The sequence below is a fragment of the Harpia harpyja genome, chromosome 8 (assembly GCF_026419915.1).
Source record: "Harpia harpyja isolate bHarHar1 chromosome 8, bHarHar1 primary haplotype, whole genome shotgun sequence".
Classification (NCBI taxonomy): Eukaryota; Metazoa; Chordata; class Aves; order Accipitriformes; family Accipitridae; genus Harpia; species Harpia harpyja.
The window spans coordinates 12,882,188-12,944,413 of NC_068947.1; the positions used below are offsets into that span (position 1 = coordinate 12,882,188).

At 42.0% G+C, this 62,226-nt stretch overlaps 2 protein-coding genes across 5 annotated transcripts; one reads left to right on the forward strand and one right to left on the reverse strand.

Moving 5' to 3' along the window:
• The first annotated feature begins 14,889 nt into the window (after nucleotides 1-14,889).
• Nucleotides 14,890-36,083, forward strand: TMPRSS2 (transmembrane serine protease 2). Its single transcript, XM_052794966.1, has 15 exons — nucleotides 14,890-14,994; nucleotides 21,132-21,289; nucleotides 22,507-22,577; nucleotides 23,469-23,664; nucleotides 23,976-24,059; nucleotides 25,409-25,528; nucleotides 26,888-27,017; nucleotides 28,108-28,218; nucleotides 29,069-29,112; nucleotides 29,832-30,006; nucleotides 31,670-31,845; nucleotides 32,851-32,946; nucleotides 33,813-33,955; nucleotides 34,514-34,666; nucleotides 34,855-36,083. The coding sequence occupies exons 3-15, from the start codon at nucleotides 22,563-22,565 to the stop codon at nucleotides 34,864-34,866; spliced, it is 1,455 nt and encodes a 484-aa protein (XP_052650926.1). The 5' UTR covers nucleotides 14,890-14,994; nucleotides 21,132-21,289; nucleotides 22,507-22,562; the 3' UTR covers nucleotides 34,867-36,083.
• Nucleotides 36,084-37,658: 1,575 nt separating this feature from the next.
• LOC128145058 (interferon-induced GTP-binding protein Mx-like) lies at nucleotides 37,659-59,575 on the reverse strand. Of its 4 annotated transcripts, none has more exons than XM_052794655.1 (15): nucleotides 59,166-59,575; nucleotides 58,418-58,946; nucleotides 55,111-55,436; nucleotides 53,381-53,576; nucleotides 52,317-52,454; nucleotides 50,886-51,040; nucleotides 49,099-49,237; nucleotides 48,397-48,595; nucleotides 47,556-47,634; nucleotides 46,426-46,548; nucleotides 45,492-45,633; nucleotides 43,481-43,639; nucleotides 42,494-42,570; nucleotides 40,813-41,055; nucleotides 37,659-38,116 (listed from the first exon to the last, which is right to left on the reverse strand). In XM_052794655.1, exons 3-15 carry the CDS (start codon nucleotides 55,378-55,380, stop codon nucleotides 37,883-37,885), a joined length of 2,154 nt encoding a protein of 717 aa, XP_052650615.1. In that variant the 5' UTR covers nucleotides 55,381-55,436; nucleotides 58,418-58,946; nucleotides 59,166-59,575; the 3' UTR covers nucleotides 37,659-37,882. The 4 variants fall into 4 exon arrangements, with proteins under 4 accessions (XP_052650615.1, XP_052650614.1, XP_052650616.1 ...); XM_052794654.1 differs by having other exon boundaries at nucleotides 58,418-58,500; nucleotides 58,798-59,575; XM_052794656.1 differs by having other exon boundaries at nucleotides 53,381-53,573; nucleotides 58,418-59,575.
• Between the last annotated feature and the right edge of the window lie 2,651 nt (nucleotides 59,576-62,226).

A 62,226-nucleotide genomic window follows, 5' to 3' on the forward strand; every position in this document is an offset into this window, starting at 1 on the left:
AAAAGAGAACAGCCAACAATGTGGTCTGGTCCTCCGCCATGGGCTTCCACAGGAAAGCCTAGGCATACCTTCTGTAAATTCAGTTAGGAATAAGCGAACACTACTTACAGTGCAGTATAGTTTAGAGATAAATATTTATGCATGTAGTATTTCAACTTGAATAACAGAGGCAGTCGGTGGTGGGGCTTGAACAGGATTTGGTCTACTGTGGTGTGTGAAATGCTCTATTAGATCTGAGTTCTTCTAGTTCCTCCTAAGGGATGCATGACAGTAAAAAACCCAAAGAACAAAAATGTGCGCAGGCACCAGTGGTACATGTTGTCCTAGCATCTCACAACACAGAGAAAAGTGTCTGAGGAAAACCTATACAAGTGTGTCCTGCAACCTTGACTTATGTTTAGCAGAATAGGTAAGACATGCATTAGTTTCTGAAGCACAAAAGAGCATGTGCTAGCTTTAGACTCACTAACCCACATGAAAAAAAAACAGAAAAAATCTATTGTGTGACACAAAATAGCTTGCTTTCTGTCTGTTTCCCACACAGCTTTACTGAAACAAATCTTTCAAGTCATCTTGTGGCAGACTGTTTTATGCAATACCCCATTAAATGTTTGTCAGATGAGGGTTGTTTCTACATCCCTTTTTTTCTGAAGTCAGTGCACTCCTAGCGTGAAAAGCCTGTTCCAGCTGTCTGCCCCTCTGAGGCTGATAGAGCCAGGCTGCCTCCCCAAGAGGGTATCTGTCCATCAGTCAGTCTCTGGAGAATGTGGAAGATTTTTTGTAGTGAACTTTCTATCTTCCATCTCTCAAACCATCCCGCAGGAGCCCTATTCCCTAATTTCACCCTTGTATGTTGCTTTCAGTTCAGATGGTCTGGGACAAAGCCAAACAGAAGATGCATTTGATACAGGCAGTATCACAGAGTCAGCAGGGCTCTTCCCTGAAAAAGGTTTCTTTTTATTCAGCAGTCCAGGACAAAGTCAGTCCCTTGAGCAGGTCCTAATGGAGCAGTTCGAAGAGACTGCAGGAAAAGATGAACAGCCTCCAAGCTCTGAAATGCAGGGGTCTGCTCTAATCCTGCTCAGACCCCTTCTTATTGAATGCTGCTGCTGCTCTGCTGCAGGGTGGAATGTGGGGCAGTGGGTTGCCAGTGTTTGTCAGAGGTGCAAACAGCCTACCACTAGCTGAGATTTGAGCCAGGTCTTGAGGGACCTTTCCCTGCTCAGGTCAGCAACAGCAGAGTTACTTCTTTAGAAAGGATAGTAGCATTCAGGTGTGTCTTCTCAATCTAGTCATGACACCTTTAGATACAGCTGTGTGTGTTTAAAGATCTGTGTATAGGTCTGACTTCCATGCAATTCGTTGATATATTCAGCCCTCATTATGGATGCGAGGTCTGTTTTGGATAGTATTCTCCACCCACCTCCTGAGAGAGTAACAGATTCCCCATTCCAAAGCACTAATTTTGCTCCATGTCAGGATTATTCTTTACTGGACAGGCACAGATTTTTTCCTTCAAGATCCTGAAAGCCTTATTTTTTTGTAGTGAGCCTTCCTTCATGAAGTCTGTCACTGCAGCCATGGAAGGCAGCACAACATGAGATGGACCATCTGTAAATGCCCATGGGGAAAAAGAGGAACTCAGCTGCCTCTTTATCCTGAGGAACTGGGCTTTGAAACAAGACAACTGCTTTGACAAACACCAGGTTGCACTTGACAGTTCCCTTGAGGAGAGCTTGGACATTGGCTGGTAGTGCACTTGAGCAGGCTGAAGTCCTTGTTTTGCAGTAAATGCAGAGCAATCATCAGGAGCTACAGGTAGGACTCATAGTGCCATAGGTGACCACATTGCTTAAGTAAGTGGAAGAATACTACGAACAAGGTGTCGGGATGAGACTTAAGTTTGGACCTCTACACACCAAATAGCACCTGTGAGGAGAAGAATTTCAGATCTCTTCATTAAGACAGGGATTATAACATACCTGACCTTTCCCAGGCATTTCAGTAACTTCTTAAGACATGCCTGGGTAAAGGTCAAACTGGCACATGATATTGACATTCCTAAAGGAGAAGCAAGTCCAAGGATGAATGGGGATACGAGCTCCACACTTGTCCTCAGGCTGAACATAGCTCTTCATTTCTGGAAATACTTCTCAAAAAGCCTCAGGGACTTTCCAGTCTACATCTCATCCTAGCTCAGAGGTTTTCTGGGTGCACTAATGAAAGCATTGGCAAACGTTTCACACAAGTACAGTGAGTGGTCTGTCTGCACCAGGAAGGAGAACCACCTCCTTCTTGATTTGGCATGGATTTGTAATCTTGGATAGCTGGTCCATTTTGTTTTTCCAGGCAAGGTTTCAGTAGATCATATAAGATATTTGGCAGGGTTCTTTTATGCTCACTTATGAGCTGACATAAGCCAGCATGGACCACGCGAGGTGAGGGAGAGTAGGGGAAAGCTCTTGATTTCAGGCTTAAAGTCTAGCTGACTCTAAGCTCTCCCATAACACTTCCATTGGCTAAACTAGGCTTTTTACAGACGTGCCCTGCCTACCCACCGGCCTTTGAACCTAAGACAGGACATATCTGAATATGTTTTGGTGTGTTAAAAAGAAACCTCTATTATAGGTCTATTTTTCTTATGGACAAACATTCCTAGGACAGAGCAGGGGGAAATCCAATCGAAGCCTGTGACATTTCCTAGGACGATTAGCAGCAGTTAGTACCATTGCTATACATCGTGACCCTCTAACTTATTTCAGCATATATTTTATAGTTCAGTCAAAACACCCTACTGATCCAGAACTTGTGGGCAGTAGCCAGTCACCCTGGGTGGCTCATTCAGCAGGCTTTTTTGAATTTTATGCAAAAGCCAGAAGGGAAAATCAAGTTTCTGATTCATAACCCCACTAGACAATAGCCTCAACAGAAGGTAATTTGCAACTGCTCTGCTCCTGAGGGACAGAAATAATGGCCTGAGAACAGTATGTGCTGTGAGGACCATAGTCTTGTGCATAACCAAAGGCATATCTCAAGCACTCACTGGAACAGTGTTCCTTCCAGTTACTTCAGTGGATACCCAAATTAATGAGATAGTTCCTGCCTTGGGCAGTCTGGAGAGAGGAACCTAAAAAACCTTCAGTGTTCTTGTGGACACTTGACCAGAAAGAAAAAAAGAGAGAGAACGTAAAAAGCATCTGAGAGAAAGCAAGGTGCCTCAACTTTCTTTTTTGGCCCTACAGACTAGTGACTTGTAGAGCACAGCCATGAAAGCTCTTTCACCCTATGTAACCAGATTGATGTGAAGCTGGCCGAGATGCTTGTTCTTTGTGCATCACAGCAACCTTTTTCTGAAAGTCCCACCCAAGAGATTACCTTCTTGCAGGTTTTAAACCAATCTGTGGCCAAGCACGTGTCTACAGCTCCTGCTATTAAGGAAGACTCAATACTTCAGGCACCTCTAAAAGAGGTGCAGTTTTTCTCTTCAGTCTTCTCTTTTTATGCTCGCTTTCCTTTTATTCAGGTGATGGGAGAGCAATTGGGACATCTCTCAGTTTCAAGAGCACTCTGAAAAAGATGCCAGGGTTATGGGTGTTACCCCATAGCAGGGGCGACAGGCTACCTGCCTTTCACTTTGTGGTTTTAGCTTTAGGTATATAGCTATGAGCACAACAAGATCTACAAAAATGGACACCCAGTTTCAGGGGTGTTTCACAGGACTGCTCACCTTCTGCACTGGGACGCTGGGTGCCCCACGGGACAGCAGGATATGAAAATTTCCTAGCTGAAAACAGAGAACTGTTGCTCCTGGGAGGGAGAGACTGTTTTGGGGGTATAGACCTGACCTTTGCAGAGCTTTGCAAGGTTGCTTTCCTTTCTGAATTACCAAATCTTTGTGGATCACTGTGTGCTTGTGTACCACATCTGAAAGCAAGAGACACTACGCTATTAATAAGTACTTTCACCGTTAACCTAGCCCTGTTGAAAATATTTTGATAAAGAAATTAAAATCCAATTATATATAAGAGTTTGGTTTGATTAAGAAGTAGAAAATTGTGAAGCATAATGTATAGCAGTGTTAAGTTTGAAATGTAGTCATAGAAACTTTAGGAACTGTGTTATGTGTGACCATAGGAACCTTAGTATTGTTAAGTTTGAAATAAGCAAACCATAGAAACCTCACCAGGAAGTTACTGGTCTTTCTATGTTTTGTTTCAAAAACTAAGGAAACCGTCATGGACACCAGTTTGCTGCTTGGAAACCCCCTTACCCTTCCCATCTCGATTTGAGTATCGAGGATTCCAATCAGTAGAGTTAAGTGAAATTGACCAATGATTGTTTTAACATAAGAATATTAATAAGGTGGTATGATTAAAAGACCAATCATTGAAAAGGAATTAACATTTTGTTTGGAAATCTAGTGAATATGTATAACAGGTGTGTATTTAACTGTATTGTTAGACAAGACAGGTGCACACGATAGGTGGAGCAATCCCCCGTGTGCCCAGCGCTGCAATAAAGGAGTGCCTGCTTCTTAACTTCTCATTGCTGTTAAGGAGTTTTATTCCGGATTTCGGCAACAGCCCTATTTTAGCTTATGCTACATTTCATAAAAGCGTGGTCCATATGGGCCCTACTCTGCCCCACGAGGCGCAGACTAAGCTTTCCATCCGCAGCCTGCTGGGTATCGTTCACATCTTCCACTTACTTACCTCTGGACAACCTACACCTGGGCTTATAAGGATAGCCTGCTTCTGCAGATGGACAGATACAAAATCCTAACTTATTGGGCTTGCACCACAAGTTCTTCCTGGCTGTAAAGGCTGATTTTTGTGTTTATGTCCTCCAGGCACTTGGCAGAACCCCTCCTTCACAAGACAAGCAGGCTAACCTCAGCCAACTGAAATAATTTTTGCTTGCCTACTTTATTCCTCCAGATGGGAGCATCTGAAGAAGCTGTTAAAAGGTTATTGCTGGTCCACCCGGGAGCCCTTTGAGGATGATGGTGAAGTGCCTCCATGCAGAAACACTGGCACCAGGCTTCCTTGTTCACATGCAAATGTGTGAAATCTCACCACAGTCAAAGCTTGCTGTTCTTGCCCCATTCCAGGCCTGACAGATAGCCTGGGTGTCCTATCTAGGTAACAGTCTAGGCAAAGAGCTCTATTGCCCATGAGACTATTAGGACAGGATTGTCCGTCTCTCATGGGACAGGAGATGTGTCTTTATACTGTTTCCTGCTCTCACTGTTTTTTTGTAGCCTTTGTAGCCCCATCAAGTAGTGCTACAATTTTTGGATTAGTGCAGAAGGGTTGGGTTGCATTCAAAATACACAGGATCAAGCTATTTTGGGTGCACAGGATGCAGGAGACCCTGTGGCCTCCTTGAAGTGTTTTTATAAGTGACTAACTCTGAATGGTTGAAGGTCAATCAGTTTGTGCTGAATGAAATGACTAATGGGCATCTGGGCTAATTTGTCACCTTTAGCATACCTAAGACAAAAATTCCAAGTGTCTTGCTGAAGTATGGGCACTCTCCTGAATTGCTAGCTCCATACCTGCCCTTCTGGGGCATGTAATGGGCTGCTAAAGGTCTGGCTATTTTGTGGATTCTTTGCCTTAAGGACATCTAACAGTTCCCAACACCTACAGGGTAAGTTCCTCTCTGAGTGTCAACTCTAATCTCTGCAAGGATACCAGGAAAATCATATTTGCTGGGTGGAATCCCACAGTTCTTGTTTTAAGTGCAGCCCAATATTAAAAGATTGTGTATTAACTAGGCTTTTCTGACAAATCTGACTGGTATCAAGACACACGAACAAGAGCAGAATAGCTTTATAAGAATATTATTTTGTATTTATAAGCCATAGCAAAAATATATTAAAACCCACTATATGTTATCTAGCCCACCCAAGTGTTGCCAACATCTATAACATGCACTGTGGTGAGGCGTCCACCTTGGCTGTTCCTGCTGGTCTTTGAGAGGTTATGGGGCTATCCAACCCACCACCCTTTGAATTCATTTCCAAGGTCTGAACCTTCATGTGTTTACCAGTTGACCCTCACAGCTTCTGCGCTGGCACTCTCTTGATAAGCCAGTCTCCTGGGGAACAAGCCTGGAGAGCTCAGGAAGCAGCAGGACACAAAAGCACTAAGCTCTTGCATCACTTCTGAAGAACTCTCTCACTCCTGAGCAGCAATCTGAAGTTATAAATCTCTTTCTCCAGCTTCAGCAGAGACAGTTTAAGAAGAGGTTAACTCCTTGTTTTCATACAATAGGCACCTTGCAGCATTTGGCTGTGTTCAAAGGTGTGAAAATCCTCTTTATCGGGCTGGAGTAGTTCAGTAGAACTAAGTTCACTGGAAACAGGGCAGAGGATAGTTTTGTCTTGAAGATGCAACAACAGAAGGAGAGAAAATAAAACAAGGTAGTGTTTTCATTTATTGTATAGTTAATATTAACAGTTGCAACATGTACATAGACACAAGTAGAAATTAAACAAAAACAGACCCATTAATAAAGGGGCAAAATAAATGAAAATGACAAAAAAATTATCATTAGATATTTACAATGTGCCTCCCACAAAATCTGAATAACGGAGGATGGTCTTGAAGTAGGCTTTAAAAAATAAAACATGGAAATGGAAATAACTCCCCCAAAACAATTACAACCCAGTTGGTTCAGATACTTGTTACCTATGGGATTAGGTAGCAACTTAACAGCAAAAAAAGTGGCAATATTAATCCAGTCCAGATACAGGAGCATCTTGTCTCACAGACAATCTTTTTGCTCCTCAAGGAAATGTTCTTGCAATATTCCATGAGTTCCTGGGTACTGCAGTACCTATATCTCTGCATGGACAGCTATGCAGTCAATAGCAACACAAACTTTATGAAGGCTGGAGCAATACATGAACGCTGTTAGAGAGGCGATGCTTTGCATACAGTAGGACTAATTGAACAGAATCATGGCAAAAGTGGAATCCGCATACAAATATAGAAAGGTGGAAAAAAATTACTTGAACAATAGAAAAGATTGGAAGGAAGGGAAATTTAGTCTAGCATAACAGGTACATAAGCAAAATGGTAGAAAAAAGTCTGGCAACATGGAAGACCGTCCCAGACAGGAATTTTTTCATGGGAAATGGACGGAGTAACCTAATTTTTCATGCCTTTTTCCTCCATAACTTCTCTGTGGTTAATAAGAATATGCAGTCTGAAATCTTGTTTAGTAAAACTACATAACGAGTTACTATAAAGCAAAACAACTGCTTACTTTTATAATTTTCCATACAAAAATGTTACGGGAAAATATGGATTGGTGGGAAGCAACTAAACTTTCAGATAGCTATAGCTGCATGCAAGCAACTCCAAAGCAACCTGAATTTTGATTACTAAATTGTTGTAAAGATACTTACTTAACACTTAAAGAAAAAAGCAGGGCAGGAAAGTTAGATTTCCAAGTACCTCAAATATTTACCAGTTCCTGCAGCTTGTGTAGCTTTCCAAAATAATATGGTCTACCCACTGTGATTTTTTTATATGTTATTATTTTAGTTCTAGCATTCATGTGTCTCTGATGATGAGAAAAGTGGACCCCCCCCCCCGCCAGGTACAGACACAATATGTTAATAAAATTAACTATTAGTTGATCTACTTCTGTTACCTGACTTCCATCTATGCTATCTATTCTGGTTTTTTTTCTTCAAAACCTGTGCAGGCAGACAGCAAGATAATCAGTATTCTGCAAAGAAAGTCTGTAAGTCCCACTTGGCCAACTAGTAATAGTGGTACAGTGTTAAGATCTAAAGCATAGGCTTTGTCAGCTTCGGATATTTATGGAAATACTCACTTCCCAAGGCCATTTTCTACAGTGTACATGCAATATTGTCTAAGTGTTTTTCTTTGTGCCTATACTTTGAACAGTTTTAAGCAAAACAGCAGTGAAGATGCCAGCCCTAACTGGTATTTGTTTTATGAGGACTGTTGCTGTTGTTACCACAGAAGTATTTAGGAAAAGAGGTCCCTCACTAGCAGAAACTTGTATTAGCCAGCTTGTACTCCTTTCTCAGGACGGGTTCAAATTACCTGCTGAAAATTACTCACCGGGTGGTTGTACAGGAGTTTGATGGCCTATGTCCAATCAATCCCAGAGAAAACAAATACTTCCAGCTAGCTTTTTTTAGCTTATTATGAAGCTTCGACATGTTTCAATGTAGTTGGGATTTGATCCCAAAGGAGTTATAGAACTAGTAAGAAAAAGTTTGGTAAACAGTTAAACTAGCATAGGAATTTCCTCTTCAAAAATTTACTTGCTTAATGCCGAAGTGTTGGCAATTAAGTAAAGGTATAATTAAAGCATGAATTTTTCACCTCTTAGAGGAAAATAGTAATGGCACAGTTCTCATTATTCACCAAAAAGGATCTGTTTTCTCGTGTGACCTTCTCTAAAGATAAGTGGTATTTTGGCTTTGTTTTGTTTGTGCCCTCAAACACAAGACTTGTTTGCATAGACAGCAGGCAAGCAAACACAGTTCTTTCTCAAGGAATTAATGTAGCCACTAAACCAGAATAAACCAAAGAAGAGAGTCAGACCTAAATTAAGAACGATGAAGTAAGACAAAGAAATGTAGACATATTTTAGGCATTAACAAGGAAAATATATCAAGCAGTAAGAGTGCCGAGTGGGTGATGTTCTATTACAGGTTAATAGTTTTTGTATTGACATGGAATAGTGGTAACTGTGACTCAGAAATTACTTCAGAAACTACCATTTTTTCTCCACTCCAAAATATATCCATATCGCAAACACAGCTTCACTGAGCCACTTCAGTTTAAAAAAAAAAAAAAAGTCAATAACTGAACATATCAGAGTCAAACTGTAAAATCTTGCTTTACTCACAGCCATAAAGTTATCCTGTGAAAAGTTATGGACAACACACCCAGCTGCTTCCATGGAAAGCACAGCTTCCTGAACGTCAAGGAACAGCAAAAGTCCCCTCATTAGGATTATAACAGAAACTGAAGTCTTGCACTTGCATATGCAAACAGCACTTTCTTGTACTTGCAATTAAATGTATTTTTTCCTGAGTTAATTGCTGGCTTGCTGAAGAATATAAACAGGTGAAACTGAACTGCATTTTCACTTGCTTATAACATGCCTGATCCAGTGACCTGGATCAGTATTTTGTTTGTGACCAATCAGTGATTTACAGTTTTCTAACTTCATCTGTGCAGTTTATCATGGAATTAAAACAATGTCTAATTGTTGATAAAAATCAAGTACTTATACCTGATGCAGGAACAGGCCATAAAAGCTTGCCTAGCTGCAGGTAAATATAAAGAGGACACTTTATTGTTACCCTTTTATAACAGGTTAATCAACAAGTCTCCAAGAACTTTTACAAATATTTGGTTAAATGTGAAAATAGCTATACTCCTCCTGATAATGCATACCATTAATTCCCTTTTACAGAGCAAGAAATGGATGCAGATGGAAACAAGTTCACCAAAGTTATACAGCAAATCTGGAGCTGAACTAGGATTGAAAGTGAAAAAAACCCTAACTCTATTATTCAGACAAACAAAAGGCAATTCTTTTCGGATATGATTTAGTTTTATCTCTGGTTATCTCATGCAGGTATTCAGAAAATTCAGCTGTTCAAAAGGTCTTGTTCCTTTTTTTTTTTTACTTCCGTAGCTTAGAACTATTACCAAAGAAATGAAAATCAGTGGTCTTCCTGGATCTATAAAAAAAAAGTTATTTGTTAATATAAGATGTCTTGTGCAACATTCAACATTTTAAAAACAAATTGTAGTTAAATGATCAGTTAAGAAGATCTGGCTCCACTAAATCAATGTTAATTTTGTCCAAGATTACATTTGGATCCAAAACATCACTTTTGGTTTCTAATTGGAAAAAACAAAAATCTTAATTTAAGATTTATTGTGCTTTGTTTCTTTTTATTTTCCCAATCAGTATTTTTCTGTATGCATCAGCAAAACTAAATGTATTTGATTCTAATCTCTATCAAAACACAGTTCTGTCACTAAGTGTTTAAAGCCAATTGCATAAGAATTGAGTAATATTCCTTTTGAAAATTCATATTAAATAAAATATTTTAAAATGTAAGTCAAAATGTGTTTGTGTGATTTCTTTTTATAAGAACAGTGAGATCAGTCTGCATCGAAACCCATATTCACTGATGCACTGTGGTTGCTTCAGGCCTGTTTGCTGGCACAAGAGTAACTATAAACCTGGTTTAACTGGCTGAGTAGTTTGGATTTATGGCTGCTTTGTGTTAGAAGTGCAAGACAAAGCTAACAACCAGATCAGTGAAAAAAAAAGTCCTGAATATCAGGGACTTCGTACAATATCATACAAAATCATACAATAAATTAAAATTGTCATTCAATTTCTGTGCCACAAGAGTAGCGTTATTTTAATGTGAATAGCAGGCCAAATTTGTAGGTCAAATTCTATTACGATGTAGGAAAATGCAGCTGTATTTACATGGTGCACCCAGAAAAATCCAACAAAGAGTGGTATTTGAATTTTTATTCTCTCTTGTTTTACAATAACAGACAAGAAACCCACTGAAACAACATGCACCTAAAGGAAAGTTAGGGTCACTTATTATTCCTGACAGTTTCTTCCCTCTGGGAGAGACCAAAGAATTTCATAACTCTGAGACTGTCTTTGTCTCTATAGTAGAAAGCTAAACTGGGAGGAAAAAGAAGAGACCCAAGAAGAGGTGGGACAATTTTCTGTTTTTTTCACCTGTGCAGGGCTTGAAACTCCTAAAAAAGTTTCTGAAAGGCTGGGAAAGAAGTGAGAAAGTTTACAGGGACACACCTTTCTAATCTGCAGGCACATGAGACCCTCTCCTAGTTCCCAGATAACAGGGTAATTGGTTTAAGGAGTTGTGTTTTTTCAGCATATTTAGTTAATACCCTAACAAAGGACTACCTCCTGTTTCACAGGCATTCAACAGTTAGAAAAAGAGATGATTTTTGAAAATACCCACCCATTTTTTTTGATTTTCAACTATACCTGCAGCAGGTATAAATTTATGTGTGTTTATTCTTGGTAATACCAGCAGATGCAAATGTACTTCCAAAGTCAACATACATTTGGTTTAAGCTTAGTTATTAAATGACTAATTAAGTTTCCAGGTTTGATGTAGTTTTATGGGTGAGTGCATAACTGTAGCGTCTGTCATAAAGTGTCAACCACAGAGCTCTCATGGTACTGATGAAAAAAAATGCATAGAGGACTCCACCGCAGTAAGGCATAACGAGATACCTGGTGCTTAAAGCTGGGTTGTGAAAACGAAGGAGGTGGTGAGTTGGGTGAGCCAGTTCCTCATCTGAATGTTGTTTTTTTGGGTTTTTTGGGTTTTTTGTTTTTTTCCCAATTGTGGGCTTTAGCACCGAATTTCCTTGGAGATACCTCTAATTCTAGTTCTATCAGTGTGGTAAAAGGAAGTCTCATGCTGTAGTCCCAAAGTGGCAAGGGCAAACTCATCCTGACACGCTTTGAGTAAGTACTCTGCAGTTTGGCTTTGGAGAGACCTTACCTCCCGCTCCCCTGGGTTTTTGATTAGACACTAGAAACACAGGCAAAAATTCAGAAGTACAAAAGACAGTGGAGTAAATGACATGATGGGTGTTAAGAGAGTAAGAGATGTACTGTGAAGAGAAAGTGCCGCAGAAACAAAGCGAGTTAGGATTAATGGGTGGGTAGAGCTACCTCAGAGAATAACAGAGGTGTCATAGGAAGCCAAAGGTATCATGTGGTAGGATGTACAATGGTAGGTGATGCCGGACACTTAAAAAGATCAGTTTATTTTACATGCTGAAATTCAGATGCTTAGCACCAGTCTATAGAAACGTTAGCTTGTATGTCTGTAAAAATCAAAAGAAAACAAAGAAAACATCCAAACATCCTTCCCCTGCCCAGCACGCACATAAATATGGGGGAGGAAGTGGTTCACCGAACATTTAACTACTAGTATTTAAGTGAGAGAAAAGTGTTTGGAGTAAATGCTGAGCTGAGCAGCATTAGGCTGGGTCCCAGTGAAGCTCTCAGACACCTGGAATTCTGGGCGGTGAACTCAGGGCTCCTCAGCAAGAGAAAGTCCCTCTCCAGCGGAGGACTCGCCTGCCCCTCCCAGAGCATGCAGGCACTCTGAAAAACCAAACCCTGCCCTGATCTCTCCTTTAAAGGTTGCTTATAATCCATTAATAAAATGAACACTCAGCATCCTGCTCTGCAAAAGCCAGCTTGCATAATTAAAACACAATAATACACACATACAACTATTTTGGAAGAGATTACAGGGCCGCGAGCTCGGTCCTCGACTAGAAAAGACGAGCTGAACAGCCCCGACAGCTTCTGCTGCCAAGAGGAGGCAGTGTCCCCCTCCCCACCTCCGCCGCCTCCCCTGCTCCAGCTCTCCTGTTCCTTTGACCTTTGTTAGCAAGCTGAGTTAACCTTGGGGAATATTAACCCAGTTTAAAAAAAAAAAAAAAAAAAAAAAAGCTTTTACCACGTTAAAGATCTGAAAGGCCAACCCTTTAGTGAGCCAGACACCAGCCTGAAGGAAGGGAGGGAAGAACTGGGGGGGAAAAGGTGGGAATGTACTGTTCACTGACCAGCTCGGCCCTCTCTGAGAAGAAAAGGTGTTAATAGGGGTAATCAACGAGCTGCTGGCTTATGCCCAGATCTTCGAGTCTGTAACTAAGCAAAGCGCCACTCGTTTTAATGGAGCTGCACTGAATTCCCCCACGGCAGGTCTGGTGTTGTTTTGTAGCGGTTGTTACGTGGGTCCTTCCTTGTAAAGAGTTTAAAACTTCTGGGGCAGAGGAGCACACCGCTCCTCAGCACAGCATATTTGTTACCTGTTCACCGTGTCCTTCTGCCCAATTTTGTTTATAACGCCTAAATTGATGTAAAACCTTAGAAGTGGCTACATATAGACAACATCAACTTACAGAGGAACCAGCCTATTTATTTTACGTCTCCCTTTCTCCTTATCTGTAGCCATTGTGCAAGATGTTTGGACAAATCCGAAGTGAGATCCAGGATATTCTTAAGCTCAAAAGAAATAACCTTTTTGAAACATAAATTGTTAGGTATCCTAATAACTAAGTGAGCTTTGTCTTGAGAGAGGATCTAGACATCATCAGTACAGGAGTACATAACCTCCAAATGACCTTCAAAGAAAAAAAGACGTGGATTTCCGAAGTAGGGAAATGTTCAGGTTCTCCTGTAGAGCAGAACAGATCTTGAGGGATCTCTCCTTGATGAGCATGTGGTCATCTCTCCGTGGCCATGATGCCAAGTGACAATTTGCAGGGTCATTTCCCTCTGTCTTGGTAAGGAAACTTAACGGGGAAACCTTATGACTAGATACTCTGCTTCAAACCTAAAATATCTCTAAGCTCTGAAGGCCACTGACAGATTTACTGTAGGTTAAAGACAAGGACATGGCACACAGGCACACATGTTAAAGAACCACAGAAGGTGACAATGCAGTGCATTTTGGTTGTGACTTGAGATGATTTTACATTTTACTTCAGGTGAAATTTGAGGTCCAATTCCTGCAACTGAATCCATACTGGAAAATTACTGAATCTCACCGATTCCTTTTGGGAGAGCATGAGCAGAAATAGCCCTACGAAAAGGCTCAGCTAAAAAGCCTAAGCTAAAATTTAAATATGTTTTAGCCAATACTCCTTATGCTTTTGTACTACAGGGTCTGAAGATACATAGTTCTCTTTGAATAAAGACATAGAGCTGGAAAAATACTGAAGGTATGATCTTGGCTTCTTGGTGCACTTGATGTAATTCCTTGATAAGCATTTGAAAATATAAACAAACCCCAAACACTTATGATGGCAAACTTGTGTACTTTGCCTTATCTGTAGAGATGTTAAGCATAGCATGCAGCAATATTGTAGCTAATTTGGAGCTGTTATTAAAAGTGAGTAGAATTTCTTCAAACACCTACGCACTTTTCCAGTCGTACTCTGAGGTTTTGGGATATAAGTGGATTTTTTTTGCAGTGGAGCTCAGCTATGGCAGAGAAAAACCTCACTCATTGGTAGATCTGCTTTATAGAAGAGTTACCACAAGTCACTAGAGCGTTGTAAGTAAGGTGACAATTGAGATTGCAGTAATTTTTCAGAATGCCCCTTTATTAAATGGTCCTAAAAGGCCAAAGAAAAAGGAAGTTAATTTCCCTGGGCTGGGTATTTTATGAGCAATGTTTATGAGCTCCTGACCTGCCCCGTTCACGGAAGCGTTGTGGCTTCTTATTTGCATACAACACCCTGAAACGCAGACTACTAAAGACCGATGCGTAAGTCCAAAACGGGCCCGGGCCCCTCACCACAGCACGCTTAGGCTAGAACAGCAAACCCAAAACCTGGCAAAGGTCCGCCCGGAGGAGTCGCCGCACCTCCGCCCCCGGGGACCGGGGCGGGGGGGGGCTTACACCGGGAGGCACCGCCGCCTCCTCGCCCCCGGGCGTGCCGCGGCCCCTTCCCGGGGCTCCCTTTGCTTCCCTCCGGCTTGTTTGTTTTGCAAATGTCCCTGGGAGGAGGAGGAGGAGGAGGCGGAGGGCTGGGGGAAGGGGCAGAGGGGAGTCGCTGTCTGGCTGGGGGCCGCCGCCGGCCCCCCCCGGGCAGGAGGGGTTGCCCGTGGCCCCCGCCGGCGGCGGCGGCGGCGGCACAGCACGGCCGGGGCCCCCGGGCCCTGCGGCGGCGGGGGGAGCGAGGCGGGCAGCGGGCAGCGGCCTCCTCCCCGCCGGCGGCGGGAGGAAGGGGCCGGGCGACGCATCCACCTGGCGGCACCTGCCCCTTCCCCGCCGCTCCCCACCCCCCGCCGGGAAACTCCTCCCCGGCCCCAGCGGCTGCTCCCGGCTCGGTGCGTCCCGTCCCGGCTCTGTCCCGGCTCCGTTCCGCTCCGCTCCGGCGGGGGCAGCCCCAGGTGAGCGCGGCGTTCCCCGCCGCCCGGCCCGGCCACTTCGCCCCGCACGGGCTCTCCTCCGAGGCGAGCGGAGCCACCTCCGGGGCCCGGCGGCTCCCGAGGGCCGGAGGGTGCCGTCGCCCCGGGGGGGACACACACACCGTCTCGGTTGCTTCGAGTTGCGCCTGCGGTTATTGGCTTTTAATTAAGGAACTTTGGCTTCGCTTCGAGGGGGGGCGCGGAGGGACCCCGGAGACATCTGAAAATCCCCGTCCCGCGGGGGTAGGGGGGCCGGGGCCCCGCCCGGCGCGGAGAGCCCCGCGGGCGTTCCCGGGGCTGGGGGCAGCGGGGGCGGCGTCGTCTCCCGAGAGACGATGAAATCGAGGGGGGACGTAAGCTCGCCCCTTCCAGGGGTGTTTCCCTCTGCTTCACCCGGTTGCCCCTTTTCCGCAGCCGGTTTCTCTGCTGGTAGGTGCAGCGCGAAAAGGTTGCGCTGCCCCGCGGAGCGGTGGGTCAGGCAAGACGGGAGCTGAACGGGCACGGAAGAGCTGAACGGGTGTTGTGAAAAGCGAATAACGCGATCCGACGAGGTACAGGAGGAAGGGTGCAGGGTGCTGTACGCACGCCAACGCTGTCCCACCTCGTACTTCTCGAGGGGGAGGTTGTCCGTTTCTTGCCGTTGTGATGAAGGGAGACGAGACGCTGAGAGATCAGGCAGCTTTTTCAAGGTCACGGAGCAAGTAGTCACTCATATGGAGAATAAACTAGAATAGCATCTAGTTCTGGGGCCTCTTTGTTGTGTATTAGTGTCGCCACTGCTTTGGTTTCTCGCAAAAGCGCTGATTTCTGGTTACAGTTGTCGCAACTTGTCAAGTAATTTTGGAACAGTAACTTTGTTTATAAGAGTGCCTTCCTACAGGAGCCATATCATTGAAACTTCTGGGCCAAAGCTTTGAATGCTGAAATCAACCCCACTCTGCACCTCCCCTTAGGTGGCTTTACTGATGATCATAGCTTCCCTGGACCTTGAATTTCACCTCAGGTTTCTGGGTGGGTGGGTGTCAGTGAATTTAAGGGACCATTCTCACATTGTGCCTTTGTCCTAAGTATCCCCGTTTGCCCTGTGTAAAGTGACACTACTGCCTTTAGTGCTTTAGAAAGAGCCAAAGGAAGCAGCTTCACCTATGAAGGATGATTTGCATCAACTAAGGCAGTGTTAGGCAGGGGAAGAGGTGGACATTGTGTGTGGCACAGATCAATGAAACTAGGAAATGATTGCAGTTGGGGCTGTTGCCTACGGGTATCAACGTAAATGTAAAGCCAAAGGTGGACTAAGATAGTATTTGATGTCAGAGTAGGACTTAACATTAACTTAACTTTTTTCCTTTTTCCTTTCGTTCTTAAACTGTTAAAAATTATACGGGACATAGGAATGGCAACCTAGGGCAAATCTATCATGGTAGTCTAGCCTGAAAATGGAAATAAGTTGAAACTATGTTCCTGGATGTTGACGAAAAAACAAAGCGAAACAGTATTCTAGGATGCTGGTCAAAATATTTCTCTTGGAGTTGCTGGTCCTGGAGATACAGGCTCTTCCTCCCGTGTCAGTCAAGGGTCGGTCCACACTGAATAGTTCCAGTACCGTGACGGTAGCTCAGCTGTGTCTGTGCTACTACGTCAGTACTTCTCCTATGTCTTTGATACATGGGTGGATCCCTAAACCTGTCTCTGGCAATACGAGCCTACCTGTGGAGTGAATTCAAACCTTCTGCCAGCAGGCTTGCTTTTCTTTCTTATCTGCCATAGACCCCTTGGAAGTGGTTTACAGCTCCTCAGGATCTGTAGTTCACAGGTGGAAAACAGCTGACCTGGACAAATATCTAAATAAGTCTGATTTGCTAACATTGCTAGGTTTTATTTTTCTGTGGAGTGGGTACCTTCTGGTACCGTATTCATACAATATTCATTTGCAACTCGAATATGGTAAACAAGTATTCTTGAGAGCTTTTTTTCCTTCCCAGAGACTTTCAGTGCTGTAGACAGAGACTTGAATTTTACTGCCAGAACATGAGGTTATTTGCTTCTGCCATGGAAGGAGAAGGGCAGAGGCAGAACCGGGAATGTAGCGTAGGGGAAGAAGGCATCCAAATGCCAGGCTGGCTGTTGCTGCCTCCTCTAGCAACGCTGTGATCTGTGCACATGAGCTGGTGGGTGCTGTGGGCAATGGCTGCCTCTGCAGTTGTTGCCTGACCAATAAGTCCATTTTCTACCATGCCAATAAATCTGGTTCTTCTGGGCTCTTGGTCCTTTCTGTTTCAGAAATGGATTTTTTTTGTAGGGTCTTCTGCCACTCGTCATCCACTCAGCTAGGCCACAGCTTTTCAGCCTCCTTTCCCACCCCACCGTTCTAACAAAGGCATGTGATGTACTTGTGATAGGCTGAGTTTCATGGTAACAACTGTTTTCAGAGAAGACAAATAAGGTGATTATTCGTAGTATGAATACAGCATCCTATAACTGTTTAAAATGAGACTGCTATGCTCAGAGCTTTTGAATGCCTTTTTTTTGCATGTGGAAGTAGTATTAATCTTAGTTTGCTGGCCTTGGGAATACTGTTGTGGACTTTATTTGAGCTGCTGGTAGTGCTTATCAAGAGGTATTGGTTTTTGACACCAGTTGATAAATAGTTCTACAGTTTAATGATATTTTAGGAGCTAATCTAGAATAGCTTCAAAGCTATTTCTTAGGAGATCTAAGAATGTCGAGGTACTATTTGTTGCGGCAACATTTCATATAAATATTTACATAGTTTCGTATAGTTCTCTGCAAGATGTGTAATGTTACTGCATAGGCACACCGAGTAGAGCTTACCTCTGTTGAGAAGGTTAGCTGAAAGGCCAGGACATTGGAAGAACCTGATATTGATGGCTTTTGAGACATTCATTTGCTTGTCAATTTGTCTTTGACCCCTTCGAGAGGATAAATTTTACCCTGTGGAGTAAATGACATTCACTTTTTTTAATTGTCACAATAAAAATATTTAGTACTACTTCCTGAAGAAGTATCAAGGCAATCTTAATGAAATGAGATGAAAATTCTTATTTAGTTTCTTTCCTTTTTCATACATAACTGGATTTTTTTTTTTTAACCTTTCTATACTTCATTTGCAAGTCATGATAATTTTTTAGTGCTGCCTGTTAAACAGGAATCTTTACCATGTTCCTTTTCTCTTGTCAAGGTAGCAGAAGCAGGAATCTCCCACTGTGTGAAAGGATCATGTAAATGAATCTGGAATCACCTCTTTGCTTGTTTTCTCTCTTCTTAAGTTTTTTATTGCCCCTCCTCCCTTTCCTCCCCACCTTCGTATCATGGTTATATTGTGTTTAAGGTTACGCTACTGAAACTTCTAGGTGGTCATAAACCAGTTGGGAATAAAAAAAAATGAAAGCATACTTCCTTTCTAGCATCATCAACAAAAGCCATAATTTGTTGGCTTGCCCTTTTTTAAGATTGAGCTTTGCACTGGAATTACTCCTTGGCTATCTTAATGAGTTTTGGCAGTTTGTTCATTTGCATGTACTGTATTTCTTTATCTGGATAAAGGGAACTGGTAATTTTTTCAATGTGTCACTGTGTTAGTGTTCATGTAGAGTGTTTGGATGCTTTTATGCTTCCTCCTTTTAGAAGCTGAACTTGACTTCATGCATTTGGCTTTTAACTCTTCTGTCCTCTCCCTTCTTCCTTCTTTGCATGCAGTTGCTTTTACATAGGTCTAACTGAAGAACTACTTTGGGTTTTTTGCTGCTGTTGTTTTTTCAGTTGTTAATACCTGTCATAGAGCTTAGCAAACAGCTAATGATGTTTCTATTTCAGGAAATAGCACAAAACATGTATTGAAGTAATACGTAAATGCAGGAAGCATACTGTTGCCAATATAACTCTGGCTTCGTTGGCCAAGTTGAATCCACAGTGTTATATTAGTATATCTGAAGGTAATTATTGCATCCTATTGACTTAGGTGTCTAGACATGGAAACAACATACAGTGATCTCTATATAAAAACTTGTGGAAAGTAATATAGCTGGTGGTACTTGTGGAACTCTATGCCTCCAAAGCATGGTACTGCTCTTAATTAGCAATTACAACATGATGTGTACTAAGGAAGTACCATTATTATTTCTTGCATGGAGAACTAGGGTAAAAGCCAGCAAGTCTGGTTTCATTAACAAAATTGTGGTTCAATCTTTAGGGTTTCTTTGCCTTTCATTCCTTCTGTTGTCTTTGTGGGATGTTGGCTCCTGACTAGCGAAGGACACACGCAGTATAAAGGAGTCATGACCTGCTGCTGTAAGGAGGCAAAAGCGGAGGCTCACCTTTGCCCAGCAGTAGCAAGGTGAGGGGCTTAGGAGGATGGGGCAGTGAGGACCACTTACAGCTGAGCAGCACAACTCTATGCTTGGTGCTTTTCCTGTCCAGGGGGGAGAGTGGCTGTCACTGTGGTAGGGAGGAGGACAAGCCTTTGGAGGACTAGGAAGATAGTCTAGGAAGTCTATATTCAGTTAAGTACTATGTTATCAAATGAAGTACAGACCAACTCTACTTCAACTTTTGCTTAAATATAAAGAATTGATTTGCAGAAATCTGTAGAAAAAACTAAAAAAGCTATTGGATTAAATTAGTTTTGAATTAATCTAATATTTTCAATTTTTTTTATTCTGACAACTTTTATTGGAAAAAAGGATGTATTTTTTTAATCTTAATGACTCACAACAGAACTTTAATTATAACGCTCCTAAGGCATATGTAAGAAGAAGCTAAGGTATTTCAAGTAATAGTTGCAAGCTGTGAGGCAGTACGTTTCACTGTATTGATCGGTATGCTATGTCGGTGATGGCTATGCATTTTCTACTCTTATTATTGCCTGTCATTAGAAACAGTAGCATTATTTCTTCGCTTTCAGAGCTATGAAACAGAAGCACACTCGATTTTGGACCTCTGTTGCTGGAGGTCCAAAAGCTGGTTCTGCTCCATCCATACTGGAGTACGCTGAAGGTTTTGAAATTCAAGGGCTTGACTGCATAAGAGTGATGGGTCCCTTTCATTATTTGGGTATACTTTTTCCAAAGCTAGAAGCTGTTAGCAAGCTGACCTGCAAGGTTCTGGCTCCCTGGGCCCTGTCTCTTACACATTCAAGCCTGCTGTGGGGCTGAGCTCCATCCCTGTTTCCTTGCCTGGGGATCTCTGTACCCTTTAACTCAACCAGCTCACTTTAAAGGACTCTTGAGGTTTGTTTCTTCAGATGTACCCAGTAAAGTGCCATTATAGCTCCACAGACATCAGGAGGAATGCCTGGCAGTGGGAGGGAAGGATAGTTGTACATTCCCACTAAACTCTTCTGCACCTACTCTACTTTTATGTGGGATCTATTTAAACCTGTCTGATGGGTGAGGTGAGTTAGGGGCCAAAGTATTGGAGTGAGATAAGACAGACCAGTATCTTCTAGCTCTCTAACTGTTGGGATGCAAAGTGTTTGACAGGTCACTTTGTTTCTCCATGACCCAGCTTCCTTATCTGTGAAGTTGTTGCAGTACCCTTGATGTATTTGTAAAACATTTTGAAGTGTGTCAGTGATGCTTATTTAAGAAAACTAGATTGTATCATTATTGGATGCTACACATCAATTTTTGCCTTAAATGTTTGCAAACTAATGGGAGCCCAGTGGTTCTGGTTTAATCTGTTTTTAATACACTGGCAAATGTGTATGTGTAATACCGTGGAAATCTGTATGTACCTATGACTTCCTTGTGTTTAGTGGTGTGATAACGGAAAATTGTTATTAATCAGAATCTGGATGGGAAATAGATTAACAAAGACTAAATTGGGAGTGATGGTTGAAAGCCAGTTAAGAACAGAGATTTTTTTTTTCTCAGTTCATTTAAAAAAAAAAAAAGGCAAAACCAACCAACCAACCAAACCCCCACAAGAGTGAGGAAGACTGTCATCTGCCAATTTGCAAAGCCTTTCAAATGGTAACGTAAAAAATATTTGGGTTTTTCTTTGGTCACAGTACCTGTTGGCTTACCTCAGAATCACCACCTAGTATTCTTCTGTCTGCTATCACTAAACTTCCTAATCCTTTTTTTCCCCCTACTTTTCAGAGAACGAGGAACAAAAATATCTTCCTGTGACTTGTTACTTGTCCTTTAAGTCTGGGCAGAGCTACACTTCCTGACTCTGCTGTGAAGAGCTGGGTAAGAATGGATGCGACATAAGGCAGAAGTTGTGAAGCCTTAGTCACCAATCTGATGGACTTACTGTAAGTAGGAGTAAGACTTGTTTTTCAGCTGTCTGCCATGCAAATAAGAGTTCAACAGTGCATTGTTTACTTTTTTCCCTAGCGCTAATAAGCAAATAACAGAATCAGCCTTCCTAAACCGTCAGGAAGTATTGGCATGCTCGAGGTGCCCAGCTGCTGTTGAAATCTGCTTCAAAGACATTTACAGTTCATTTTTGGGTGAGATGACACCTTGGTACAGGTTCTAAAACATAACCTTATACTTCAGGCTGAATTATGCTGTGTCTTAATGCAACTGCTCTTTATAGTTGTGGCTTTCGACAGGAGTCGTGGAGTGTGCCTGTGTGTTGGGGTACTGCTCTGCAAGTTGTCTGGAGAAAGGTATTTCTCAGTGCATGACTGAGGCACTTTCTAGGCATTTTCTCATGTAGAGTAGCATTATGAGAGGACTCAATACATTAAATTATTTATTAAAATGATTGCTTGTGGAGGTGTATAACTGCCTATTCTGGAACTCTGGCAGCAAACATTTTGTGTTTCTGGTGTCTTTGCTAATCTGTAGTTTTACTTAAAGTTAATGTTTAACTTTAAAATAAACTGCTATATGCTTGAAACATTGTACGTAGCTCCTCTCTTTTACTCTATTTGAGAAACTTTTGTATTTGTGTGGCATAGTGTTTCCCTGCCATGCTTCTCTCCCTGGTTTTGGTGTGGTGGCTACAACACACAACCAAGAAAACTGTTTGCAATGCGGAAGAGTGAAAAAGATGTGACTTGTGGGGCTGCTAGCTGTGGTGTTATCAAATGAGTTAGTTGAATTTGTGTTTCCTGATGCTTTGTTCATGTTCTCGTTTCTGTGTCATAAACCTCAGAGCGATACATGAGTAAGTGTTGAGAGAGGCAGGAGGAACTGAACTTGGTACTGACACCGTGTGGGTTGTTGCCAGGATATTCTTTAACTCTCATTCTGTCAGCGAGAGTGAGCACTAACTTAATCTTCTTGGTTTGTGTGGCGCTCGTGTTAATGAATAGTTGCCACTGTATAATCCTTAAGGTTGTATTGAGAGGCTATTGAGATCCAATTTCATGCTGCACCTTAATTTGTACTCTCTCGAAATACTTCTGTATTTTTTTTCCCCCAGATTGGCGTTTTTCCAAAGGAAAAACTGACAAGAAAGGTGGACAAAGCTTCTGGTTGTGATTGTTTTCTGTTTTGTTTTGTTTTTGTTTTAATATAGGTTCATGCTTTACTTCCAAACACTTGTATTGTTTTCGTACTGCTGACAAAGGAAAGATGACCTCTACCGTAGTAAGTAAACAAAATATTCAAAATATTCCTCTCTGATTTTTTTTTTTTTTTTAATGAGGCTTTTATTTCTTTACAAGTAACAGCCTATTGAATGATGTCCTGGTTAACAAGTGTTTTAAAATGTGGAGTATTTGTTGTGTTTTCTTTTCTGCAAAAAGGGAAAAATATACTGTGAGGCAGGTGTAAGAGGCTTGACTTAACTAGCATTTCAAGTGCTCAGATACTCCTGGGAGATATTTATGCTTTTAAAGCTTATTTTGGAGGGGTAGAATGGAATGGCTTCTAACTAGTATTTAAAGCTCTTCCAGGATAAATATTCTACAACCTGTTGTAGGCCAGTGTGTTTCAGAAATAGCTTAGGTATACCTGGTGTTGTCATAGAACAAAATGGGGCAGTAAGCGTTTATCCGAGACCTGGACAACCGCACGGACAAAGGCTGTTACTTGTCAGCATTTCTTTCGATGATGGTACTGCCTAAAACCATCCTTGCTGCTCATTTCTACCCTGTCAGATGTTCCAGTGCAATGGTTTGTGTGGCCAGCTGGAGGGCTGGGCTCAATAATCCTTCTTAGGTTGAGTTACTTTGGATCAGGAAACTGATCTCTTCATAGTCCTTCCAGCCTCACTCTGTTATTTTTATTATTCAAAGTGCAAGGTATTAGGCATGTACTGTAACTCTCTTTCTCTGTGTAAGTTGGAGTCACTAGCATGAGTATGCATGCATGATGCATTTCTGCATTGGCAGAATTACTTAGTAGTAATGTTAGTAGTACTTAGTATTTAGTAGTTCTGAATGTAAATGACATCTGAAACTTATTTTGTCCTAATTGCAGTCTTGCCTCTTGTTTTTCATGTTCTCCTATTTCCATCCCCTCAACATTATTATTTAGGGTCCACCGCCATACTATGAAAATCATGGCTTTCAGTCAGAAAACGTCTATTCTGCTAGGCAGCCAGAAGGTGCTAACCCGTATCCGCAGTACTTCTCAACAAATGCTCCGTCAGTGCCAAGCTATGTCCCAAGGGTTGCTACCCATCAGTCAAGTAGGCCAGTAGCACGTTCATCCAGGACAACATGTGCATCAAGTAAGTTTTGTAGGGATTTCTTCCAATTTTAGACTTAAGGTCTTCCAAAGTAAGACAACAAATAAAAGGGATCTTCCAACTCCTGTATTGAAGGAGCCACCTCCCCATGGATAAAGAAGTAATAGCTGGCTGGGATGCCAGTGTAACTGGATAGGAACCTGGGCAGTTTGGAGGAAGGGTGGTGGAATGGAGAAAAGTCTGTCTGGCAAAAAATGTCTGGTTTTAATGTCAAGGAAGTAGATAGTGTTGGTGCCTGGAAATGACCTTATCTGTGAACCTAATTTCTCTTTTTCTCCTTGCTTTCATTTCAGGTGTAAAGAAAACCATAGTCATTATATTATCCATTTTACTTGTCATTTGTTGTGCAATTGCTGCTTTCTTCATCTGGTATTTTGGTAAGAATTTTTTTTTTTTTTATTCTGAAATAAAAGGTAATATTAAACTTTTAAAGTTAGAAATATACATTCTTATCTTCCATTTTATGCTGAATCGAGGACAGGAAAGTCTTTGTTGTTTGTCTCCCAAGAGATGAACTAACATTGCTTCCTAATGGCTCAGTTTTGTTTGTGTTTTTCTTTATTTTTCCCTTTCTTTTTAATGAACAGTGCTGCTGTCACTTTCCTTTCCCTTCGTCAAGTAAATATGTTTTTGACGTAAGTTATGACGTAACCATAGCTGTTAGTAAGGAGTAGTTTGACCTCCTGCAAGGGTTTTTGCACTGATGGATAGCTGGCACCTGGCTGTGCATGGCCAACACGTTCTGTGGTGCACTTCATTTGGGAAGTCACTGCTGTGCATCCTCTCTGAAATGGAACCCTGTTCCAGATTTGAACTTCATTTAATTTCAAGTGAAGGATGGAGATTGAAGTAAATTTGTATACCTTAACTGCAAGAGTGTGAATGGTCAAGATATGTTTTATTTTGGCAAAATGGGATCTCTCTTGGACAGAAGTAATTCACATCCATTTATTTGTTTCTGTGAGGCTTTTGCTTTGAAATTGTGTTAATGTTGTGTGAGCCCAGCCTGTGTCTCACCACTGTAAGCCATACCACAGATGATATGTTTGCCTTGGAAGTCATCCCCAACCGGGGTGACTGAGCTCTGAAGCTGGGCTAGAGCAATTCTGTTTGGCTTAGGTGAGGTTTGTCTTGTGCTATCTTAATTTCCCTTTCAATGAAAGCCACTTTTGAAAGGAAGCTAAAAAACAATTTGCTGTGGTTTTAGGAGCCTCTGCTTTCTGTTCTGTGCAAGAAATGGAAGGGAGAGAGAAAGGGGTTCATTTAAAACTATTAGGATGACACTTTGTGTTCTTAAGGTTTTTTTTTTTTACTCACTTTGATTTACACAGGGTGAATGTAATCTTGTTTTAAACGGCAGTGAAAGCAAAAGGATGTAATTGGAGTAATTGCTTTCTTCCTCCTTTTCTGTTTATGTGTCTTACGCTTTGTCAGTGTAAAGCTGACTCCTTTTAGACAACTTAATGGTGCTTGCTTATTCAGGGGAGGCAGTGGACAAAATCCAATCAGCTGCATCAGTGACTTAATCTGACAGGTGATGTAAAGGACAGAGTAATACATCTTCTGTTGTGTCAGGGTAGGTCTCCTCCCATCTTTGAGTTTAAGAGCTCTTTCTGATGTTTTGCTCTATCAAAGTGGAATACTCCTTAAGATGAGAGTTGGCAGTAGCCACCTGAGGCTAAGCTGATGTTCAGAACTTAATGCCTGTGTTGCTCTCTCCCCGCAGTAGAGAATCGTTGTCTCGGCTCCTTGATAGAGTGTGGAACTTCAGGAGTGTGCATGCCGCCCTCGCAGTGGTGTGATGGAGTGAGCCACTGCCCCAACGGGGAGGATGAAACCCGGTGTGGTGAGTGCCGGCAGTGAAGTGGGGGGACCTTCAGCCAACTGCAGGAGTTTTTTGAGCAGATTGCCTTGTCCAAAGCTTGCCTAAGTTAAAATAGAACCACTTTAGCCTATATCTGTAAAGGCTAGTATAAAACTCTAGCTATATGTAGAGTTACATCTCTAAAATGGTTTAGGATGTTCGAGCACTTTGAAGCCTGTACCTAGATAGTCAGTTTGTTTCCAGTCTGATGGAAAAGCTGAAACAAAATGACTGACTCCGGGGTTTGAGCTGGCTTAACTTCGAATCAATTTTTAAAATATTACCTTTTAATTTGAACAGGCTTTGTGCAAAACTGAATGTAACATTGTCTCTGGAATGAACAGTCATCATTGACTTCTTAGTAGAACTTTAGGTGATAACATAAATTTGGTGGTCTTCAGTCAGGCTTGTCTTTTTCCACATATTTTGCATTCCTTGTTCTCCCAATAATGCTTCAACTACTTCATAACTCCTTTGTGTAAGAAAGCCTGGTCTGATCAGAGTTTCCAACTGAAAAGTTGCCAAGAGAAGCTGTAGTGCAGAGCTGAAGGTGGAAACATCATCGATTTGTCCATTCTAAAGGCATGGGATCTTCCTTCTAACACCTGTGTTGTGCCAGTGCCGCCCTGGGAAATCTGTGCTCTTATTCTCTTTCTGGGAACTTTTATTCTGCACATGCCTCATGCAGGGTTAGCATTTACTGGCATATGCTCTAAAGCTGTTCCTCTCCGTTTGGTTGAATAATGGGTTTTTGGAGAAGCTTGTTCAATCTGTTCTTTTGTTTGAGCTATTTTATATTAAATTCTTGTACAAATAAATACATAATGGGTCATGGAATGTCAGCGCTTATTGCTCCTTGTTACATTCTTGCTCTACAAGGGCTTCTCTGAGGAAATTTGGTGTATTAAGATATAAAATAAAATGTATTACAATAGATGATATTTTCTTTATACACAATATATGATATATTAATATATGTTTGCATAGATAAAAGATAAGAAAAGATTGGCTATTGCAATCTTTCTCAGTGGTAGAATGTTAAAGACAATATTGAGCATAAAAGCTGAAATGAAAAGATGAACACTATCTTGTGTACTTGCATTTTTAAACTGGTAGCTCCTTTACATTGCCTTACACAAAAGAATTAAGTCATTGTGATATTTCTGTCTACTTGATATTTACTCAGAATTTGAGTAGAAGGCAGCATTAAATGAACACCAGTTCATACATACAGACAAATATTATAGGTAACAATTCTTTTAAGTAGAGAAAGAGCAGTAATATAGCGTGTGGTGTTCTTGGTTTCTTTTTTTCCCCCCCCGCTTCTTCCTTTTCTGGCAGTTAGACTTTTTGGACCAAACTTTATCCTGGAAGTTTACTCACCTGTCAGCAAATCCTGGTATCCTGTTTGTCAAGATGGCTGGAATGACGATTATGGGAAGATTGCATGTAAAGACATGGGCTACAGTGTGTAAGTCTAACCTTCGTCAGCCTTTGCACATACATAGAAAGGTTAAAATTTCCCTCTTGCTGTTTTTGAGAATGCATACCTGAAACAAAAAGCAGTTGGCAATCTAGTTCTTGTGAACCCAGGTGGGTTTGATTCTAAGGGTGGTAGCTGTTACAGAATAAAAACGAAATGTTGCTCCAACAAGTAACAGGGTCTGGCAAGCATGCAGTAGTTACTCAGCGGGGTCACTTGTATCCATTAACTTAAAACCATGTTCCAGAGCTCGCTTCAGATCATCTTAATTGCTCAATAACATCCGGTCTGACTTAATCTGTCATCACCAGTATTATACGGCAAGCCTTGGTCTTCTGAGGACACAAGTAACACCAGCTCATGTAGAAGATTGCAATAAACATTTGTGGCCCTGAGTGCTGCCCACGTTCTCTCCACGTAATGCCGTAGCTTAAATTCTTCTGTGGTTGAAATACTTGATGTTGCCTCTCTTTGATACAGCTGGCAAATACTATTTTCTGTTGTGTGTGGAGTAATGGAGTGAATTTATTGCTCAGGCAGGCAGAAATTCTCTGCGCCCATGCTGTATCGTGGTGTTCTGGATTCAGGTCTCTGAACCAGTAATGACCCTAGTAGTTCCAACTCCAGTAAGACAGCCCAGCAGCAACTACACAGAGCTGGTCCTCAGCTAGAAAGCCTGGCAGAACAGCAGCACTTGCTACCCCTCTTGTTGTCCCACAGAAAAATGGCTGTCACAACTTATTGGACCTGAACTTTGCTATGCTGTGTAAACGTACCAGCAAAGGCATCTCTTCATCTTGCCCTGTTTCATGAGGCTGAAGATTCCTACCGTGCATGCATATTAGATAAAAATATTATTTTAATCTAGTAACTGATGGGAAACGGAACTTGACAAATGTTTAAAGAATCTGTGTCTCTGGCACTGTACTATACCACCAGGGTTCTGTGTTTAATTAAAAAAAAAAAAAATCACGTTTTTAGTGGTGTTCATGTCAGAAGCTCTAGCTTGGCACAGTTTATTGTTACTTGTTTGAAAACTGAAACTACTGGGTTTCATAATGGACTTTCTGTTTTGCAGAGATACGTATTACTATAGTCGAGGAGTAGCAGCTGAAGTCAGCTTTAAAAGCTACATGAAGATGAACGCAAGTGCTGGGAATACAGACTTGTACAAAAAGCTGTATAGCAGGTATCTTTGTTTAATACAAAGTTTTTTCCTTTTATCAGGGGTCTTCCTCGCTGTTGTAAGAGGTGTACCTTCTGCCTGTAGTGTAATGCCAGCACGTCTTTCAATGGGGATTGTTAGAGAGGAAGAGACTTTGTTTTTAGCCTGATTGCAGCAACTGCTCTCCCTTCTGTTTAAAAACACAGCTGTCATTTTTCCATCCTTCCTCTCCTCTTTTAAAAGAGGAGATGTCCCATGCTGTTCCCTCCGTGCTGTCTAGAAGGTTGCCATGTCAAAGATACTTTTCTAAGGCTCTTTGACCATCAGGAGAAGTTTCTGTATGGTGACAATAGCTACCACCTGTAACACATTCACAGCAGCTGGTACAGCTTCTTTTTTTCAGTCACATGAACACACAGCATGCAAAATGGGTCTTTCACTGTGGAAAGTATCATTTTTTATTCTCATTAAACAACTCTGAAGTGTCTAGTTTCTAAACCTGTAGACTGCTGTGCCTGCTAAGTTCCCATGGCTCCCTTGTTTAGGTTCTTCTACAACTACTTCATAAATCAGCCTAACGTTTTCTCATGCTGTTCTTCATCCTGCTCCTCAATAGGCTTACAAACCTTTTGTACTGGCAAGTGCAGTCTTCCACATGACTGTTTTGGTGAATGCAAGAAATGGTGGAGGCCAGGTGGTTGCTGGTAGGGTAGCTGGAGAGATTGAAGAAAGGAGGGAACCCTCAGCAGGAAGATGAGGGTGAAGGCAGGGCACGAAGCTGGAAAGGGTAGGAAGCAGCTGGAAGGTGAACTTTGCCTACCACTTGCTTCACTCTGTGCCTAAAATCCCATCTGTTTTTTTATTTCTATTGCAGTGATTCCTGTGCATCAGGAAATGTGGTTTCTCTGCGCTGCATAGGTAAGTGACTTTGTTTCTCAAACTTCTGCTTGTTCATGCTTTGAAATGCTCTGGCCAGGAAATCCTTTTGAATCTGCAGAAATAACTGCCCTTGTTTGATGGGCAGATGATTTAACTCTGGTTCCCAAGTTTCAAACAGTGCAGTTTAAGGAGCAGGGTGGAAGAGGAGACAAGGAGGGTGTTGGATCCCCAGTTGCTTTTGTCTTTGCTGCCACCGGTTCCTTTAAATGACTTGCCTGCAGTGAAGCTCTGCAGCCCTCGCCTGGCAACCGTGGTGGGATGTTTGTGGTGCATCTGTTCTCCAACATGCGGCCATCGGGTGGGCAGGGCGTTCTTGATGGCCATGAGGCGACTCCTGGCTGTTGTCTGTTTTGTTGCATGGCACAAAGGTGTGTGTGTGTCCGGCTCGCCAGAGATGCTTGAATACCATGGTCAAAGGTGTAATGAACCACCGGTTTATGGTTTGTGGTGAACCGAGGGCAGCAGCTACCAAATACTCATCTCGACGTTTGCAATGGGAATGGGATCTAGGCTATGGGAGACTTGGGGTCTCGGCGTCCAGGGCAGGGGCCGGAGCTGCGGTGTATCGAACGCCAGCAGTGCAGAGGTCAGACATGGTCTGCGCTCCCCTCTGCTCATGAAGCCTGAGCTGCAGAAGCCATCTTCCAGAGCAGCTCCCTCTTTAACTAATGCCTGTGTGTGTGTAACTGACTCCTTAGAGTGCGGCATGTCCACTAAAAGCGTGAACGTTATGAACAGAATCGTGGGTGGCAGTGGGGCGGTGCTGGGGCAGTGGCCGTGGCAGGTCAGCCTCCATGTGCAAGGCACCCACGTCTGCGGGGGCTCCATCATCACCCGCCAGTGGATAGTGACGGCGGCACACTGCGTGGAAGGGTGAGTCTTGTTCACCTCTCGAGTGGCAGTTTTTCTTGCTTCAGGCTGAAACGCTCAAATTTACTTAAGTCTCCCAACTTTCTGCTTTAAAACTGAATTAAATACCGTTCCTCCCCCTGCCTTGAATGCAGGTGTTATGTGCAGTATTTTGTTTATGTAGCAGTATGGTTTTCAAGTGTTAATTTTCAAGGGAAAATTTGTTCTGGAGGAGACTGGCTGCAGATCATCTGTCTGCCTTCTACAGGAAGAAAATCTTATTTTACTTGTTAAAGTTGGAGATTAAATTGAATGGTGGTGCTGGGCACAGATACCCACACAACTTCAGAGGTAAACTCAAGGCACCAAACATAATGCCTAACAGTGCAATGATTTCATGAAGAAGTTGAATTACACTGTGAGGAAAAACAAAGAAAAGGAAAAAAAGGAAAAAAACCCAACCCAAATGCTCAAATATCACACAACTGTAGATATGATCAATTTGAAGATGCCTGTACCATTTATTTCCTCATATCTTCATGCCACAGGGTAGTAAAGCCCAAGTCATTATTAAATGTAGATTTATACCTATCCAAGGAGCACTTTATATAGGCATCAACAAGAAAAATAGCTGGTGCTTTGTACATTTTTAACCTATAAAGGAGAGTTGAGGGTGTTGTGGTACGTCGTGTACAGTGGCAGAATATGTTTAAAAGGTGGCCGCTTCTGTTGCAGGGAAAACCCACTAAGCAAAAACATTTTAATGGTTAGTTGGCTGCATCACATTTTGAGGCTAAGCCAAGGAAAAATAGCTTTGTCCTTAACCTTGAGAAAGGAACGCAAGTGTTTATTTTTATGTGATGATCTTATCCCTCCTTTGTTTTCTGATTTCAGCTTGGTAGTATGCAAAAGCTTTAGGAATGGCAACCAAGCTGTAGCTGGCACAAAACTGGTTTTCAGTCTTGTGGGTGGTTTGTGGTTTTGGTTTTTTTTTTGTGGTTTTGTCTTTGGGTGGGTTTTTTTGTTTTGTTTTGGAGGGGGGATGACTTACAAGCACTACTACCTTGGCAGTTCTCATGGAGGGAGTTTTAACACTTGTGGGAAGTTTTCTACTGAGCATTTGGAAACTGTGCTGAAGTGCAAGGAACTACTTAAATTACATCCTAGTGAGAATGCTTAACATTTAAAAAAACCCCACCAAACCCCAAAACCAAACAAGAAAACCCCTGGCATTTTCAAGATAGTGAAATTCCTTCACTAGATCATGTTTTTACTAATTCTGGCTTCTGCTGCCCAGGCATGCTTTGGATAGTACACGCGAGTGATACCGCTGACATGTGAGACCTCGGAAATAACTGCTTGATCCCTCAGCCATGGAAATCAATAGACTTCAGTGTTGCAGTCTCAGAGTATAATTTGCTGTGCTGAGTGACTAAGGGGATAGACAGTGATACTTAACCCATTTCAAAGATTTTTTGGATGTATTTATGAAATTAGAGTGAAGCTTTCCCAAAGTTAGATGTCTTGCAATTTGTTTACCTTGTTCTTCAGAAATGGTAGTAAAATGCATGCATGTTCTTGGTCGTGCACGCATTTGACTAGCATTTCTGAAGACAATTTTTTGAAGGTAATAATCTGTGACTCATTACCAGAGAAGCAAACCTTCTAACCTTTCTTTTTTCTGTAGACGATTTTCTGACCCGTACAGCTGGAGGGTTTATGCTGGGATTCTGAATCAGGATGAGATGCTCTTAAGAAATGGGTACAGAGTGCAACAGATAATTTCCCATCCAGATTATGATACAGATTCTAAAGACAATGATGTTGCCCTTATGAAGTTAGAGATGCCGCTGAGTTTTACTGGTATGTATTCTGCTCTTCCTAAGGCAAAAATCCAATGGCAATGAGCACATCTTCTAAAACTTCTGAACTTTATCAAAAAATCCTTGTAGGTACTTATGGGAAGAACACAAAATGTAGGTAGAGACACCTTAGAGACAGGGTAGAGGTAGAGGGCACATCCTCTGATTTTCTAAGTAGGATTTGTTTAAATCTAGTACGTGGTAAGGGAGTTTGGGCTCATCTCAATAATGTACTTTTAGCCCAGAATGCTGTGTGGTGCTTAAGTATTGCCACTCCTATATGTGCAGACTCAGGATGTAGTGGTGGAGTGGCTGACTAAACCCTAAACCAAGTTACATCAAATAACAATTGGAAAAAAAACCCCCACAACCCCAAACCCAAACGTTACAAGAAGTTCCTTTCTTAAAAGTAGATGTAGGTTGTTTGTAAGGAAGCAGTAAAAAACAGAGGACAAACCATTATTTAAACTTGAAGTGCTTTTTGTGTACAGGTCCTTTATATTTCAATGCATCAGTTTAAAGCTACCAGAAGTAACCTGGAGGGGCTCTTCTGCTGCTGAGAGCAGGGAGGTTGTCTGTTTACCAGGTTTTTGTTTCACACTTCTTGTCTATAGGCATTGAATCCTGCTTGCATTGTGATTATTTTCAGCAGGGTTTTGCAAAGAGAATGTGGAGAGGTAGTTGTCAGAAGTTTTTCTTTGTCCTCTACTGATCAGAAGAGCTGGTGTTAATTGTTCTAGTTAGCCTGATGAGCTAGTACCATTAACTATGCTTGTTCCTCATTCTGAGGTGAAGATTAGGTAGCCATCTGGAAAGGGCAGCTGGTAAGCTTTCTGCTGCTGCCTGCAACGCACAGTGCTGCTTATCTGCAAGTATGTAAAGTAGAGAGAAAACACATGGTGTGTATGTATTTAAGTGGTGGTCATACCTAGGTATTTCATATGCATTTATTTTGAATTATGTCTGGACATCTGGGATTACAGATGTTACTGTGTTTGTTTTGTAGATACTGTACGGCCAGTCTGTCTGCCTAATCCAGGAATGATGTTCCAGCCTGATCAGCAGTGCTGGATATCTGGCTGGGGAGCAGAGTACCAAGGAGGTAAAGAGTGGCTCTGGAATATATTGGGCTTCTACATAAACCAGTCCTCTTCAGTCTACAAATAACCTTTGCATGGGCTGATTGGGCAGTTTGAGCCAGATCTGTTGATATGCTATTTTTTCACCCATTTTACAGTCCCTAATATTTACACAGGGCATTCTGTCTCAAAGCAAGCTGTGATGTGTTGCATTCAGCAGACTGCAAAGGAGCCTCAAATCAGTACCGGGGGCCAGAAATATTCACAGAGAAAACAATTCTGTGCCCCTGCTAGCAGGGCCACCTCTCCTGTAACAAGGGTAGCTCTATGCCAAGCCAGTCCTCTGTGGACATGGGAAAGGGCAGGAGCCTGTCCTTTCCACCCCCTCAAGCTAGAAGAACACGTTGCAAGTAAATTCGTAAGTGAAAAGGAAAGGGAGGAAAGGTTTCTTTCAGTATGAGAAGGTCCTGGGCGGGGAGGGGGGTGCTGGGGAAGCTGGACCCTGGATATAGCAATTGCTGGCAGCTTGTGCTGGACCATGGAACTGTGGGGAGGTCCTCTTTGCCTCTTGCAGACTTCATGTGCTTTTAAGAGGCCTGTGGATAACACAGTTGATTTGGGGCTGGAGTAGGGAGATAGGTGCCATGTTCTCTTGCTTTACAATACACTGACAGTAAAGCAGGGTAACTCGCTGACCTCTTGGAAGGGAGTTTTAATGTCACAGTTGTTTCTGTGCGATGGACCATACATCTTAAGTGTCCATCCCAATGTTTCTAGTAAGTTTATTTCATCTTGAACAGTGCTAGCTGCTGGGAATTGTAATAGCAACGTAATACGATGCTTGTTTTAATTTTGTCTCTGTGTGTTTTTGTGTATGTTTCAATTTTAGGTAAAACTTCAAATAACTTGAATTATGCTATGGTGCCCTTAATAGAACATTCTAGGTGTAATTCTGTCTATATCTATAATGGCATGATTTTGCCTACAATGGTCTGTGCTGGATATCTAGCAGGAGGAATTGATTCCTGTCAGGTAATTATTCTTAATTAACACCTAATAATGATCAGATTATTTTTATGGTCTTACTAGTAGGCTTTTAAAATCATTAATTACAAGCAGATCCTATGCAAAAAGAAAATAAAAAGATGAGTAACATTTTGGTTGGGCTTCTAGTTCCTTTTGTGGTGCATCCCTTCAAAAGCGAGAGCTTTTGTTTCATCTTCTGAATGGCTTCCAGTGCCCGAGTTCTCGCTAAATACCCAAAGAGGGTGAGGCAGTCCTTTTTAATGCTTCAAGGATGTTTTGTTAACTGGCACTTGAAAGTGAAGGAATGCTCTTCATAATCATGCCATTATGCCTGTGAACAAGAGTCAATAATGCATATCTCATTTAGTGGTTTGGGCAAACGATTTTCATCCCTATTGCAAGCAGTCATCATTTAATACTGTAATTGCCATCGCATTTTGGTTTAGTAATTGCCTTAAAACGGTGGTTAGCTTTTTTTGAAACTTAACCTATATTCCTGAAGTGAAATGGATTGTGTCTTTCCTGGTGGCCAGGTCACTAATAATACGCTTGTATTTTGTGCAGGGTGACAGTGGAGGTCCACTAGTAACTAACAAAAACTTCGTGTGGTGGCTGGTTGGAGATACCAGCTGGGGAACTGGCTGTGCTAGTCGCAATAGACCTGGAGTGTATGGCAATATGACTGTGTTTACAGATTGGATTTATAAAAATATGCAGGTAAAATATTTGGGTGTTTTTAATAATTTTAAATGTCCAAAATCTGAAACTTGATTTTATTTATAAAAATAAATAAATGTCACTTGTCTGCTAATGAAGCTATTCTGTTGAGAAGCATCCAGGTAATTGATAAGATAGTCTGTCAGCAGAACTTGAACCTTTGGTTTTTGTTTTGTTTTTTTAAACAGGCAAACAGATGACAATGCTGTCTGTCCTTCTTGCTGATCGATGTTTCTGAGAACAAGAATAAATGAAGCCATGGGTGCCTGGGATATTTATTCACTTTGCAAATGATTTTTTTTTTTTTTCTCTTCGAATTTTCTCTTTAAAAATAACATGAAGGATTTCACACTCGGTTCTGTGCTGGCTACAGTGACTGACCTTAATCAGTGAAGGATTATCACAATAAGCACCTTTCTTCTTGTTGTGGTGCCTGGCAGAAAGTTGTTCCGTCAACTGCTTGCTGAAACGTAACTTTCACTTGATAATCAGATACAGGCTTATAATGACAATTTTAATCACAATTTAATTTAAGATTTTCATAGCAGGATGCTGAGACAGTTGGTTTAGTAGTGTTTTAAATTAAATGTTAAGTAATGTGAACACTGAATCTCTGAGCTGCTGGTTGGCAATTTAAAAAGAAATGAATGTTTTTTGGTACATATGAAGGGAAGTTTTCATGCACTACGGTAGAGGCACAGAAAAAAAATACTGTCTATTCAGGTAGTTAAAAATCCTCAGGATCTTGACACAGCAGTCATCCAAGTCAGATTGATTGAAGTGAGACCAGTCTGACTGTCTCAAGTAATTAAAAGTGCTGTTCTGCCTTAAGCTGCTCTGAACCCAAAAAGGGCAAGATGTGCTGTCACTCTGGATGTAGGCTACGGAGAGGGATGCTCCGGAGCTGCAGCAGGAAGCGGGTGAGTTAAGTGTCCGATGGCGAGGTCCCTGGCTGCGCACATCGAGGTCGACTCTTGAACTCTCCCTGCTGTGAAAGGCAAAGGGCAAAGTTTTTCAGTAAGGCTGTGTTGCAAATGATAGACCTCTGATTGCAGACACACATACAGAGGCTGGATGTTTTATACAAAGAAACACAAATCTGTGTTTCTGTGTAACCAGATGAACTACCTCATTTATTAAATTTGGCTTTTAATTCCTTAGCGCTCTCCTTATGTATCTGCATGTATGTTTTTAGCAAAATGTAATTAATATCAGAGTGCCACCTCAACTAGGATTTTGAAAATAATTTATAATCATAGTACAGAGGATCAAAAAGCCATACCAAGTCACTTTTGTTAAGAAGGATAAATCTCTTGAATGAAATGACTCTACTAGTCTTGTTTTCTCTTTTGGTACTGAAATGCAATTATCTTGCATGTGAACACTGCACCAAATAAATTTTTTTTTTTTTTACAAATAGTTTTCCTTAGTAGTGGTTTATATCTGTTTGCTTGGATATTTTTGGAAGCAGTTGCTGGATTCAGTGTCTGAAGTGCTTTGAGAATCTGATCTAAAAAAACCCCACAAACCAAAAACAAACCCAAAGCAAAAGAAAAACAACACAAGAGGGTGATCCAAGAGATTATTTTAATTCCAGTATTTCAGGTCCTCGAACAAACCCAGGGAAAGAGAGCTGGATGTCCAAGAATGTTGGATGTCTTTAGTGGCTGCATCTGATGAAATCACTCTGACTTGTGAAACTGAATTAAATAAGGAAGTTTAGTCTAAAGGCAGTGGGTCGAGGGTGTCACACCCTAGTTTGTTATTACACCTCATGCTGCCTGAAGCAATGTGTACCTGCCTCTCTTCTCTAGGTATGAGACAGGGTGTCTTCAATAGCACCTGAGTATCAAGTGTGCCTTGGGGGATGCCATGAAGTAGTCAACAAGTTTAAAGTACTTTAAAAATAGAAATGAAAGAAATTAAGTTGTTATGGTATCAGGCTTTTTTATGGCTTCTGACCTGCAGCACTACAAGTCAATAGTAGCAAAATGGTATGCTGAAATGTGGAAAACCGGCTGAAGTGCTAAACAGGGTTATGAAAGCTGTATGCTGTACTGGCGTGAATGCTGTGCCACAGAAGTCAGCTATCTGCTGCTGCAGTTTCATGTCAGAGGGTCAAACACCTTCTATTGTTTCTAGCCTGAAGAGAAGGCTTCTCTTGTAAGCATCCTGGAAATTACTACACGGCACACTGGTACAAGCACGTTTTGGGTTTTTTTAGCTGAATGCAGACATTACTCTGGCTACACAAAGCACAGCTTTGCCCATTAAAATAAATCCTTCATATGAAAGCCATCATAAATACAGCATGCAGTATTATATTTTGCACTGGCTTCCATGAAATGAAAGAGCTTTTGGAAAGGTTCTCCTTGCCCTGGGGAGGGGAGGGATAAAGGCAGCAAGCCACATGCTGAGACACCCTTCTAATATTTAACATCCTGGGTGGTTTAATCCCTTTTTGACATCCAAATCCTGCTATCTATTGAATTGCCCATCGGTCCCAAAATTTCAGGTGATGCTCCAGGAATCCAAAAGAAAGAGCCTCTTAGTCTTTCTCTACAAATCAGAGAACTTAAAAAGGAGAGACAGAGCCTACAGCATCCTGTGGATGTACCAATCAGATGAAGTTAACTTTCTTTTCCCTCTAGGCTGGAACTGTTTAATGCCCACCGTGTGCACCCTCTCTGCCTACTGGGCTGGGACTTAACAGTGGTGACACCTTGCAGAGTCATCTTTCAGGTGATGGCAGGAGAGGCAGCAACTACAGTGAGGCAAAACCACAAAGGGAAGCGAGGGATGTCACTAGGGTTGTGCAGTAAGCTTTATCTAGGAATGATAGTTAGATAATTTGATTTCTGCAGTTTGTAAGTTACACAGGTGAAAGCCCTCATCCTCGTTTAGAAAAAACCACACAACAAAACACAACCCTCAGAGCTCTAGCTTTTTAATAGTTATTTCAATGATTATACAGAGTTCATGAAGCAAATGATTAGAAGCGGGATAACTTTTATTTAATCACAACTCCCCCAGTGGAGCACTTTACATTAGGGTAGCTGTTTGCATATAACTGGTTGTGGAAAATAAAGCAGAACTGAGCACTAGAAATGTGTGTTAAAGGTCTGTGCTGATATTATATTTTGAGGGGATTTTACAAAGTTCTTCAATAATGCTAGAAAACAAGAGTAGAAAAATACTTCTGGAAAATGAAGAAATCTACAGTGAGGTGAAGTCTCTCAGGTACTGGCAGGCTTTGGTGAGACGATTAACTCGTTGACTGAGGTAGTTCCTATGTTTAGCAGCTTCACTGTCCTCCTGAAGGAGATGGCTTAACTTGTCTTTTTCTTGCAAAAGATGCAACATTGTGGTCTGCAAGTGATCCCCGAAGTCATGAAGGGCAGAAGACAGGATGATCAGAGGTATCTGATTGGCGAGGCGTTTACTTGCTCCCTGCAGGAAGGGGAAAAAAAGGCAGAATACTTGTTTCCCAAAAGGAACTAAAAAAGGAAGGGGCTACAGGTAATCTGGTAAGAAGTGACAGCACATTTTTAAAATGTTGTATTGAGTTACTGTTCAAGAAGTGTGTGCTTCTAGGAACTGAAAAATGTTTGCCATTAGTATCTTTTGTGCCTAAAAATTAAGAGTTACGGGAATGTCACCTGTTGCTTTTTTCCCCTCAGCAAACTAAACCCAAGGCAGGCTGTTCCCTGCTTAGATCTGCCAGCTATCATTGGTAAGAGTTATACGAGGACATGCCTGACGAATAGTACTTGTGAACAATTTCTGGCATCAAACCTGTCTTCTCTGAACACTACCAGTGTGTTATGGTATAGGAAATCAAACAGTGATTTTTCCCAAAGGTGGTAAATTCCTGTATTTAGATGGTATTTCTGATGTGGTTGTCCTTTTAAGTATAAGACAGCTTTGGAGTAAGCTTTAGCCTTAAGGGAAAATGTCTTCAGCAATAGTGAGACTAGACTGTGCCTACATTACATCTATTGAATCTCAATGAGATAATTTTCTGCTTAACCTGACAAACTGTCTGGTCTAGTTATTTATGCAAATTGAAACAGATTGACCTAGGAGAGCTGGTGGAGCCCTTTCCCCAGAGACATCCACAGGGCTTGGGGGGCTTAGCTGGTGCTCTTGGGCGACAGGAGGTTCAAAACCTCTCCAACGCTGGGAGGGAGCTGCCTCCCACCCTCCTGGTGCCAGGCGAGCACTTACGCCCAAGTGCCTGGCTGCGATTGAGAGAGGTGCTGTCTTCCTTTCTTTTTGTGGCACCCGACTTGAAAATGGCAGTGGGAAGACCAGGTAGAGGCGCATTTGATTTGTAGGTCCTATATGGTTTATGCAGCCTTTTTCCAGAGAAGTCTAAGGTGTTTCTGGCTTTAGATAACTCTGGAGCTTAGTAGCTGCAAATCTTTCATGTACAAGGATGGGGTTGAGCTCAAGCTGGAAAATACCTAAGACTAGATGTTTAGTTTTTTGTTCTAGTTTGCAGAGATCTAGTCAATAGCAATTCAGCTGAGTCAGCTAAAGCATTTACTGAGCCTACGTATTCTCTAGGCACTACTGACCATGGCAGGAGGGAGCCTAGGTGCTTTAAATATGGGTGTTTTTCTGGAGCCAAACTACCCAGAATCTTGACAGTCCTGCCATAGGTGACACAGATTCATGCATGCCATTTTCAAAGGCCATGGACACTTCAGAGCTTCCATCTCATTCAAAGTGTATTTGGCCTTGCATAAGTCCCATGAAGATGTGATGCCCTGGCATTGGTTATTGTTGAAAGTGGCACTTAGGGCATTTACAAAAATGTGTAACTAGCATCCAAGATATTTGTGTTATAGCAGAGAGTATAGTGAGGCAGGAGGGAAGAGCTTATGCAGTTTTGCCTTTGTCTCTTGTTCTCTGAAAGCTGATGGTTTTCTCTCCATCAGCCTGAGCAGCCTCAACATTTAATTGCAGGAATTTGTCAAAACCTTGCTATTGAAATTCAAGGTGAGCTGCTACCTACTGTACTGCATTATTAATACTGAACTTGTTGCTTTCTGAAGGAGTTTTACAAAACAAAGATCAAAAGCAAATCCTGATAGTGCGTGTTCCCTTTGCTGTCTTTCTTTAACATGATCAACAAACATGATCATGTTTGTTAAAACATCCCATTTGTCTTCAGAGACTTCACTTCTATGGGGCTATCTGCAATATAGCATACGTACTCTGATCTCTACAGATAGTCGAATCCATTTTAACTTAATGTTTTATTATTGGTCCTCCTGCTGCATTAGTTTAGGATCTGACTGCAGTCCACTGACACCACTTTCTGCTAGCAGCAGGAACATGCAGAGGGGGTTAAGGCTGACCTGAGCTCTCAGACACTGTACCAAACACCAAAGTGCTGTACATAATGTTGTTAAGCTTGTGGAAACTAGTGTAATTTGAAAACCATGAGATGAACTTGCAATGGGGAAAGCAGTCCTAGGACTGTTGCTTCCTTTGCTGGAGAGGGGAGCTTGCCATCAACTGAATGCCAGTAACTTCTAATTACAGGGCAAAGGCTCTTCCCCATCCTATCCTCTCCTCTATGCTGGTAAATGACTGTCCTTTCCTCCTCCTGACACTTGTCCCCATAGGAAAGCCAGCAAGAGAGCATTGTACTGGCGTGGGGCTGTATAGGCAGCAGGGAGTCACCCCCTTCTCCCTGAAAGGCTGGAGGAGGGTGAGGACTCACTGGTCAATGGCACATTCCCCAAGTGAGGGGCAGCAGCAGCAGGGAGCCGTGCTGGGCTGGAGGGTAGCTAACAAGTGGTTTAGGAGCCAGCTGTCATTTTAACAACCTGCAGGCTTTTCTAATCATCATATCCCACAGTGTGCAACTACTTCTCCCCAGTGACTGTGCTGACACAGCCCATCAGACCAGCTCTGTCCTCACATTTTCATCACTGGTCAGAAGCTCCGATTAATTCGTACAAAAGCTGTGTGTGTACCTGGATGAGACACTTATACCTTCTGGCTACTATTCCCTGCATAGCAGTAGTATTGCATGAAAGACTCATACTGGCTACAGCGAGATCTGGACGAGGGGTATATGCTATAACATTGAGGGTGCCGAAGAACTGCTGTGTCATAGTCTGTAAACTCACATTGAAATAGGCCTTTGTGTGAGAAACCATTTCCTGGACAAAGGAGGGCTCTTGATTCGAAAGAGATCCAACCTGCAACTCTTTCCCATTGCCAACTTTGGTAGTGTTTTCTGCCTTAACAGAGTTTAAATCGTTAATGTAAAGGTCATCCTGGCAGTATACAATTCTCTCCATTTTAAACTGGGTCCGGATGTGTCTTTCAGCCTCCGCTGCTTGTTGCTCTCTAATGTCTTCAATTCTGGTCTAGGAAAGAAAAGAACAACAAATTCTCAGACATCTACTTCCTTTTTAAAGGTGCCAGTGCTCAGCAGTGTCCCCAGGGAACGGCAAGTTGGGCACAGTGTTCAACAGTCCTTGCGCAGCACTAATCCCAGACCGGCTCTTGGGAGCATGGAGTAATGCTTTAGACTCTGGTTCCTCTGTTTTGAAAGAGCAGGAAAGCATGGCAGTTTTTTCCCCTCCTTAAACACGAGTGGGATCAGTCAAAACCTGGTGCTTGGACCCTGAAGGAAAATACAAGGTTGATGGGAACAAGCAGCAATAGCCAGCCATGAGTTCAGCCTGCAGCCTCAGTTTTTGCATGCGTTTTGTTTGTGTCTCCCTCTTGCAGTAGGCACTGAGAGCAGGCACTGACAGCAGGCACTAGTGTGAACTTCATTGCTCCTCCTGCCCTTCTTAAAAACTGTAGTTTCCGATCTGTTGTCAGCAAACCAACCCCGTCTAACCCCTCACTGTCTGGTGTTTTTATTGCAGTAATCTGATGCTTTCTGGCCTTTTCGATACTTCCACCCAAAAGTCTGTGGGGGCAGCAAAGTTCCCTCAGTCATCCTCAAATTCCCTTAAAATGCTTTCCTAGCATCCCTAAAGATGCCTAAAGACCCTCCCTAAACACTTCTGTGTTTGGCTGAAATAGCTTATTTGCTTGCTGTCTGGTTGGCCTGGGAGCTCCGTAGGGTTTGGCCATGCAAGTCAAATAGCAAACCCATCTATTTCACTGACAGTTGCCTTTGACTTTCTTTTTCCAGCAGTGCCCTGCGAGGGCACTCTGCTTCTTGGCTGTCCAGCATTGCTCCTCATCTCTTCCTCAAAGCTCTTTCTGAGAAAAGGCCTTCAATGAGATCCATATCATTTAACTCCACCCCAAAACATGCAATCCCCCAAATTGTGAACAGTCATCTTCTAACTCTGTCATAGTTCAATGATTTTTGGCTTGTCTGCTGCTGCTCCTTTTTATCAAGGGTGAGATTCGTGCACTGGCTAATACCCTGGCTTGCTTTTCAGAGAGGTAAAAGCACTTTTTAGCCCTCTGAGGCTACCCACATGCTTATAAATCATTGCAGGACTTAAATTTGAAATTATGTTTGCCTCTTCAAGGCAGCCGTACCAGGTTTTCTTTGTATTGTGTTGTATGCATCAAGAATGTGATCAGAATGAACGAGGAATATAAGTTTTAGGTCTTGTCAAAGTTGTACCGAAAGGCAGAATGCACTTTCATTAATGCCATTATAAATATTCTATAATTTTCAAGCTCTTCCTTATTTTATAAAAACCATAGACCTGCAAGAAATTCCATGCTTGCATGAGGGTAATGCAATGGGGTAGGTACTGTAAGCGTGGCTGTATTTACAAATGCCATTCTGTCTTGCTCTTGTCTTATCTCAGTTTATAGGTAGTGTCTCACCTTAGCAGCTCTGTTTAGATAGTGAAAATTAGCAAAATGCCTTTTAGTGAGTTCCATAAATTTCTCTTCAACCAGTCCTAAGGAAGAACACACAGACAAAATAGTCAGGTAAACAAGTGAGGTTTTTAAACTGTTAATATGAGACTTGGGAAAATTACCCATTTTCTGTGTCCATCCAGAAATAGCTGAGCAGCTATACTGATGCACTATGCCTTTATGACCAATAAAAACAAGTAGGAATTTGGATTTCTAGGTCAAAGAGTGTGAGCCATTAAAGACCTCCTGTAACCACTTAACACCTGAGAGATTGAATATCACTGAGATTTCTTTGATAAAGCAATTTCTGTGCTGTGTCTGACCAGATGTGCCATGACTTGGCCATGTAAGCACATCTGCATCTCACTCTGAGTGGCCTCCCCAGGAAGAGGGACTAGCGCATATAGCACAGAGCACTGAGTCTGGCACAGATGCTGTAGCTGCCTTCTAAGGCGAACATAGGAGAGAGAGGATCATAACATACTTTTTCCTTAGGTGCTTTTTACTGGATGAACTATGTACCCTTTCCCGCAGCCATAAGAGTCACTGTATAATACATACAACATCATGCAAAGAATTGACAAAGAAGCTTCGTTCCCGGTTCAGGTTTGTGAATGCTATTCCCAGGGCTTGGGAATACCAAGCAGCTTGGTTGGCACCAGGTACTTCTACTATACTATTTCTTTACTGTGTTATTTATTATAGTTACTTTCCTCCCTTCCACCAGCCACTGGGAAAAGTATTAACAAATGCTGGACACCACGTGTAGAGATTGGAGGCTCTAGAGAAGAAACAAGTCCCCAGGGTGAATCAGATTCACTTCCCCACTCTGGAGTACCCTGGCTGGAGCTCTTGCGCCAGCAGTGAGAACGTCGTCTTATCCTGGGAAAAAAAGTGTCAGGCACACCACCATCTCCCACGCAACAGCCTCATGTGGCCTGTGAGACATACCGATCACGTTGTTCAGTATCTGAACGGCTGGTTCCTCCAGTTCTATGATTTGCTCTTTTATGATGTCCTCAAATGTCCTATAATTGGTAAAGCCCGGGAACTCCCGTCCACGATACTGGTCTTCATATTTCCACACTTTACTAGGTACATTTTTTTTAACTGTAATATTAAAATAACATTGCTTTACTACTAAATCACTCAATTTATAGGTTTCAGATTTAAGAAGGAAGTCTATTTCTCCTCTTTGAAATACTCTTGAGAAGAAGAGATACTGAGACGATCTTTCGAGCAATACCATTACTACAGAACTGAGCTAACACACATTATTGCTCAGTGAATGAGCCATCTCACATACTGGATCAAGAATCTAACTAACAGAAAGAATCCAGAAATTATGATGGGGCTCAAAAATACTGGTTCTTCTTGGAATTGCTACCCTCACAGAAGTGGCCATTACCAGTCGGTTCTGCGTTTTAAAAAACTCAGAACAAAACAAAAACCCAAACTCGCTAAACAGTCTTATTCCAGGGAAACTACTGTTGACTAGCTATTTTTATTTAAGTTATCACAGTCAGTATTTCTTGGTTGACATTATATGAGTTTGCCATCTTAAATGAGGTAGATCCCTTTGAATTGGTTTACATATTCAGGCAAATATGTGTTTCTAAGTGTTTTGAAAGGTTTTGATATTGCCCTGTTTTGGGGTCAAATTTGTGAATCATGGATCAAGTGCACATGTGGAAAGTAGAAGTCAAGACATGAATGCATTCAGTTCTAACATTCAGATATATGAGTCCATGGTTGGATAATAACAAAAAAAAAAAAAAAAAAAAAAGGCAGAAGTAGATGTGGATTATCTGGCTCAGAGTCTGAAAACGTACCTGTACAGTTAAGGTAGTACAAAGCTGCAACATGGCCACAAGAACATCCATCAGCTTTGCAACAGAAAGTTCAAGGCTTCAAGTATCCAAAGTATCTGCTATTTTTAATACTTTCATTCATCGTAAGAAAGGCGAAGTTAAACAGAATAATCTGACGTGCAATGATGTACCTTCAGAAATCCTAGTGGTGGCTGATAACAATGCTTTTTGCTGAGGAAGGGCTTGCTAAAGCTACCACTAGTTTCCAAGCTATGTAAGTGAACTTACTCTGCTGCACATGTATATACTTCACCTGAGCATATGTACACGTGATTTTGGGGTAGCATATTGTCAGCAAGAGCTGTGCTGTTGTAAGAGCTGCTGTGTGCTGCTGCCCTGATCCTATTGTGAAGTCGGATGTATTAGTTTAAATCAATGGGGATAACTTGAAAGTGCCTGGAGGATTCCCCACTGTGGTTCAGCAGCCATGTGATGCCTTGCAAGGCAAAAGCAAATAATGGGGTCTCTGAAAGATGTGAGAAAGATGCTGCAAAAGCTGTTGCGTGTATAGCAGAGTTCAGTCTGCGTGTATCACCCTACACCTCAGTTTAGAACTGAGTTCAGTTAAGCAGTTAGCAAGGTGGGTGATGCACAGAAAGGGGTACTCTTTACAAGGTTGTGGTTATTTCAGGCTCAGAATTGCTTTCTCCACACCTTAAACCGGAGCTAAAGTAGAACAAAAAAGACCAAAATTCCAAAACTATAATAATAATAGTAATAATAATAATAACAACTACTACTACTACTATTAATATTACTATTATTTAGTGTTGGTTTTATTGCTGTTATTTAGAAGAATGGTTCAGAGAATCACCAACCAATTCTGTGCCACGGTCCACAGTCTTGATTTTATTTCTTTGCTGGGAGAAGAGACATGCACTGATCTCTCCCTAATGACAGCATTTAACGCAAGCTGGGTCTTTGTCCCCAAGGACCAAAGCATAACTTGCCTAACACTACAACAGATGAATGCTCCTAGCTTCTTGTTTTTCACTTTCTTGAAAACAACCTGTTGATGATGCTGTGTCTTGATTTAAAAGCCAGGGAATGGAATCTCAGGTCAGCTGCAAGTGATGGTTTTCTATGCTTACCCTTTGCAGAACACTCTAGGAGAATCAACTCCCATGTGCGAAACTCTCTGCGGATTTTTGTAAACAGTCTGATTTCATTTCCAAACAACTGTTCATCTCCACGCATTGTCTGAGAGATGTCTTGATTAAAGAGTTTGATCAACTGCAATGAATTAAAGAACAAGCAAGCAATGTAGTAAAGTTTCATTTCTTCAGGCTAACTTGCATATGTTAAGTAAATCTGCAGTCATTTGATGTTAAAGCAGGGACATGGTTCATTGAAAACATCCCTTCCTTACATATTTTATGCTCTTAGCTCCTGTTCTTTTCTTTTTTTTTTTTTTTTCCAAAACCAGCACAGCTAGAGGAGGACAAACTTGATACTCTTTTTTTTGTTTGTTTTCTTTTGTTTTCCTGTGGACTCTCAGAACCATTTACTAAATTCTAATTGACCAGACCTGTATGAAGTCTTTGAAGGCTGATGAGCATTCATGAGCACCTCTGCTGTCCTGCTGAAAGCTCACTTAGGAAGGGATTAACTCCCCAAGACAGGACACTTAGGTGGACTTGCAAACCATATTTTGATACCAGGAATGCATTTGATCTTATGAGTGCTGTAAAAAATGGAAACCCTTCAAAACGTCAGGCAGGCAGTAGTGTAAGTTTTCCCTCTCTGAGGTGCTTGATTTTGACTAATCAACTGAGTTGTTCAGTTCTCTTGTCACATAATCACAGGAAAAAAATTGCTAGAAGGGGGCTCGAGCTCCCTTATTTTTGCAGGTATGATGTATTCCTGCCAGAGGTTTGTTTGTGTTACTCTCAAAACACTTCAGTGACAGATACCACGAGCTTACTGGTGGTCCATGCCGACGGTTTGCTAACTTTAGGTAGTTTCTTTTTCTCCCACACTTACCTCCTAGCTCTGTTCTGTGATCAAACCAATATTGATACTTACATCTGTGAGGAAAATCAGCTTTTCAGACTCTGTTCTGGGTGTGCCTCTTCTATACTTTTGTAAATCTTGTAACGTTTTTTGGAGTGCCTCACGTATTTGGTTCTCTAGTGCTGGCAAAGTTTTCTGGGGGTTAAAGAAGGTAAAGAAGTAAAGAAGTAAAGAAGGTCATTTAGGTAGGTTGAACATGTCTGGTTTTAGAAGGAAAACAAAATCCCTCTAAGGGTGACCTACACCTGCACATGACATTTGCTGCTCTTAGGAGTCCAAGAGCTCTCTGTCCTTGCATCCTACGCATGCGATAGCATGGAAGTGCAAATATGGCCTTCACTGAGGGAAGGCGGGGGCTAGCATCTCCCTGCGAAATCAGGCTGGACCTCACTGTGAGGTGGGCAGACTAACGGCAGACTAGGGCAACATTTCACCTACAGTGAGCCAAAAACTATGTCTTCCCAGGTTGTGCCAGGGAGGTGGTGATGCGGGGATTGTACTGACCCCTCCATTCCAGATAAATACTTGATTGAACATGGCTGTTTAGTTGCTTATTTTATGTGAGGTCACATAATTACACATTTTTTTCTGCTTCAGGACTGATTTTAGACGTTCCCTGTATTTTAGCATTTTCCCTTAATGGAATAAGATATATTACTTACAGATTTATGTATATAAAATCAAGACCCTAATATACTTATATTAGTATAGTAATATCATAAAACAATTAGATAGTACTTGAGATTTTGAAGACATTTTCATTTAAATAGAAATTATTGTGTTTTAGTAAGCTTGTAGCAGTAACTTGTCACCCAGCCGATCAACACTTTTCACAAACAAAAAGAAATATCATGGCTGCCATTGAAAAGGCAGGAGTTAGTTAGGGTCACAAGTAGATGAAATGATTTGCCTATTGTCAATCTTCAGCAAGGCAAATCTGAGGACAGAGCATGGGTTTCTTTACCTCTAGCTCTCAGGTCAATTTGTTCTCAGATTGCCAGATTGAAGGATAATTAAGTACTACCTATGCATGTAAAGATGCAATCCAATTGCAATCAATTGCAATCTAAGGTTGAAGGGCTAAACTTATTTTTAGGTAGTAACTGATACAAACAACATAGTATGGCACCTCTGTTACTCACAATAATATGTTTCACAAGTTCATTTGTGAGCTTCTCTGCCAGATGAGGGATAGTAGCCCTTCCTTCTTCCATAAGAATGCTGCAAAAAAGAGGAAAAGGTGGTTTTGGATAGACCGCTTGTGCAGGGCAAGGAGGCAGCACTGATGCTCTGCTCTGTTTTCACTAGTTCGACTACACAAACTGAGTAAAGAAAGGGCCCTCTGGGGAGTGCTAGTACAGATGCAGCAGCAGCCCAGGACTCTCTGGGCACCATGGCTTTTATGCAAGAGTTGTTTGACAGCTACTGCTACAGGCTAAGCAAAGGGAAACGGAGAAGAATCTGAAAATAGCAAATTCTAACAGCAGATTAATGTCCTGCTGTATTATTTCTGCACGTGTGAAGTTCACTGATTCAAAACCCTTTTCACCTGCCGTTCTCTATATTATGATTGATTTGCTGCTGAGTCATCTGGGGAAATCTGTGCCCACAGCACAGGCAGTATCCTTTCTCATGCTGAGTTTTACCATGTTTTCCAGTGAATAGAAATATTTCAGTGCTTGACTTGACGTGCTCAGATGCTTAACTTGAATTCTTTGGGACTATTCTGAACTTCTGAAGTTCGTTGCACTTCTCCCAGGGTTAAGGAGAGATATATATCGATCTTGCATCCAAAATACGTTTTAAAAGTTTGACATGTAAAATTCTTCTGGCTTACTGGAATGCAAGACTACATGGGCAATGAGAAATAGTAAGTCTAATTAATACCTGTTTGAAACCCTAATTTGAATCTCAGCAAGTCAACCGGAAGCTTTGAAGTGACTTTAATATGTTTTTTGTTTAGGTCCTTTCTGTGAGAAGTACCTGAAATGTTTATGAGTCTCAAAGAATTTTCTCTCCTGCTGGATTGCAGCAGCCAAGGCCACTTTGTTGTGGATGTCCTGCTGCCCACGACACTTCACGATCATGTAACCTTTTTTGAGGGGGATGACCAGGTTTCGTATTATGTTAATAATAGACTCTTCAGTTCCTCTGTCCACCAGGTCAGGTTTCGTGAGGATCCCTGTGAAGTTCCCCAAAGAGAAAGTTAGTTGAGTGCAGAAGTTAAAGGTGGGAGAGGTGCAGTAGGACACCCCGCCACCAGTGCAGGAATGTTCTGTACTGTGTTTTATAAAGTAACTTCTCTTTGTTTTGTTTTTGTCTCTCCTAGAAAGCTCTCAGCTCCCGGGCTTTGTGCTGTAAAACTTGCTCTACAGTTGGCCTCCCACCATGCCTTTTGCCTTGCAAACCTTTTTTAACAGGCAACAGCAAAGCTTTCCCACCATTAACTCTGAGATTTTCCATTTCCAATTATTCATAACATGAATGCCAGCAAGACTCAAAATTGAGGGATTCTTAGAGCTACTGGATCATCTCAAGCTTTGTAAATAGTTTATTTGGGCTGTTTGCTTTTTTTTCCTTCTTCTAGTAGCTAATTTCACAGAACTGGCGTGGAATACAGAACATCAGACCTTCATGGAAAAAAAGATTTGCACTTTTCAGCTTGTAGCTTAAAAATTGCCTCACCTAGTGTCCTTTCTCCACTGGGGTCCACCTCTTGAGCCATTTTCAGTGCTTCTGTTGTTGCAATATCCACATTACATGGCACCACTACCAAATTGAGTGTCTCTTTGCAGCCAATAATTTTTTTAAGTAGCATTTTGATCTGCAATGCAATACAGCAGTAATGAAGTTCAATGAAATCAGATGCTTGCATGTAGGCTGTGACCATTTCTAGCAATACAAGCCACTGTCTGATGACATTAAATATCATGTATACTGAGGATAGTATTACATGCTAGAGGATGGCATGGGAATGGGTCAGCAGAAGAATGCAGCCTCTTTTCCTATGTCAAGATTAATCCAAACATCTAGCATGAATGAGACCAGACTGTTGTTACGCCTTTCCTGAAAGCTATGTAAAGTTTAACCTCTCATGCATATAATCTTTCATTATAGAAATATTAAAGACGTTTCATAAATAATCACATGTAAGAAAAACAAGTTCTGATGTCTAGGTACACACTTATGGAAAGAGAGTGAGTTAGATTATGCTGATAAATCTCAAATTTGTATCTCTGAAAGAAGAGCAAATGTCTTTGGCTTATATTGCAGTGGAGTATGTGTGAAAAAAAAAGTCACACGTGACATCTAGTTGGTGTTGTTTCTTTGTTTCAATGCCAAACTAAAAGAGTTTCTCATAGTTTGTGTTGTATTGCAAAAGGTTAACACAGATCTATTGTGCTTATACTGAAGTAAGTTAACTCTTTTTTTTTTCCCCTGAGTTTTGGTAAGGGTGCTTCTCTTTTCTACTTCCCATCCATCCCAATTTCTGACATGCTACAATGCTATAGCCTCCATCTCTGAAGCATGCAGGCAGCTGGGGATGATGGAAATGTGTGGATCATGTCACATCTGCTGCTTTCTTCTGAATGCAATAGAAAGATTACTATCTAATTGTGAAATGAAACTCCTCTTCTCCCAGAGAGTAAAGCCCAGACAATCTAATCTTGTCTTATTTTTGTTGATATGTCTAGTTTAGTTTGGGCTACTCTTATTCCAAGTTCCTGTATAAAGGTATTTTAGGAGAAACGATACACCCAGCTCCTGCACATCACCCTCACAGCTGGCCTAGTCCAACTAGAGTTTTATTTGCATTCCCAAACATGTCTTCTAAAAGCAGCTAGAGGAAGAATAGAGATCCCCTCCACTTTAACGCATATTCTGTTTACTTCAAAAAGGGTCTGCTGAGATCCCTTAAGGGATGAGAAAAACCAGGACAGGTCTGATTCTGATGTGCTCTGTAAGTAAGGGATCACAGAGCAATGAAACTGTAAGAAAGAGGACCAATTTGCTGCCTTGCTCCAGAAGAGCTTACAAGAACTCAGATCTATTCACCTTTGCCAAATAAATCCACAGAGCTGGTAAGAGACAACTCATTTTGGGATGTATCTATCTTCCAGACTGTGGTCTAGCCAAGGGACACAAGGGCAACCCAGTGTTTAGGGTCCATACAGACGCGTTATTCCGTGCTGCCATGGGTAGGCTGTGTCAAAGCACCTGAGGTAGCTCCTTCACGGCTAGCGTGGGCAGCTCCCTCCTGCACGACAGGACAGACAGGAGATCCTGGACATCACTGTTCCTATCGGCAATTCCTTGCCTGAAAAACAGGCCTGTTTGTTTGTTAGTGTAGCTGTATTGCTGGCTCAGAAGCCCAACATAACAACTCCGGTGTCCTACGGCAAAGGCTCGCATGTGAGGTAGGTTACAGAAGTGACCCTGTGAACGGGTTGGCATATGAGACTGAGTTTTACCTGTTCCCCAATGTCTTTTGGCTGATCCCCCACAGCCACTCTGGCAATTCCAGGAAGATCAATTAGTGTCAGATCTGGGACATCTGGGGACCGAATTTCTAGGGAAATTAGTTCTCCGCTAATGGCACCTCTAGTACCAGCCACAACATCCTGGGCTGCAAGAAGAAAAGAGCAAGGCAATGAATACAAGCTTCAAACAATGCACCAAAGAGAAGTTGAACACAATGACTTTGAAAAGTACCTACTACCACCTAAGGTTCCTTTAGGCTTGGCTTTTTTCAGATCCAGCCATGCACGTAAATCCATTTATGCAAAAATCTAAGGAAATTATTATGTAATATGTGGATATGTGAAGTCCTTTTGGAATGTGAACTGTAATATTTTACACAGCATATACTTATGAACTCCCATATATGCAGTCAAAACACATGTAAATAAACCACAATGCAAGTGACCAGATAAAATACTGGTCAGTTGTAGAAATGCTTCCCCAACTTCAAGACAGTTTGTAGTCATTAATTAATCCTTTCCTGCCTTGAAAGATAAATAGATTTTATTCTATATTCTTCACATTTTGATAGAGAGGTTGAGAGATCAAGTAATTTGTTCCAGATCTTATAAGGCAATAATGCTTGAACTATGAACAACATAGAGAGGCAAGGAAACCCCGTACTTATTCTCATGAGACATTTTCAGCTCTGTAATTAGCTTAATCAATTCATACTACTTGCCTTGCTGGAAGGATATGGAAGGTTTTGGAAGGATATATTGAAAATATCCAAATAATGCATTGAAAAGCTAATGAAAAACATTAGGACAAATAACAATGTTGCAGAGCTGTGCTAGTCAAGGAAATAAGGACAATCCAACTTTCACATTTAGGGCAAGTGCTTACTGCCCTTTGGGTAAGAAAAATGTTTCCTTACACAGCATGAAATACCATAAAAGTAAAGCTGTGACATGGGAAGCACGATGATTGAGGCTGTGGTCACACTAGCTGGCAGAAGCTCTCTATACCCTCCACTCTGCCTTCTTGCAGTGTTCTCCAAAATCATAAGATTTCCAGCCACAGACACCTCAAGCATTCTCTGAGCTTTTGAACTGATGACAGGAACCATGTAAGGCTCTGCATGTTTACAATTTGACAGACAACCTCCCCAAACCAGGCAGACAGCATACAGCTGAGGACACAGCCTGAGCTTTTGTCGGACATCATGGGTCATCTTCATCACTGAAGTAGTAATACAGCTCTCTTGAGAGAGTTAGGTTATGCTACCCTGCTGCCTTCTGCTCTGAATTGAGCGCTCCGTGTTACTCGTGGCTACAGTCACTGTGTTAGTCTGGGGACTGCTGCTCAGCCTAAGAAAAGGGGAGAAAGGATTCAGAGGAGATTGAGCAAGCCAAATCAGAGGGGAATACGTTACAACTCACCTTGTCTTATTGCTTTCTCCACCTCAGAGGCATTCTGGAGCTCTATGCTGATGTTGCGGTAACAAATTTTCCCTTTCCATGCCTGGGTGGCAGGTATTCTTTTCAGTTTAAGTTCCAAGGGGCATCGAGTAACAATACCTGCAGAAGTTCCAAAGACAGAGGCAACTCTCTCAGCAGTTGTTACGCATGATACACTGCCATGGACTGCGTGGCGTACACAGCATTGCCTAATACTTCACACGGAGACACAGAAATGTTCCAAGAGACATTGCCAAAGGGCTCTGGTTTGACTTCCCGCCCAGAGTAGGACTGTCACTGACACTAGATGAGGTCAGCCATGGCTCTGTCCAGCCATGTCTTGTCTTGCAAACCTCCAAGGATGGAGATTCGCACCTCTCTGGGTGACCTGTTTCAGTGCACCTATACCCTATGAAAACCTTTTCCTCAAGTCCAGCCTGAAAGACTAGATGGTATTGTCAGCTCATACAGAACTTGCAGAAGTTGTATGTGTGTGTTTACACACGCACACACACAGAGTTGGAAAGTGAGCCTTCCAACAATCTTCTCTGACTTAAATAACATCCAAGGCACATGTTTGTAAGTAAAGATCTTTGTACGTTTTTTGCCAAAAAAAGGTATAAGAAAACCATGTTAACAAAACCCAAACCAACCCCAAAAGCAAATTTCAAAACTAGTCTTCCATGTGAAACCAATACTCTGCTGCACTGCTCTTTGCTGGGAAATGAACAGAGTCAGCTGATGCTACCTTTCAGTCTGTCCGTAGTTTGGGGCAAGTATGCTACACTATACTCTTCTTACTTCTGGTCTCCTGACCACCCAGAACATGTGCCTTGCTGGAGTTACCCTGAGTGCCCCACCTGTACATCCATTTCTTCTACTGGAAACCAGAGCTGAGAAGGCCCCTGGAGTCTCACAATTTAGATATAGTCTCAGTCATGGAGTTATCCAATCCTAGACCAAACAAACAAACAAAAAATCCCTTCCATCTCATCAAAGTGATCAAAGTGAAATTCAGGTGAAAACCTGAGAAGGTGAATTCTTACCATTGCCCCTAGGAAGAGCAACACCAGACAGGGCTTCTAGGACAGAGCTTTTCCCAGAGCTCTGGTCTCCAATCACTGCGATAGCGGGCAAAGCCAGGTCTTTTTCTATTCCGAGAGCTCTTAGGCTGTCGACGAGATCAATGCAGGGTCGGATCTTTTCCTCATATTGGTTGTACAAGCTATGTTCTGCTGTCTGCTAGAGATAAACTTACAATGAATTTTCCATAATTTTAAAATAAGTTGTTTCCACAAAAAAACCCCACCCTTCTAGGCATCTTTTCCAGCTCATCGTTCTCTAGTAAACCTTATGTACTGGCATCAAGCTGTACTTCATATAACTGTACATTTTTGCACCTCCATGTTATAAACAGGTATTCTGTAAATATGACAAAATCAGTTGAGGTTGGCTCAATCACCATCCTTAGTAAAATTACCAAATTTTGTAAGCTATCCTGAGAAGGTAAATAGTAAAAGGAGACCTCATTGCAAAGTGTGCTTTGTTAATTTTTTTTTTAATAACTGCCATTTTCTTCCACTCATCTACAGATGTACTGAAGTATGTGTATGCAAATGAATACTAGTCCCAGTAATAAGAGAATTTAGTTCAGCTTATTAAATCTTTGTTTTGAAGTTTGAAGATTTAGTCTGTGCGCAGACACCAAAAGCGGTCTGCTGTAGTGTCCTTAGCAGGTGACTAAAATCTTTTAGATCATCATGGCTCTTCTTTCTTTGCCTCATTTTAGGCTAGGGTAAGGGATGAATATGAGTGATTTGTTTTTAAATGACTGATTATTGTCATTTTTGGTTTTGATACATGTGTCAGGTATTAACATGGGCTCTTCACTTTCATGGAAACAAACCAAATAATTTCCAGCCCTTTACAAAACTGATCCACCTGCTGTTAAATATGCCCAGCTAAAGTGTATAAAGATCCGCTTGGTCTCTTCTCCCTGTTCCTCTCTCTGTGTTCCAGTCTGACTGCTGCATTTAGAAATGCAATTTTGAGAACACCAATATTTTACAGGCCCTAACGGGCCAGGCACATTCATACCTGATTATCTGAAAAGAAAAATTAAAGTTTCCCACCATCACCTTTGTCTAAGAAAGCCACTTCTGAAATTATGTCTATCAATCAGATGTAATCAAACAGAGCAGATTTTTCTTTCAAGATGAGAAAGACAGCACACATTACTGGAGGCAGGTATTTTAAAACCTTATTGGTAACCCCTCCCCACTATCTTCATTACGATGTTTACTAGCCAGTAAATCCCAACCATTCTCAAGGAACTTAATTAACTGTGACACAGACTTCAAAACAATCTGTTTTCAGTGTCAAATATTCAACACGTTATTATTAACCTTTCTTTGTATTTCTGTTGAAGGTGGCAGAGCCTCAAGTAAAAAATATCTCAGATTTTAGGATTTCAGTTCAACATTTGCTAATTGTTACGAAAGAAACAGATAGACGTTGCACATTAACGTGGCTGCTAGGCTGCTGCCATCCTATTTTTTACACCTACATTTTTTATGCGTGCAGATTAATTGCAGGTACCTATCTTCCTACTTACACAAATGACTGCTTGGCCTTGATCCCAAAGGTACTCCTCTGCTTAGACGTAACAGATCTTGCAGATTGCCCAAAGAGACAAAGGAATTCATTTTGGGGCACAAAGTGAAACACAGGAGTAAGACTGGGGAGGATCTATGCCCTCTTCTGATATCTGCCTTACCTTGTCCTGTTCTCCGTAGTACTGTTCCTTCAACTCCTTCTGCTCATAGTTAGGCTTTCTCTCAATCATGTTCTCCGACGTCAGAAGACCTTCATTTTCTAAGTCTGGCGGGAGAGGTACTAAAAAAGCTTCTAAAGATGGTTGTAAGGAAGGTGGTGCAAAACCATCTTTCTTCAGGTCAGGTTTGGTTCTTTCAGAAAGTTGTTTGAACACTACACTCTTGTTAACCATGGTCTGCTGATTTTTTGGCCTACCATGTAGGTTGTCCATGCGTGCTTCACTAAATAGTGATTACTGTCTGGTCCAACCACTCTTCTGTACCGATTCTGAAATCAAATATGGGGCACAGAGTTACTCCAGCTTGCAACAGTGATCATAGCAGAGAAAATCAAACACCACTTTTATTTACTGATTCAAACCCTCAATAGATACCAAGTGCCACAGCTCTTTTCAAATCTCTAGAATTGCTCTCCAGAGGATAGACTTGAAACACTTCTCCCTACTTCCCTTATGCTTTCTTTGTGTTTTCAAAAAAAAAGAAGTTGCCACAGAGTAAACAAGCATATTTTTGGGGAGGGAAAACATGCTACTCCAGTTTTTGCAAAAAGCCAGTTTTCCTCAATGAAATATTTTGCTGAAAGTTGTTTAGAGAAGCTCAGTCAGTAAGGCAGCTGCTGGGCATGGCTGGAGAGAGTGTACGAATGCTTAATTTCAGTCACCTGGGCTCAGGGGCACAGGGCTGTGTGGCTGCACAAGGAGGGTCTACACGGGTGGGCCACCGGCAATGAGAGTAGGACACACCAAGCCATAGTCTGCTATGTAGCCAGCCTGCCTCGCTTGTGGTAGAAACAAGACTTGCCAGAGGCAAGTCTTACACCTATTTTAGAAGCTCGGGATCTCAGTGTCCCCCCTCTACAGCTTAAAACCCTCTCCAAAAAGCAGACTTTGCTTGGCATGATGTTAGAGAAAGGAGAACTAGGAGACTTTTTATCTTCTTGTTCAGCTTTTCTTTATGTAAAAGTTTTGTTGACATATTTTCTATGGGTGACTGAAGAAACTAGGGGCTTTTGATGTGATGTTTTCCAGGGAAAGCGATTTCCAGAGAGAATGACCTAATGAAAAAACTCAACAGTATTTTTTCAAAGCTAGGTTTTTTTAACCTCCACCTGCCCAAACCAAGATCTGTTTAACTCAAACACTTGGGAAAATGAATTAGGAGAAAGATGTTTTTGCTTGAAATATCTTCCTGTTCTTTTAATTTTTTGGTTGAATTAAATTTACAGGTTTTCTAATTTGAGCAGATGTCGAACTAGGATGATCAGACACAATGTAAGTTATACTTTCAATGTGTAAAACAAGTGTAGAAAAACCCCAGTATAATTCCACACTTGCTATTCAGTCTTTCTTTTTAATAAAGTGATACTTTTTTTAAAATACATATTCCTGTCTCCTTTTATTGAAATAAAAAATAAATTACTATGGGGAAACTTTTCAATTTTGATCAGCAATAAAAGATGACTGAACTACTTTAATTTCTTTATAGGTATTTATTTTACAGTTCCCTCATCTTTTGCCACACGTCCCCTTTCTTTAATATTTTAGTATGAACTTTGTTCTCTTTCTGTTAATTAATTATAAGATTTTTCTTCCTTGAATGAAGACCCAGTGCTTTATCTGCAACAAATATACATTCCTCAGTTCACTGGCCACCAGATTCTTTTGTGATTTTCTACTGCTACAGGAAATAATTTACTGATAATGTTTCTAACAGTAATCCCTTTTATTGCCTCTCCCATTCTCTACCTGCCTTTCAATTTAGTGGAATGAACACTCCCTATAAATTTTTCTTTTAATGTAAATATTATCCAGGAACAATTTTCTGTGACTTTTACATTATTATTTATATTCATTGGGCTGTGTTCAGAGTTATTCATGTACTGGTTTTAGCATATGGCCTCCTAAACATGGATGTGTTCCCTTCAGAAACACATATATATACAGCAAGCTTTAGCCATCCTTATAATGAATAGGATGAAATGCAAAAATAGTGTAGTGAGGCCACCAGGAAAAAACAAAACAAAAAGAAAAAAGGAAGATCTTGCAAGATAAACTTGTGACATCTGGGAAACTGAGATTTAAGGAGTCTGATAAAAAAAGTGGCAGCTTTTAAAAATTTCAGTGCAAGGGCTATATCTCACCATGTACCTAGAAGGTTTTTTAGCTAGGTCTACAGTGCAGACCTCAGTGTGCACACACGGATACACTACCTAACAAAGACACCCACAGTAAGCAGCAGAGTCAATCAGCATGCGTGGATTTCTGGGGCTACCCAGCTGTTCTCCACCTGGACCTCAAAATGTTAGATAGGTTGGTGCAACCCTTCACTCTGCCATGCAGACATAGTGATTTCTTTGTGTACTGGGCCTTGACAACATCTGATGAAAGAAAGAAAGAAGGAGAGGAAAAGAAGAGCTGCAATTTTTAAGTGCCTTTCTGAAACTGCCTAGAATCCACATGCAAAACAACACCTGGATGACGTGCTGATACTGAAAGTTTAACACCCCCATCACCAGACCTGCCCCTGCCTCCGTCATTGGGATAACATTAGTTTCCTTGAACCTTACCTTTAGATGCCTGCCTGCCTGTGTGTTGAAAATCTCCCCCGGCACAACATGAAGCACACCAACCACTACACAACCACATCTGCATGAAGCACCAGCCTGCTGATGGTCCTGAAGAGGAGTTGCCTCATTTTTCTCTAATGATGCTGCCTTTGCATCTCGAGGGGTAATCTGCTATCAAACCCAAAGCTGCGGTGCTGAACCCACACTGCTCTTGCATTCATTCACTCTGTGTCCAGCCAGAGGAGTGCATGGACTTCTGCCTGACATAGCCTGTGACTTCAGGGTATTTGGGTAAACTACACAGACTCTGGGTTATATGTTTATTAATTCTAGCTGTCTTCTCAGAAAAAAATGAAACAGTGCAAAGCTTATGATGCTACACATAAATACTGCCGGCTGGACTGTGTTGTGGAACACTGCCCCCACACAGCACATACTTTAAAAAATGTGTTCCAATTTAAATGCCGTCTCTCAGTCATCTTCCTTTAAAGAAGAAATGATGCTAATGTCTTGACTTTTTCCCTACCCCAGAAAACAACAAATCCTACTCCTGGCAACCTTGTTCGAGCACATTTACTTTAGACACTTATGCAGCCTTCTCACATGCAACTATTAAAAGGAATGAAGCTAACAGTCAAAAATTGCATGACTATTTTTAGAGGAAGGAAAAGAGAAACTCCTACCTGTGTAGTGTCCTGTAGCAAGGAGAAACAGTAACTTCTCAACTTCTTCTGGTGCTTTTTTATTTACAGGCTCCACCTACACACTGTGACAAGAATCAGGAGAAACGAAACCAATTCTGACATGAAAAGGGGCTCGTTTCATGATAGCTCTGGAAATAATAATGCAATGTGATTTTTTTTCTTTCATTTCCTTATATGCCAGCCAACTTTCCTCCTGTTGTTTAGCGGATGACAAAACCGAAACTCCTCAGGAGCACAGCTGGCCGCCTCCTCGTGTGGCTCTACTGTGTGGTGGGGTGACAGGGGCAAATGGCAGAGGTACTTGGAAACATTGCCCACGAGCAACAACCCCTCTTTCCTCCCCCAAAAAGTCAGCTTACCGAGTCAGCTCACTGGCATGGGTGGGGTAAAACCGGCCGGGTCGAGTGGAGACCAGGCAAGCTGCTGTGCCTCACTCGCTCCAGGGCTGCCCGCCGGGGATGCTGGCCCCACACCATCCAGGGGAGCCTTTCAGCCTCCCCATCCCTTCCTGTAAAAAGCAAGTGGGTGAGGGCCCCCTCCACAGGAAAGGGAGGGTTTTTTCTGCCTCACAACGAGACTTTTCAGCCCAGGCAGAGCGGCAAGCTGTGCCACGGCTCACCCGGGCTGCACCTTTGCTGTCAGAGGCTGCAGGGTACAGCTGAGGTTGCTGAACATGGGTGACAAGAAAGCAAAGCCACACACAGTGTGATTTATCGGTGTTATGCACTGCTTTGGGGCAGCCAAGGTCTCGAGCTCTTTCTCAGGTCCTTGCGCTGTTTTCTCAACGTTACTGGGTCAGGATGCTCCCTCTTCTGCTGTCTTTGCTGTCCTGCCCTCATTTTTTGTGTTTTTGTAGGCTCTAAGCTGTTAAGCAAAACCAGCTTGCTTTGTCCAGTCAGGGGCTTTGCAAGTCTGATGCAGGATCAGCCCTTATTTCTCACTCTCTCTGGTTTTGACTGCTGCGTCAGTCAGCTGCTGTCAGTTCCTGCTGGGTTTTGTGGGCTTCAAACTTCCTTACTCTAGTCTGTGGGTCCAACCGAACAGCAGTCACAGTGTTCATTAGAGCCAGCCCCAGCCCTTCTTCCTAATTCCTCGTCTAGCAGTGACCGAGAGGGCTTGTTCCCGAGCTCTGGCTGCAGGCATGCGGCAGGGAGTGACACAGGGCCAGCCCTGCGTGGGCAGCACCACGGCTCGGCGTGGGCTGCGGCAGGGCACCGCAGCTGCCAGCTCTCCTGGCCCCCTCCACCATCCCTCTTCTTGCACTCAAGCGTGTAGGAGACCTGTCTGAGTGGGAATGGGCTTCTAAGTCATGCTACCGATTAGCTTATTAATTGTCAGCAGTGCCTTTGACACGTGACTGATTCAGTTATGGGGTTTTGTTTAATCACAGTACTGTGTTTCAGAGAAAAAAAAGGAGCTCTGGGCAGTGTCACCTTGCTGTGAAGGGAGAAACCGGGGTTCTCCTTTCTCCAAATGTCAGGATTTTGGTTCTCCTATTTTCTCCTGAATCAGCAAAATAAAATCTTTACCCCATTACTGCGAAATGGTTTAGTGTAATGCATTGAAAACAGTTTTCATGCTTATGTAACAACTTATAACAGCATGTTTCGCTGGCAATACAGTTCTACAGATTAAGACAACACAATAAAGGATGTTTAAAAATAGGTTAAGCAGAATTTCATTCAAATCTCAGAAATGTAGATTATGTTTTGAAATTATTTTAATGAACAGAAGAACCGGACATGATGCAAAAGATGAAAGACCAAGCATTTGTCAAAGCAAATTCAGACTATACTTTAAAAAAGGAATATTGTAATGTAAATGCACTAGTTGGCAGGATCATTATGTGACATAAACCATTAGGCAAAATCCTTAATCATAAAATTATTCAGGTAGGAAGGGACTGCCAGATATCATCTAGTTGAACCTTATAACTCAAAGTGGTTCAGACCGTGTTGTCTCAGGCTTTATCCCATCGAGTCCTGAAAGCCCCCAAGGATGGAGATTCTACAGCCTCACTGTGAAATTAATTCAATTAATTAAATAGGCTTAGCGTGATTTTTTTTTTCTTCTTCATATCCAGCTGGATATAACCCCCCTGTTTCAGTTTATGCCCCCTGTCTCTCATTTCCCCCCGCCCCATGCATCTCTGCAAAGAGCCCAGCACCATCCTCTCAGACATAAGTGCTGGGGGGCCGCTACAAGCCCACCCCCACAGCCATCCCTTCCCCGGGGTGAGCAAGCTCTGGGGCCACTGCTCCTGCCTTGCCCTCCCTCAAACTTGCCATTCTGTCCCTGACTTTCCCATACTGGGGCCTCTAAACAGAAGGCTTGTCATGAATGAGTGATTTAGATCACTTAAAGAATCACCGTCAAAGTTATTAGCAAAAGGTGATTTTCATGTGAATTTGTAAAAGTGTGACTTAACAAGGTTCAATGGCAAGATCCACTCTATTACTTAGTACATGGAAGAAACATACAAAGGAAAATTGAGTTAGAATGATTCATACAGAGACCAGAGATGCAAAAGTGTAAGGGACACCCTCCCATTACATCACGAGGTTCAGAATGACCCCCTAGCTTTCTAAATTCCTTCTCAGAGAGGAGTCTAGGTGCGGCTGGATCCAGACTTAATCTCAGACTTGGTCAATGGTTTATGTCTAATCGTATTAATATAAAGGGTAAGGAAAACCTCCCATTGAGTAACTACGCCAATGTGTCGGGGAATGAGTGATTATGGATCCTACACAACTTTGAGGTAGCAGCAATTTAAGATTTATTAGCACTATAACAGTAAATCACAAGATTAAGTTATATGATTTTTAACAATACTTAATCATCAGCCAATTATCAGAGTGATTTAATAAAATTTGCTATAATCAACACTACAGTTTCCTAAATCGAATCGCACACACACACAGATACAGAGGTTAAACTATGATCAAGATTTTTGCTCTCTTTGCCAATTGTAGTAAATTATCGGTACCAAATTATTTTTGAAACTTCACAAAATCTAATTGTAGTTAATTACTCACTATTCTCCTTTGTCAGCATTTGTCAGCAGATGATCTTTGACCCTTCTTCATCGGCATCTATCAGCGGAAGATCTTGGAAATCCTTGCAAAACCTACTCTTCGAAATCCTCGCGAAATCTACCCTGAGAGGCATCCCAACTCAGGGGGAGATGCTGGGTCACAGCCTGCTGTGATCCTGGAGAGCTCAAAGGCTCTTGCTTAGGATCGCTATTTATAGGATCGTGAGATGATTGACTTTGGTCAGTATATTTCCATTCTGGCCACAATTCTTGTCAGGTAATTCTGGCACCTTCCAGGGCAGGCCATGATCCACGCAGCAGGAGTTTCAGGTATGGTTAGGGAGTGCCTAATCGTCCTAACTCACTGTACCATAACCAGGACAAGAAACTACCAGATTGTCCCAACTCACTGCACTTGTAGCCAAAACAAGAACACAGTGTTGGCTGGTCTTGACATTGCAACGTGGCCCAGGGGGTCTGCACCACCACAAGGCTGTATCCAGATGAGGTCTAACCAGTGACAAGCAGAGGGGGACAGTCACATCCCTCCATCTCCTACCTGCTCCTGTCCACACTACGCAGGGTACTGCCAGTGTTCATTCCTGCCAGGACACGCCGCTGGCTCACATTTAGCCAGGACACGCCGCTGGCTCACGTTTAGCCTAATGTCCACCACGACCTCTATGGTGCTTTCCAGCAGAGATGCTCCCCAGCTGGCCAGTCCCCAGTTCATGGCACTGCAGGGTTTTATTCT

Bases quoted from the DNA above. Each gene is read 5' to 3' on its own strand.
- TMPRSS2 (XM_052794966.1), top strand. The intron at 24,060-25,408 runs GTAAGAATTTTT...CTCTCCCCGCAG, and splicing joins TTTCTTCATCTGGTATTTTG to TAGAGAATCGTTGTCTCGGC. The intron at 31,846-32,850 runs GTATGTATTCTG...TTTGTTTTGTAG, and splicing joins GATGCCGCTGAGTTTTACTG to ATACTGTACGGCCAGTCTGT.
- LOC128145058 (XM_052794655.1), bottom strand. From the start codon at position 55,380: ATGGACAACCTACATGGTAGGCCAAAAAATCAGCAGACCATGGTTAAC. The intron at 53,577-55,110 runs GTAAGGCAGATA...GTTTATCTCTAG, and splicing joins ACTACGGAGAACAGGACAAG to CAGACAGCAGAACATAGCTT. The intron at 48,596-49,098 runs GTGAGGCAATTT...GGAACTTCACAG, and splicing joins CAGTGGAGAAAGGACACTAG to GGATCCTCACGAAACCTGAC.